Source organism: Hevea brasiliensis, chromosome 9, assembly GCF_030052815.1.
Source record: "Hevea brasiliensis isolate MT/VB/25A 57/8 chromosome 9, ASM3005281v1, whole genome shotgun sequence".
In the NCBI taxonomy this organism is placed as follows: Eukaryota; Viridiplantae; Streptophyta; class Magnoliopsida; order Malpighiales; family Euphorbiaceae; genus Hevea; species Hevea brasiliensis.
In genome coordinates, this window is record NC_079501.1 from 89,152,131 (window position 1) to 89,224,219 (window position 72,089).

A 72,089-nucleotide genomic window follows, 5' to 3' on the forward strand; every position below is an offset into this window, starting at 1 on the left:
ATTAATGGATACTTTATTAGTCATCTAGAGAAATCTAAATGGTATAGATTTTATATTCCAAACCATAGTTCGAGAAATGTAGAAACTGATAATGCTAGATTCTTTGAAGAGTGATGAAGTTAGTGGGAGTATTGAGAGACAAGATGTGGATATACAGGAAATTAAAGTTGATTTTCCTGTGTCTACTATTGTTTCTATATCCACCCCTACTCCACTTGTTATTCTAGCAGTTGTTGAATGTTCTAACAATGCTATATGTCGACACCATATTTTGGCCGATCCCCAAAATTAATAAAACTTTGGAACTGACCTCAGTACTAAGTCCCCTTTTGACAGCTAATCACGTTTCTGATCTCTCTTTGATAGACAGTCACATTTCCGATCTCTCCTCACAGAGAATTAAATCAATGCTAGGTCCTCACATCAGTCAGAGCCTTACCAGTCTATTAAATCGCTCACCGATCTCTTTGACCCGTTGTAGTATAAACAAAGTGAACTAGATCTTTTATTACCAGTTTTATTGCCGATCTCCCTTTCAAAAGTTTAAGAGTTAAGGTTCTGGTCCGGTTTAATGAGGATTTCGATCTTAAGTGTTCAAATTAAATTTCCAATTTTAATCAAGTCCCGTTCAGCATTTCTTCCCTACCGATCTCATACTCTTTGTGTTTTCCGATCTCTCACATTTAGGTTAATAATCATCTTCAGTTATTTCAACATACTCAGACAATCAAGTGTTTAATAATTTAGAAATTTTCCGATCATAACCATTCATCAAACAAAAAGGGCATTCCACTTCATTTCATTTCAAAAATTTGTACAAAGTCATTCGGCTGGGGGATCACCCCCAGCCTGATCTACATTTTGCTCATTTTCTCTCTCACCCTTGGCCTCCTCTTCGCTTTCCTCCTCGCCTTCAGGAGCCAGGTCGGCCATCCAAGAGAAGTCCTCTTCCGGGTAACGCTTCTGGAGTTCGGCCAAGAGGTCCTTGTGAGCATTCACATAGGCACCAGCTACCCCCGTCACCATTTCCTCGTCTTTCGCCTTAAGCTCCTCGATAAGTTGGGCGACCTGAGAAGCTTCGTTGGCCCGGAGCGCCTCGACTTCCCTGAGAGCCCGATCCCTTTCAGCCAGAACATGATTCTGTTCGGCCACTCTGTCTTCATAGAACTTCGCCCGCCCCTCAACTTGAGATATGTAATCCTGAGTGGATGCGAGTTGGGATCGGAGGGAAGCCATTTCCTGATTCTTCTTCTCGATCTCCTTGCCCAGGCGATGAGCCTTTTCCCGAACTATGGTTTGGTTCACCAGGCACTCCACATTCAGGCTCATGGCGCGAGTCAAGATATCGTCAAGGCTGTCCGGGGATAGCCTTTCCCGATCCTCCCGAAGGCAGATGGAAGACCCCAACACTTTGGCAAAACCGGGGTTCTCCCGAATAGTCCGGTTATTCTTCAGGGACTCCATCAATGTTTGAGCGCCACGAGAGGAGGATCTCACAGAAGGTTGAGAAGGACCCCTTTCTGTGCTTGGAGCAACTGGAGGGGGTGGAGTCGGCTCTTCTTGTTGAGGAGGAGATCGGACAGCTTCAGTGATCGGTGGCCCCGAAGGTCGGGACGGGCCTCCTTGCGTCTCCCCTGGTTCATGGCCAGGAGTTCGAGGCATCTCCGAACGCTTCATCTCCTTTACTTTCCGGGAGATCTCTCTTTCCTTCTTCCGCTTCCTAGAACCCTCATCACCCGCCATACCTGCACAAAGGAGAGGTCAGTGAGATCGCTAAGGTCCTGAGATCTGAGATTTAGAAAATACCAAAAGGTCGAGAGCGGAAGTTCGCGATCTTGGCCGATGAGCATTGTAGGGTCCAATGGTGCGGCCATCGCTGCGTCTAAACAGGAATACTTTTGAGTGGCAGCCTGACTTTTCAGATCCATCACTATTAAGCTTTCTTCCTGGATTAGGTTAACGTGCTTTGGAAGCAAGGGCCCCTGGTGCCACCAGCTACGAGGGAAGTCCTCAAAGCAGGTCGGATTTTTGCTCCTCAGAATGAAGAAGCGGTTCTTCCAATTTTTAAGGGAGGAGGGCAGATCGGTGAAGAGCCCGCAATGAGGCTTCGCCTGAAAGAACCAGTGATCATCGTTCTTTCGGCGAGTTAGCCTGTGCAGTTCAGCGAACACTTTAGCCGTAGGTCTGATTCCCTTAGATCGGCATAGACCTCGGAAAGCTACTAAGATCCGCCACGAGTTAGGGTGAATTTGAGCAATGCATACCCGGTGAAGTTTTAGGACCTCCTTGAAGAAGTCGTCCAGAGGGAACCGAAGACCGGCCTTTAACTGTTCCTCGTATACCATAACCAGGTCATTTTCTTCAAAGAAGTGATCGGCTCGGTGATCGCCATGGCACCGGATAAGTCATACGAATCAGGGCAAATATTATACTCCTAGCTAAACGATTGTAGATCGGACTCTTGTAAGATCGATGGCAGCTCGTCCATAGGGAGATTCTCCCTCCCTGAAGAAGGTACGTGCCTTGATGGTCCGACCCGCCCCCGAGCTGGAACAGAGGCCCTAGGAGGTTCTATTTGCGCGCTTGGCCCGACCACTTCTTCTTTGTCAGACGACCACGAGAACTGAATGGAGGGAGGACTCGCCGCTCTTTGACCTTCGGCACCGCTCATTTTCAAAAGAAATAAAGAACTTAAACTAAAAAAGAAGATCAAAGCCCTTACCGGAGTCTGATCGGCGTCGGAAGAACTTGAGAAAACGAGAGAACTTCGAAGTTGTGAGCAGGGGACTGAAAATGGAATGAGAGAACAACTGGCTAACCCCCCACCCCTATTTATACTAGTCCGAGCATTTAATGCTCACGAGGCTCTAGGCAACGCATCGATTGGTGGGACTCGCCAACTGTTCTGACACTTCTCTCAAATATTCAAACATTCCAAAGAGATCGGTTAAATGGAGATCGGCATAATAAGTTGAATATCTTGAATGAAGGATTAGTTAAGAGTTGTTTTGTTAGGAATCAGTTCGGACAAATATATCAGAGATCGAAAAATAATCAATAATTGGAGAAACAAGATTTTTATTTCTAAAAGATCGGATTACATCATTTGGGCGATCTCTAGGGATCGGATTACAATAAAGGTCTAACTACATCATTTGGGCGATCCCTAGAGATCTGATTACATTGAAGGATTACATCATTTGGGCGATCTCTAGAGACCGGCGGGACATCCTATCTAAAGAGTCCCAGGTTTATAACTGATCCCAAGGGTGTCGCCGATCGGAGCTTAATCCGCTGTCGGAACACCCAATGTGGGAGGAAACCGCTGTCGGAACACTCAATGTGGAGAGAAGCTGAATGAACTTGAGGAAGCAACCGCCAAGGGTCAGCGGAGCATCAGACAAGGTTATGCGATCACCGGGGTCGTAAATCTTCAGTCGAGGAATAAGGAAGCCCATCGGAGAAGGATCAAAAACCACAATCATGGCCGGAACGACCGCCGGAGCAGCTAGAACTGGAAAAGAAAGAAGGAAGAGAGAAAAATCAGATGAAGGAAATGTCTCCGTCATCAGGGGTATATATAGGGGGAAAACGGGCATTTATTATCGAAATGAAACGGCAACGCCTCGGGAATCGAGGGGAAATTAATGCTTTGACCAGACCGGACCAGAGAAAGGGAGAGATCGGAATAATAGATCGGAAGACGGGAGATTAGCATGAGAGATTGGAATAGGAGCGTGTCAAGAAGAGGGATCGGAAGACAAAAGGAATAAGACAAATCCCAAATAACCGTCGTCAGAATCAGAGCCGAGGTAGTTAAAGCGTTGCAGGCGAGATCTCCACCGCACGCCTAAGAATCGCCCGCAATGCTGACAGGTGCCAGGGTATGTCATGACAGTCCTGTACATCCCAATCCCCACCATTGATCTCACTTGTAAGGACAAATCCGGAACCCTTGGATCAAGAGAGAAGACGACAATACCAGCGTCTTTCGCTCTTAGCCCTCAGATCGTTCCGGACGAGAAGATTTGAGACCGTCAGATTGAAAGAAGAAAAGGACAAAAATTTTGAAGAGTGATCTCAACCATTCATTTTGATTCTCTTTAATTCCTGAACATCCGATCATGTCCTTCGAAATCCAGACCCTTCATCTCCCTCAAAATAAATCCTGACCCTTCATGGGGAGCACCCGATTCCTATAAATACCTGCATGAAAAACTGTTCAGGGGACGGGCAAAAAAAAGAGAGGTAGTTATTATAGCGGAAGAACTCTGAAACTTGATTCAGTTTGTTACTCTGCTAATTTGAAGTTTTGATTAGAAAGACTTTTGAAACTAGTTTTCTGAAGTGTTTTCTTGAAAAAAGGATTCTGAATACTGGAACTCTACATTTTCAGTTTGTTCATTATCCGATCACACTCTCACTCTCAGCCTTTTATCATATCTGTCTTTATTCCCATTATCCAAGCTCAACTTCATTTCACTCGGTTTTTATCTTAATCTTACTGCATTTTAGCTAAGCACCCTTCAGTTCACAAAGAACATCAGCCCTCAAGCTAATCAGTCTGCTGTCTTATTACTATTTGTCACCCCGTAGTTATTTCAATAGATTTGGCTCCTTACAGGTAAGAGCTCATACTGTTGTTTTATTAACTGTTTACATTTACTTTTCGCATTTTCTTTGTTCTTCTTACGTATGTAATTTTCTCTAAGTCTATTTTGTGCAAAAGAACCCCAAAGAATATTATTCTCTCAAGTTGTCTCTTTAGTGATCAGTCCATCATTTTATTAATCTTCGTCATTTCTGAAAGCAAGTTTTCTATTTCCTAGTAGCATGTAAGTGGTTGGGTAAAATATAGATAACTGCAACTTACGGGTCTCTTTTAAGAGAGAGAGCCTGAATAACACGTCAGGAAAATAGCCACAATATTGGGCTGACGTAAACGGCAATTCGGCAAGATGCCATAAAGTGGAATAAAACCAAAGTAAACAAAACAGAATAGATCGGACATTAATAGGTACTGGTAAAGTGACCTTAGGGGAAGTCAGCAAAATTCAGTCCAGCTTCTCTTATTTAGTCACAAAATATCAATTAGTTAAAAGAAGCCTTATCCCCGGCACTTTAGAACGCCAGAATCCTTAGCTTTAGGGCCTTACGACATGTAGCTGCAATTAAAATTCGGGAAATCGGAAAGATCCCATTCAGGTTCCTGTTAATTTAATAGAGATCGGAAGAGAGTTCTTATCCGGTCTCAAATCCAAATTTTAATAAATATTTAATAGAGATCGGAAGAGAGTCCTTATCCGGTCTCAACTCAAAATTTTAATAAGCATTAAATAGAGATCGGAGGAGATTTCTTATCCGGTCTCAACTCAAAATTTTAATAAATATTAAATAGAGATCGGAGGAGATTTCTTATTCGGTCTCAACTCAAAATTTTAATAAATATTAAATAGAGATCGGAGGAGAGTTCTTATCCGGTCTCATTTCAAAATCTTAATAAACATTAAATAGAAATTGGAGGAAAATTCTTATCCGATCCCTGAGCTAAAATTTTAATGAATACTTAAAAGAGATCGGAGGAGAGTTCTTATCCGATCCTCAATCCTAAATTTTAAATACCCCAAAAGAGACCGGAGGAGGATTCTTATCTGATCTCCTCTCAAAATTTAAGAGAGATCGGAGGAGAGTTCTTATCCGATTCTCACACCTAATTTTAACCTACAACCAAAATGATATGCGACGTCAATTCACTAAGGTTGTCTCATTTACTTATGTATCTGGGTGATCCAAATTTAGTGAAAAATCAAATGCTCCTTTAGTCAAAAGGATCAACATGTCCATTCAAGCCCTCCTAACTAATGCAAAATTAAATCTACTTACCCTTATTAAGGGACGAGGTGGGGTGCCTAACACCTTCCCCACCCGTTTACGGACCCCGAACCTAGAATCTCTGTCTTGAAGTGGTTTCGTTTCAATTTATTTTCACAAATGGTTCTCTTTAGTTACCCTCAAAACTAAGGTGGCGACTCCTCACTCTTTCCCACTTCGGTGAGTGATCGTCCAGGCGACCGCAAAATCCCTTGCGACACTATACAACATGATGATGAAACACACCCTTATGAAACTAACCCATGAAGAACTTACGAAGGTGAACCACAAAAAAAAAATGCCATTAAGAAGATCTCAAAGAGAAAATAGATAGGCAATTGTTGATGATTATGTGGTTTACTTGAAAGAGTTAGATTTTGATATAAAGAATCAATAAATATTTAGTTTCATTTTCATAAGCCACAGGAAAATACTGAGTCTGATAAGTGGTTAAATGCCATGAAAGATGAGTTAAAATCTATGGAACAAAATAAAGTATAGGATCTCATCGAATTACCTAAAAATTCATTTAATGTAACTCGATATTAATTGATATTTACTTTAATTAAAACAAATCTTAATTCTAATTATATAAAGATACTTTATAGATATCTTGGATATATATATATATATATATATATAAGCTGATACTCCCTCTACTCATAAGGTCACACACATTCTCTTTCATAAAGTCGGGGATACTAGGGTCATATCAAAAAATATATATATATATATATATATATATATATATATATATATATAAGCTGATACTCCCTCTACTCATAAGGTCACACACATTCTCTTTCATAAAGTCGGGGATACTAGGGTCATATCAAAAAACTCTTCCATCACTAAAGTTTTGTGTGTAAATCAAGAAGGGTCAAGAGGGATAAATTAGTTTATTGAATAAAATATCTCTCAGTTATTATCATTGCTCAATTAAACTTCACATTAGGTACGCTTCTAGATCTATGAAAATTTATTTATTCAATATCTATTATTAGAGTGATAGTTGAATCTTATATTTATTATTCACATTATATTTATGATTATTATGATCTATAAAGAATTATTTTATAGTTCCTATCTAGTCTCACTCCAATCTCATTTTCAATTCATGTGTAGATCATAAAAATGAATTTAATAAGTGTCTATGTACAGCATAGCCTACTCAATGGAGTATAAAGTTTTCTCCTTTCTTTTCATCTTGCTTGCTCCTGCTCTCTTTTTTCATATCCTCATAATAAATCTCACTGAGGATATAATTTTTTTTTTTTTTTGCTTTATTCTTTTTGCTAATTTTATTTAGTTTTATTTTAATAATATTAATGTATACCACTACAAGTACAACAATGATTTTTACCAATGAATTTTAAATAAAAAATAATGTTTAAATTACCAACGGATTTAAAATTCATGAGTAATTTAGCAATGGATTATAAAATTCATTAGTTAATTATCAAAACGGTTGATAATTTGTGAGATTAAAAAAATGGATGTTGAAATTACCAATGAATTTGAAAGTCATTGGTAAATTTGAGAGGTAAAATCCCGTCTTTCTTTTTTAAAAGCCTCTTTTTTTTTAATTATTAACAAATTTCAAATCTATTATTAAACTCATGTGTATATATCTACAAATATCACCTTTTCTTTATTCATTTCATTCATTCAATTTTTTTTTCTCTACTATTTCAATTTTTATTCTTTTTTCTCACATTTCTTTATTTTTTTATCTGATTTTCTTTTGTTTTCTCTTATCATTTTTTTCTATTTTTTCTCATTTTCTTCTCTCTTCTCTCTTCATTTTCTTCTCTTTTCTCTCATTTTCTTCATTTTTTTTCTTCTCTATTTTTATTTTTACTATATATTTTGCATTTTTATTAATATAATTCATTTCATTTCCTCATTTTTTTTTCTTTATCAAATACCACTTTTTCTTCCCATTATAATGTATTTATAATAAGTATTAGTCATAAAATGAAAACATATTTATAATAAAAAAATAATTAAAAAAAATTAATCTACAAATAATATTAAAGTTTATTAGTTTTATTAAAAATAATTTTTCTTTTTTTTTATCAACGGACTGTAATATTTATTTATTATTTATTATTTTTCTCTCCATTTATCCACAGATTTCAAAATTTATTGGTAATACCAATGGAAAGGTTCAAATTATTAATGTACGGAGATAGAAGCAGGAAATTAGCTTAATTGATCCATAGAACAATGCATAAACAAAGCTATATATCCATTTGTTAGGATTATTCATTTCACATGGAACATTAATCTCATGTACAGGAAGGACATGAATATAACAATTACTAAAGAACTAAGGACTTTAATATTAATTACGTACCCTAGCTAGTTACTTCACATTGAAGCCCTAATACATCAACTTAGCACTTGAATCTAAAGACACATAGCCACAGATACTTTTTAAAAGTTTTTCGATTTTTACATCTAACTACACCAACCATTAATTATTTTTCTTGAGTCATACATGCGTGAGCTATTGGTTGAAGACAATTAAGCAAAGAAAGGAAGTTAGTTTTCAACTTTACAGCTTCACCAAATGGAGTCCAAATTAAATGGTTGCTCCTGCTGTACTGGTTGCTGCACTGTTTCTAAAACCTTGGAAGAAGAAGAAGAACCCTGGAAATTTGAACATAAATCAGTTCCAAACTGAGGAGTACTCACTTGCGTGAGAAATGAGTGATGATCACTACTACATGCAGCAGCAGAAGCTTCTCTTTGTTGATAGCTCCTCATCTGTAATGCCTTGAGAAGCAAGGAATTCATCGAAAGATTCGAACTTAGCAAGCTTGAAGGCCATGAGAGTGAGGATTGTTCTCTTGTTGCAGCCCAATTATGAATGTTCATGCTCATATTTACATTGGTTTCGTTGTTGTAACTACTTTGTGTTGGGATATTGTTGAACCCATTTGATGAATTCACAATGTTGTTTAGGTTTGGTAACTCAATATCTCCAAACTCATTGACTATAGAGTTTGTATCACATGGAGACCCTAGAGACTGTTGAGAGGATGCTGTTTGCTGTGGTTTTTTAGCTGCTGCTGAGCTCTTTTGGAATACCCTACAAACTACCCATTCCTCCTGCAAGAATTTCAAATCCAAGAGAAATTAGAGAAAATAGAGACAATGTATAAGGATTGAAAATGCTCAAGAGCTTGTCTGGTATAAATAAATTCTATAAAATTTTATAAAATTTATTTCTAACTCCACTTAAATCTTATAACAATTTATAGAATTTGCAAGTGATTTATATTTAAGATCATAAGTTATGTATCAAGAAAGGAGCCACACTTTGTCTTATATTAAAATATTTATTTTCTATTAATAAATAGGATTGCCAAGATTGTCAGCCTTAAGCGTTTTCAAGAAAACATTCAATCTAAAAGTTTAATCTTATATATAAGGATTCCAATAATAGTTATATATATATATATATATATATATATATATATATAACAATATTAAATATAAAAATTAATTTACAATTAAAGATTCATTTAAAATCAACCTTGGCTTATTTAGAATATTTCATGAGAAAAATCATAAAAAGAAAAAACTTTGACACAATAATAAATTCAAATGTTTTTTATTTTAAGTTTTGAAGTATTCAAGTGAATTCTTAAATGATTTCTTTTAAAATAAATAATTTATAAGAAAATATTTTAATTGAATTTTTATATAATAATTTTTATTTCTTTTAAAATAAATTTTTTAAAGTACAAAAAAAATTGAATTCCGTAATTTTAAATATGAAAATTGATCGAAAAGCAATTATTTGAATTGAATTTAATCAGAGAATAAGATTCTTTTACAAATGGGATGAAATTTGAAATATACCTTAGTGGGCTTGCAAGGATGTTTGCTTTCAAGTCTGTATTCATGCACAACCCAATTACTTTTCTCACCCCTTGGAGCTCTACCCTTGTAGAAGACTAGGGTTTTTTTCATACCCACCAGTTCTGCACCACGAAATATTTCCTTATCCTTCCCTGTGGTTTTCCAATACCCTGCCTCAGTAGCTCGATTTGTTCGAAGTCCTGTTGGGTATTTTCTATCTCTCAAGCTGAAAAAATACCATTCTTTCTCCCCCATGGAAGCCTTGCCTGAGCCAAATTTTATTTTTCTCACCAGTTTTATATATTTTCTATTCTTTTATCGTAAAATCATTAACAATAACAATCTTTGTACTCTAAAAGTCTTGGCATGCAACTAAATGATGTCATTAGAAATATATAATTTTTTATTATTCTATTTTATGAATTTTCAGAGCTAATTTTAGACGACTGCAACACTTCCTAATATTGGTGTCACAAAAAGTGAAGTAGAGGTGCATTTTAGACGAAGGAGGGGAACTTAATTCGAAACTTTTCTTTTATGTTTCATGTAGCTAATTAACTTAGACAGCACTTGGATTAAGAAATGAAACTTAACTTTACCTAAGTAATGAGTTTTAGTTCAATAGTACTGGAATCGTCTTTAATATTATGAAGTTTTGAGTTCGAGACTCTGTCAAAATCAAATAAAACGTAGAAACTTAAAATTTATAGTTAAAAGAAAATTAAGCTTATTTGTTTGAAAATTCTTTTGGTCTTATGTGATGAAAATCTTTTTCTTATTTTCTCAATTGTGTACAAAAACATTGGGTTAGAAAACAACGTATAGTGACATTAGCAGCAAAAACATAGACTATATTGAACTCCAAAGGAAATTTATCCAAGTGATAAATGTTGGTATTAATATAATTCCAACGAGCCAAAGAGACTCCAGCCATTGAGCGAGTAACCCAATAGTCAAGTGCCAAGAGATACGAGATTCAAATTCTGATACCTGAGGCTTTTATGTCGCAAATTAAAAGAAAGGAAAGCAATTAACTCAACCTTTCAACATGAACATGCGAAGAAATCACTCAACTTAAAAAGCTGTTAAGAAACTACTCAACTTAAAAATTTAATATTGTATGTAAAGACTCCAAGAATATATAGTTTTATATCTCTAATACACTCTAACACACAAGGGCTATCATGATTCGAATTCTGAATTATTTAGTTTATGAGACTGTGATATCCTGTCCAAAACCCACTCTATCTAAAAGATCAAGCTTGTAGACGAAGGTTTTAAAAATAGTTTTATATCTCTAACAAAACCTGCAAAGGCTGAGAATTTAACTAGCTATATAAACAGAAAGCATTCAAACTCCACACACACATGCAAAATAATAAAGCAGAAAAATGGAGAAGAAGAAGAAAGAGGTCTATACCTGGGAGATCCCAAGGTTCACATTTATTGAGATCAACATCTACAATAGCTTTAGACGTGAAACTAACATCAGAAACCTTTCGTGTTAGATAAAAAGTAATGAGCTCTGCATCTGTGGGATGGAATCTGAACCCTGGAGGAAGATTTTCCTCCATATTTTGTTCCCTCAAGATTCAAGAACTGATCAATGGTGGGCTGCAGTTAAGTGATATAATGTATAGTTATTGAAAGCAATTAAGCCCTAATGGCATCAGCAAGAAAGCATTATATTAAGGTTCTACGTCCTCCCCATAAATCACCCTTCAAGAAGAAGCAGCCATGGCTAGCTAACTAGTCCCTTTCTTTTATCTTGATAATTGCAGCTAACACTTTGACAAAGATGGTTCATGGACTTTTAATTTTACAATTAAAAAAACCGTCACTATATGCATAAATCACCCATTGACTATGAGGGCCAGAAGAAGAAATATGCTATAAAATATTAAAATAGGCATTAATTTATTAAAGAGACCAATTAATTTGATGATGAATGAATGGAAAAGTTTCCTGCACGAGGGTTGAGTCTTGTTTACACCTCAAATATACATTTTCTTCTATGATCCTGCCCAACCACCTTCACCCATTTCTACCCACCAAACACTAGTCCAATCACCACCTTCACTATTCTCAGTTACCGATATCTTTTTGACACTTGTTTGCTCCTTACATCATCTCTATTTCTCTCTCATTTAATATGTCCACATCACTGTATATTGGACTTTTTTTTTTCCACTAAATCATTATATGTGTACAAGTTTAATATTGATCACAATGATTGATAATATTTAATAAACATTTAAACATGTTCAGTGCCACATCCAATATGAAAAATATGAAAATTGATATATATAGCTTCGACTATAATTCAAACATGATATCTTATCGTTTTGAAGAAAACTTCAATATCCTCATTGATATATATATATATATAATGATGTAAAGTCAATTAAAATTTTTTTTTCTTATTTATAAAATCTACAAAATTAATTGAGATTGTGTATAATTTAAACCATAAAAAATTAAAATAAATGAAAAGAACAACTATGTAATTAATACAAGATAAAAATTAATAAAAAAAGTTATATTAGTATAATAATATTAATAGATTATATTAAATTACAATTTATTGATAACAAATTTAAATAAATTAATAATTTTTAATTATTTTCATTTATGAATAAAAAATTATTCTTAAAAAATAAAAAAAAATAGAAGGAAAACCAAATTAAGTGGAGTTGTTGGGACTTGGGGACCATCTATATATTTTTTGAATACATATTCTTTCAAAGCACAAAAACAAAGATTTTAATGTAAAATATTGAGCCGTTTCTTTTAATCTAGCATTCTCAAACTTAAAATAGATAAAAGATTAAAGTAAATTTGATGAGAATCAAGCTACATCCACAACAAAGGATTTCATCCAAGGTCCAATTACTAGGGCTAGAGCTAAATCACTTCAGAATTTAATTTGTGAAATCATAAGGAGCAAGGATTATAAGCTGGAATGGCATGAAGAAAAATGTAAAGGATTAAATTTGGTGAAAATTATGCTTAGAAGTGACCAGGTGTCATATGGAGCATTAGATTACATGGAATAACCTGTGGACATGCATGCACCAGATCCAACCCATGTACATGTATCTGCTGGCACCTTTTTCAAGGAATATTCCATCTGTTATAACCACTTCTCTTTTGGACTTAAATGCCCTTATTTGTCTTGCATTAAATTTACTTTTTGTAAGTTTTTAGTCTTTTGATAGATTAATTTTTGTTTGGACTTAAAGCTCCTACAATTTGTTACAAAAGTAGGGATATTTTTGCCTTTAGCTTTGAAGCCAAGAGGCTATAAATACAAGTGTAATGAGAGAGTAGAGCACACACTTGAATATTAATGAGAGATTGTTTCTGCTCCTCTAGTGAGTAAATTGGCTGTTGCCTTTGTTCTTGTGAAGCTCATTAACTTGCTGAGATTCTATCTTGCAAGGTTTAATGTGCATAATATTCTTGGTTTATTCATTCTCCATATGAATTAGGTCAAGAATCCCATTTACGATATTTTCTTTGAATTACACAACAATCGATTGTCTTTGGTTCAAAGATTCAAATTCATACATCTTGATTTGGTGCTTTCCATATTGTTCATTTAATTCTTGAATGTGGGTTTTCAAGTTACCAATTACTTGAAGGTTCACATCGCTTTGGTATCGAGCAAAGGGCGTCCAAACAAGGTAGATTCTCTATTTGCTTTTATTCTTTGTGTTTCTTACCTTCTTCATATTTCTTTGTTTGGCTCTTGGGGTTTAGTTGGACTGTTTGTTTAAAAATTTGTTTTGTTGGGTTTGTCTTAGGGTTTTGGGTTAATCAAGCTGAAGCGATTATTCTAGCCATCCATTTTGCTTCCTTCATTTTGATATTAAGCATGAGAGATTATCTGGTTCAATGAGTTTGACTTACCAATTTGGCCTGCTGTACGACATTATTTGGGTGTATTTAAGACGTTGGGTGTAAATTTTGGGGTTGTTTGATATCGTTTACTGCTTGAACCAATATTTTGTGGCACAGATCAAATTATGTTCACATAGCAAATAAAACAATAAATTACTGAAAATTTACAATGTGTTTATACCCCATATCAATAGATCCAATATTAAATTTAAGATTAAAATTCATCCGTTTGTGTGGGGAACCAAAATTTTCAGAGAATCGATCAAAATAAGTTCACATAGCAAATATACCAGAAATTTCTGAAAATTTACCAAGTGTTTATACCCCATATCAGTAGTTCCCAAATTAAATTTCAGCTTAAAATTCATCCGTTTGTGTGGGAAACCAAAATTTTGCGTGAACACGATCAAATTAAGTTCACATAGCAAATCAAACTGAAATTCCTGAAAATTTACAGGCCATTTTTGCCACATTTGAGCTATTCTCAAATTAAATTTGAGCTCAAAATTTAATCGTTTGTGTGGGGAACCAAAATTTTATGCGAACACGATTATATTTGATTTACATAGTAAGTCTGTCAAGAAAAGCGTGAAATTCTTGAAGCAATTGGTCCGGCTTGGGTGGCATATGCCTACTCAATTTCAGATCAAAAAACACACAGTTGCTTGGTGATCCTAAATTTATGAAATTCTTGGTGTATAGTGTGAAGCTGGTAATTGTGATAAGTTGGTGGCAAACTTGGATATTTAAGCTTAATATCTCTACTTTAGGTTGTCTCTTTTCCATCTTACTACTCTTTTATTTTGGTGTCTTCTTTCTTGATTCCTATTGCATTACATTTCCATACTTGAGCTATATTTTCTTGACTTCTTGAATCACATTATTGTTTTCTTGATTACTCGTTTTGATCCGTCACGTTCAAGAATTTTATTGTGTGTTAAATTTTTGTGGGTACAGTCTTGGTTTGAGTTACTTGAGTTTGATAAGAACTTGTGGACATAGCCAAGAGAGGTAAAAGGCACAGAGTGGTGAGTTCATAAGAGGAAAAAGCCTTGTTGAGTTAAACACGAGTAGAGTGTCCTCTGTTGAGTGTAAACACGTAAGGGAGTGAGTGAGGTGTTTTCTTTACACTAACCATTTTCTTGCAGTGCGAAAACATGTCTAGAAGGGGTGATGGTAGTGAGGGCAAGGTGAAAATCCATTCTACATGCAGTGTCAGGACAACAATTTGAAAGAATGAATGTTGTGTGCAATGAAATCATAGATAGGTTGGAAAGATTGGAGCAAAGAGATAGGCAAAATGAGAGAAGGCCAAATAGGAGGGATCTTGTACCTCCAGTAGTTGAATCTGATGAAGTTGAGGTTGATAACTATGATTTTGAGGTTGAAAGACCTAGGAGGGGTAGATATGAGAGAAGAGTGAAGATAGGAGGAATGGCGATAGGAGGATAATAAGAGACTAAATAGAGAGGAATATGGTAGATGACAATAACAAAAGTATTAAAATAAGCATCCCTACTTTCCAAGGGAAAAATGATCCTGATGTGTATCTTGAATGGGAAAGGAAGGTAGAAGTGTGTTTGATTGTCATCACTATTCAGAGGAAAAGAAAGTAAAGTTAGCAGAGAGAATTTCTCGATTATGCTTTGGTATGGTGGGATCAAGTGTTGATTAGTAGAAGGAGAAATTATGAGCAATCAATTGCAACCTGGGTGAGATGAAAACTATAATGAGGAAGAGATTTGTTCCTAGTCATTACTATAGAGAGCTACATCAGAGGTTACAAAAATTGACTCAAGGTTCTAAAAGTGTTGAAGATTATCATAAAGAAATGGAAATTGCTATGATTAGAGCAAATGTAGAGGAGGATAGAGAAGCCACCATGGCTAGATTCTTGAATGGGCTAAACAAGGAGATTGCTCATATTGTTGAGTTACATCACTATGTTGAGTTGGAGGATATGGTCCACATGGCTATGAAGGTAGAAAGGCAACTTAAAAGCAAGTCAAAATTTGGAGGAAATGCAGATACTTCTTCATCTTGGAAGTCTAACTGGAAGAAGGAGGATAGGGAAAAGGCTTTTAGCAACTATAAGAAAAATGAGGATAAGGATAAGGAAAAGAAGGCGGAGAAGAAATTTGTAGAAAGTAAAGGAAAGGAGGTTGCAACTACTACCCGAAATAGAGACGTGAAGTGTTTTAGGTGTTTGGGCAGTGGACACATAGCTTCTCAATGCCCTAACAAGAGAGTCATGGTCATGAGAGAAAATGGTGAGATAAGAACTGAGGAGGAAATTGTGAGTGATTCCACATCTTCAGGGAGGAGGATGCAGAGGTAGAATATCTTTGTTGAAGGAAGTGCTCTAGTGATTATGAGAGCATTAAATACTCAAGTAAAGGAGGATGTTGGTGATGAATTGCAAAGAGAAACAATTTTTCATACAAGGTGTCTTATCCAAGACAAAGCTTGTAGTGTCATCATTGATGGGGGAAGTTGTGCCAATGTTGCTAGTACTATTTTGGTGCAGAGATTAAGGTTGAGGACTTCGAAACACCTAGACCCTATAAATTGCAGTGGTTGAATGAATGTGGTGAGGTGAAAGTAACAAACGAGTCTTGATTTCCTTTGCAATAGGAAAGTATCAAGATGAGGTTATGTGTGACGTGGTTCCAATGCAAGTGGCCATTTTTTACTTGTCCTAAGATGGCAATTTGATAGAAATGTGATCCACTATGGTTATTAAAATTGGTATTCTTTTGAAATGAATGGAAGGAAAATCTTTTTGGCTCATATGACACCAATACAGATTTATGAAGACCAAACAAGGCTTAAGCAAGCAATGGGTGAGGAAAAATCAAGAGTGGCGAAAGAGAGCAGAGAAGAAAAGAAGGAGTGAAAAGAAATTGAGTGAAAATGTTGTGAGTGAGCAAGACAAGGGTGGTTGTGAGGAAAGAAAAGAGAGTAAAGAAAACATTCCAAGAGTGCTTGAAAAGGTGAATCTTCAGCGCAAAAGGAGAGTATGCGGAAAGAGGAGAGAAAATTAAGCTTGTATGCTAAAGAAAGAGATGTGAGGAATGCCATGTTTGCCAACAAGCAAATGTTATTAATTGTGTTTAAGGACTCTTGTTTATCCACATCGACCTTGACCCCAATTTGCCTAGTGTTGTTGTCTCCCTTTGCAGAATATGAGGATGTACTACGAGGAGATGCCACTGGACTACCACCTATTCGAGGGATTGAGCACCAGTTGATTTTGTACTGGAGCGATTATTCCCAACCGTCCACCTATAGAAGTAACCACTCAAGAAACCAAAGAATTACAAAGGCAAGTTGAGGAATTGCTAGCTAAGGGATATGTGAGAGAAAGTATGAGCCCTTGTGTTGTACCGTCCTTTTGGTACCAAGAAAGATGGCACATGGCGCATGTGTGTGGATTGTAGGGCGGCCAACAAAATCATCAGAAAGTATCGCCATCCTATATCTAGATTGGATGATATGTTGGATGAACTTTGTGGTGCTTGTGTTTTTACCAAAATTGACTTGAAAAGCGGATATCATCAAATTCGCATGAAAGTAGGTGATGAATGGAAGATCGCATTTAAAACAAAACATGGACTATATGAGTGGTTAGTGATGCCTTTTGGGCTAACTAATGCTCCTAGCACTTTTATGAGATTGATGAATCATGTGTTGCGTGCTTTTATTGGAAAATTTGTTGTTGTTTATTTTGATGATATATTGGTTTACTGATGAGGCATGAATGAACATATGCCTCATTTCAGTGCTGTATTCGCTGTGTTAAGAAAGGAAAAATTAGATGCTAACTTGAAGTCATGTTCATTTTGCATGGAAAAGGGTGTCTTTTTAGGATTGGTAATTAGTGCTAACGGTGTTGAAGTTGATGATGAAAAAATTAGAGCTATTAGAGACTGGCCCATTCCAAAGATCGCATCCAAGTACGTAGTTTTCATGGACTAGCTAGTTTCTATAGAAGATTTATTAAGAATTTGGTACCATTGCAGTACCATTGAATGATCTTGTCAAAAGAATGTTAATTTTGTTTGGGAACAGAAACAAGATGATGCTTTTCACAAAATTAAAGAGATGTTATGTTCCGCTCTGTGTTGGCTTTACTGATTTTTCTAAAACTTTTGAGATTGAGTGTGACACATCGGGAATAGGTATTGGAGCCGTTTTAATGCAGGAAAAGAGACCAATAGCATACTTTAGTGAGAAGCTTAATGGAGCGACTTTAAACTATTCTACATATGACAAGGAGTTGTATGCATTGGTACGTGCCTTGGAAACATGGCAACATTACCTTTGGCCAAAGCAATTTGTCATCCACACGGATCATGAGTCATTGAAGCATATCAAGGGGCAAAATAAGTTGAGTAGGCGTCATGCAAAATGGGTTGAGTTCCTTGAGACCTTCCCATATGTGATTCAATACAAACATGGGAAAGAAAATGTGGTCGGTGATGCCTTATCTCGAAGGTATAACCTTCTTGCCCTTCTTGATGCAAAGTTATTAGGATTCGAATATGTGAAAGAATTATATCTGTGAAGATGATGACTTTGCTAGAGTGTATGCAGACTTGTGAAAAGAATGCTTTTGAGAAGTTTTATAGGCATGATGGATATTTGTTTAGAGAAAATAGATTGTGTGTGCCTAAGAGTGCCATGCGTGAATTACTTGTGAATGAGTCTCATCTTTGGTGGATTAATGGGTCATTTTGGTGTTGCCAAAACTTTAGATGTATTGAAGGAACATTTTCTTGGCCGAATATGAAAAGAGATGTTGAAAGAGTATGTGCTAGGTGCATTGTGTGTGCTAAGGCTAAATCTAGAGTTTTGCCACAAGGTTTGTATACACCTTTGCCTACCCCTAGTGATCCTTGGGTTCATTTGTCTATGGATTTTGTGTTGGGATTACCTAGGTCTAAACAAGGCCATGATTCAATTTTTGTTGTTGTTGTGAGTTTTCAAAAATGGCACATTTTATTCCATGCCATAAAACTGATGATGCTACAAATGTTGCAAATTTATTTTTTAGAGATATTGTTAGGTTGCATGGCATACCTAAGAGTTTAGTTAGTGATAGGGATGTTAAATTCCTTAGTCACTTTTGGAAGGTTTTGTGGGGAAAATTGGGCACCAAGTTGTTATTTTCCACCACTTGTCACCCACAAACCGATGGTCAAACTGAAGTAGTAAATAGGACACTAACTACTCTTTTGCGTCTTTGTGGTTAAGCAAAATTTGAAGTCATGGGAAGATTGCATTCCACTTGTTGAATTTGCATACAATAGAAATGTGCATTCTTCTACTAGCTATTCTCCATTTGAAATTGTGTATGGTTTCAATCCTTCAACTCCTTTGGATCTTTTACCTTTGCCTGTGAGCAGGCTTGCTAGTTTAGATGGAAAAAGAAAAGCGAGAATTGGTGAAGAAAATCCATGAACAAGCCAAGCTTCAAATTGAAAAGAACAATGAAAAATATGCTAGTCAAGCCAACAAAGGAAGGAAGAAAGTCACATTTCAACCGGAGATTGGGTATGGGTTCACTTGCGCAAAGAAAGGTTTCCCTCTCGAAGGAAATCAAAATTACAATCAAGATGTGATGGACCTTTCCAAGTCTTGACCAAAATTAATGATAACGCTTACAAAATAAACACCGCCGGTGAGTATAATGTCGGTGCCACCTTTAATGTTGCTGATTTATCTCCTTGTGTTGATGCGAGGAGCAGTTCGAGGGCGAATCCTTTTTGAGCGGAGGAATGATGAGAATCAAGCTACATCCACAACAAAGGATTTCATCCAAGGTCCAATTACTAGGGCTAGAGCTAAATCACTTGAATTTAATTTGTGAAATCATAAGGAGCAAGGATTATAAGTGGAATGGCATGAAGAAAAATGTAAAGGATTAAATTTGGTGAAAATTATACTTAGAAGTGACCAGTGTCATATGGAGCATTAGATTACATGGAATAACTGTGGACATGCATGCACCGATCCAACCCATGTACATGTATCTGCTGGCACCTTTTTCAAGGAATATTCCATCTGTTATAACCACTTCTCTTTTGGACTTAAATGCCCTTATTTGCTGCTGCATTAAATTTACTTTTTGTAAGGAGTTTTTAGTCTTTTGATAGATTAATTTTTGTTTGGACTTAAAGCTCCCTACAGCTGTTACAAAAGTAGGGATATTTTTGTTTTTAGCTTTGAAGCCAAGAGGCTATAAATACAAGTGTAATGAGAGAGTGGAGCATACACTTGAATATTAATGAGAGATTGTTTCTGCTCCTCTAGTGAGTAAATTGGCTGTTGCCTTTGTTCTTGTGAAGCTCATTAACTTGCTGAGATTCTATCTTGCAAGGTTTAATGTGCATAATATTCTTGGTTTATTCATTCTCCATATGAATTAGGTCAAGAATCCCATTTCTGATATTTTCTTTGAATTACACAACAATCTGATTGTGCTGGTTCAAAGATTCAAATTCATACATCTTGATTTGGTACTTTCCATATTGTTCATTTAATTCTTGAATGTGGGTTTTCAAGTTACCAATTACTTGAAGGTTCACATCAAAATTTTAAATCCCAGATTAAATGATGACCACTATCTGCTATAATTATTTGCATGTATTTATCAATATTGAGCGAACTCCTATATATTATTAGTCTCAAATATATATATATATATATATATATATGATTGGATGAATTTTTCTTATTTAAATCCAGTCTATCGTAAACCCAAAATATAAAATATATTATGAAATTTACCTGTTAAATACATAGGTCTTATCTATTTATGTTTGGGTAATAATAAACTAGATTTAGGTAAGAATTTTTCTTAATAGGATAATCCAATTATTATATTGTGATGTATTATACAATTAATAATCTTAATTAGATCAATCAATAATAGAAATGTCTTACTTCCCTATTAAGTGGTAATTATATTTAAATGTTTTAATTTTAAATTATTTATCTCAATTTTTAATATTAGGAGAACTGTAGTAGCAGAATATAGATTTTAGAGTGATAAATTGTTATTTGGGTTCATTTTATTATCCACAACAAAATATATTGATTATAAACTTCCATTTTAAGTTTTTTTATTAACAAAATTTAAAATTTTCTAAATTAATTTTAAGATTTGGGTATAATACTCACAATTTTAAAAGTTGAGATATGTTATCCAAAATTAAAACCAGAGGTGGAGCCAGTAATTTGAGTCAATGAGGTCAATAAAATTTTATTTTGCTTAATTTAAAAAAAATATATTGTATATAATAATAAACTGTCTATTGAGAAAAAGATATAATAATGTATATAAATATATAACAATGACTGAATAGAAAAAATAATTTTATAAAATATAAATTCTCACTATAATTTTAAATTTACAATTGCTTTTCATGAGTTTTCATTTTTTGAAAGCATTATTTGATTACTTTATTATTAATACTATTAAAAATATTTTTTAATATATTACAATTAAATAATTATGCAACTCGATTATTTAACTGAGTCTTCATAATTTTCATTGCAGGAAATACTCTTTAATACCTGTAATTGCAAAAGATAATATCAACACTAATTTCACTCCCTAACAAACTAATCAATACACTAGATTTTTAATATATTACATGTCAATTACTAAAACAATAAGTAGAATAATTATTATTCTAAATGTTAATTATTATTATTATATAACAAGCACAATAATTGTCAAAAGGATAAGTGAATTTATTAATTATAACAATAATTTTAACACTTGCAATTGGGATAAATTTAAAGGGTTGTCCTTGTACTTTAGGAGTTGTAATAGAATCACCCCTAAACTTAAAAATATAACGTAAAACCCATTAAATTTTGAAATTTTATATAGTAAAATCCTTTTTATTCTCAATAGCTGGTTTATACAATCCAGAATAACAATGACGTGAATAATTCTCTCTCCTATATGTGATAGTAACAAAATTAATTATGATTTTTTTCACAAATTAACCATAAAATAATCTCAACTATATGAGATAATAAAGCACTAGATATAAAACAACTTATTAGAGGGACTCTGCCTTCAAAAACTAACAATAATCATTCACTTTATCGTTATTTTAGATTGTCCATATTAACATTTTATTTATTAGGAATCAAAAGAATTTCACTGCATAAAATTTTAAAATTCAATGAGTTTTATATTATATTTTTAATATTAAGGACGACTCTGTTATAACCCCTAAAGTTCAAGGAGGGCTATTGAAATTTATCCTTTGCAATTGTAACGGTAATATCAATGCTAATTTTACTAGCTAATTTTTGTATATTACATGTCAATTATTAAAATGGTAAATAAAATAATTATTAATCTAAATGCTAATTATTATTATTATATAATACGTATTATAATTGTCAAAATAATAAGTGAATTCATTAAATATAATAATATTTTAATGGAAAAAAATTATTCTATTTTTATTTTTAAATTGAGTGGGTCAGTTGACTCACTCTTCATAAGCTTATAAATCCACTTGATTAAAATATTTGGATATAATTGTCAATTAATAAAAAAAAATTGACATTTTTTATCCAATAATATGCCACTTAACTAATAATTATATATGTAGATGGTACAATTGAAATAATATATGCAAAAGTTTTGAATATATTAAACCATGTAATTAGTACTAATATGAAATTTTATATACCTTTTGTGAGAATGGTATAGATAGGTCACTAGTCCAATTTTATTGGAGCATAAAAATTAATAAAATTAATAAATTATTTAGAAAAATGATATTTCAAGATCTTTCAAGGTAGTTAAGCTGAAACAACACTAGCCAGCAGTATTGAGCTTGTGATATTGTCTAAAAATCATTGTCTCTCTAAAATTTTTCTTTTACTGTATCGGACAATGTAATATATTTTCCTTGCTACACATGACATATAACACCACTAGGGGAGGGGAGTTTTCGGTTTAAACTGAAAAATCAAACCGAACAGATTCAATTCGGTTTTATCAGTTCGATTTTAAAATCAATCGGTTCGGTTCGGTTTATAATTTTGATAATTTCAATTATCGGTTCGGTTCGGTTATTTTCATAAATAAAAAATCGAACCGAACCGAAATTATTAATATATATAGGAAATCAAAGAAAATCAAATCAAATCGAATCGAATCGAACCAAACCAAAATCAAAGAAAACCGAACCGAACCTTAAGATTTTTGAGTTTTGATTTCTAATTTTTTTTTTGTTTTTATGTTTTATTATTTAGATTTAATGTTAAAAATATAAAATTTTATAAATTTCGGTTTGATCAGTTTAAAACCGAACTGAACTGATATTTATCGATTCAATTCGATTTGATTTTCTCTTATTAATCGATTTGATTCGATTTTTAAAATTTTTTATTTTCGATTTTTGGTTTTATCGGTTCAGTTCAGTTTGAAACCGAACCGACCATTTGCACACCCCTAAACACCACCTAGTGTAGAATCTGGAGAAAATTTGTCTCTCAAATTTCTTCAAACTTTCACCAGTTTAAGCTTTTAAATTACACCAAAATCATATCCACTTAATTCTTATTTTTAAATAACATTAAAACTTAACAAAAACATAAAAATTTTAAAAAGCAAATATAAAATATTACAATTAAAAAATTAACTAAAATCAAAGACTAAAATGCTATAAAATATTAAAATTAAAGGGTAAAATGAATGCACAATAATCGTAAAATGTCTATATAAAATATGTCTATCAAAATGACACTCCAAAATCTTTCAAGGGTGCTCCTATTGTATTGTTCTTTTTTTTTTAATATATGTAGATAAAGATTACTAGGAGTGGTTAAAATGGTCACCAACCCTCAAGACCGTACCTTTAATTTCTATCCTAACTAGAACTTCCATGTATGTTTCTTGCATTGGAGCTTCTAGAATCTCATCCGTATGTAATTCCTACACAAGTCCTCTCCCTCTCTGTTATAAATATACTAAAATATATTAATTCTTACATTCTAACTTGCAAATTTTAAGTTTAAATTGAATAATTTATTAATATAATTTTTATTATTTTTTAATTAAAAAGTAGTTTAAATTCTTAATTAGTGTTTTTTTTAGATAAATGTAAAGATTCGAGTTTAAATTCCATTCTCAACCCAAAAGTTTTGAAAATTAAATTTTTTCTATAGCATGTGTTTTTTCAATATATATATATATATATATATATATATATATATATACATTGTTTGCCCCTCCCCTAAAATTTAAAAAATAAAATTTTTATCTATAAATTTTATCGTATTTCAAAAAAAATATGCCTTTCCAATATTTTTGTCTTTCTATAAATTTTATTCATAGTTTTATATTATTTAATTTTATTTTCTTAATTTTTTATATTTTTATTTTAATCCCTATAGTTTTAACAAAATGTTTTAATATTTACTTTTAGTTCCCCGATGGTGAATTTCTAGTTCTACCCTTGACTCTCAATATTTTTGAAGTGGAGGAAAATCAACTAAACCATCCTTATTAATTGACGTTTTAGCACTCCTTTACATTATATATATATATATTTTTATAATTAATTTCAACAATGACTCAAATTTGAAATTTTATAATATTAGAGATAACTTTAATATCATTAAATTAATGCTTATTGTGCTCCTTTGTCTTATATTAATAATGGATTTTGCATTAAAATACATATAAATGTGTTTCTCCATAAATTTAATTTTATTTAATTTATACGTGTTAAAAATACATATAGTCTTTTATCCCGTGTTAACTGAATTGTGAATATGTCAGGATGATCAATAATTACATCATTGTGCAAAATCCGATGTCGTCACTAAGAATGATAGAAAGAAACATTAATTAATTATTTAGATTCATTTCACGATAATTTAAGATATAAAATATATAATGAAACTTATTTATTAAATATATAAATATTTTATATTTATATTTTGAGTTCAAAATCAATAAAATTTAGATAAAAATCTTTCAATATATATACGCACATAGCAATTTTGCCCTTCTAGCTAATTAATAAATTATTTCTTAAATAATTGGCCCGAATTTATTTATATGCTAAAAATAGATTTAATATATGGAGTATAAAAATTAATCCATTATATATATATATATATATATATATATATATATATATATATATATATATATATATTAATACTTTTAAAAGGGCAACTTAAAAATTATCTTCATGACTTAGGGAAAAAAAAGTTAGAAAGAGTTGAATGATGTGAAAGAAGGTAAATGATAAAAAAAAATAAAATTTAATTATGAAATTTGAGAATAAAATGAGTAATTAATTTTGTGTTTATATTTTAGTTTTTTCATTTTTTTAGTTTTATCCTCTGATTTCTTAAAAAAAAAAAATTATTATAGTTTTATGTATTTCTTTTAAGTAGACAAATCTATTTTATAAAATTAATTTTTTTCACTCTTAATTTTTGTTGTAAATATAATAACACATAAAAAAAAAATTAATAATTTGTATCATAATTTTAAAGTTTTTATTAATTTTAATGATCAAGTAACTTGTTATAATTATGATTGATCTTTGAAATTATTAAAAACCATATTATTAAAATCATGTTATTGTGATTGTTATATATGAACTTTTCTCAAATTTTACTTTTATTGTAATATTTATAAGTTATCTTTTTAGTTAGATTTTCCCTTATTATGCTAACAAGAAATACTAATTATAATTTCAATTTTAGAGTACAGAAAAAACTAATTTTTAGTTTGATAGTCAAACAATTTCTCAAATATATTGTTGTCTTACGTCTTTGATTTAACTAGTTAACACTTTGACATAAGACATTGTTGTGTTATCATTTATGATATATTAAAAAGTAAAGCTAAATAAATTTTATCTATAAAATTATGTTAAACATGAATTATATAGAATTTAATTGAATTTCATATTTTGACATTAATTTTAATTATAGTAACACATTAAAGGAAATCAAATATAATTTCTTATTAAACGACATTAGGGAAAATATTCATTTTAATTTTAATTCTGAAATTTAAATGGAGCAAGCTTTTATACAATATTTAAAAAAAAGAAAAAGAAAGTTTGCCCTTTAATCTCAAATTTTGACTTCCCAACTAGTTAATGCACAATTGTTTTTTTCAAAAAAAATATTGACATATATATAAGGACTAGAAATTTTCCATATATATTCAATTGAAATGAAAAATATACTCATTATTATTATTATTATTATTATTATTATTATTATTATTATTATTATTATTATTATTATTATTATTATTATTATTATTATTATTATTATTATTATTATTATTATTATTTCTCTTTAATTTAACTATAAATATGATCTGAAACAGTACAAAATCAATATATATATATATATATATATTTCATATTGAACCATAGTTAGTGCTTTCTATTTTTTTTTTCAGTATGATATCTTAATAAAGTATGATATTTTCTTTTTAAAAAAAATTTATAATTTTATTATTAAATTTTAACTTCTTTAAAATATAATAATATTGCCTTTAAAAAATATAATAACATTAGAAATCTATTGAAATTAACATTTTAATAATTACAAAAATAATTTAAAATGAATAAAAAAACTAATTAGTAGATAAAACAAAAATATATAGACATCTAAATAATGTAATTTTTAAAATAGAAAGATCAAATAGTTAATTTTATTAAAATAAAAAAAATAAATAATAATTTTTCCAATACGTAAATGCACTTGTGTTTTTATCTAATCTTAAGGAGTTTTTTGTAAATTACTCAAAATATTTTTTAATTCTTTTTGAGAGAAAAATAAAATTATGAGGGAGAAATCATTGTTTTCATTGTTATTCTCTCAATTTTAATGAAAACCAAAGTGAGGTTTTAATAGATAATTTCCTTATATTTTTTTTTATAAGCAACTTGAAATTGAAATAAAAGTAAGAACATGAAAACCTGGCTTTCCTTATCATTTCTTCTCTCATATTAAACTTTCAAACAAGGGACAGCACTTATGACATCATCGTTTTCTATCACTCTCTATCCCTCCATTTGAATGGAGTGCGAGTGAATTGTAATATTATTGAGTATTCACCACAAAACATTTTTTAAAAATCCTATTAGAAATTTTGCATAAAAGGAAATTCTATATATATTAAAGTTGATTTGTTTTACGGAAAATAACTTATGTGTGAAAAATATTTTTTTATGAAAAATATTTTTTATAGAAATATTTTTCATGAAAATATTTTTCATTATTTGGTTGCATTGTTAAACTAGTGATATGTGATTATATCATACATGTATAAGTTGTCAAATTCAGGAAAGTGACTTCCTCTTTTGACAAACAAGCAATTCTTTAAAAAATATTTAGCTTTTCCTTTGACTAGATAAATATTTTTAATTAACTCATTTTTCTTAGTGTTCTAAATATTAGAAAATGAAAAAAAAAATTTCCACAGAACAGAGCCTTAATTAAGATTGCTTGTGACTAAAATAAGTAATCCTAAACCAGAGTAAGACAGCACCATCTGCCGAAAAACTTAGTAGCCAAGTTAGGGACAAGAAGCAAAAATAAAGAAATTTAATTTGTTTGATTAGAGAGAGAGAGAGAGAGAGAGAGAGGGAGAGCGCCCCCACCTTCCTTTCCTTTTAGAAAGGCTCTTTATCTCACAAGAGGCAAAGAATACACTCCATCTACACAGCAGTCAAGCTTGGGCACTAAGCTGATCACCCTGCTTCTCATCAACCATTTCTTAATAATTAATTAATTATTTCATAAATATATATATTATATTATTTCATGATCTCCTTTTTATAAAGTTTTTATTTATTTAGTTTATTATTAATTCTTTTGGAAAGCAGCAGCCATGCATATGCGTGTTGCAAGGTTTTGGTTTCTTTTTTTTTTTTTTTTTTTTTTTTGTTTGGGTTTGTATACCATTTTCAGATGGGATAGGGTTCTTTTTTTTCTTGCAGAATAGGATTTTCAGCTTTAATCGTTCACTATCATACAAGGTTTATGTACTCTTTTATGCAAAGTGCATTCCTAACGATTCGTATATGGTTTGTTCTTCGATCTAATGCAGCATATGCTAATGATCAAATTCCATCTGCCGATTGGGTTTGCGTAAATTTTAAAATTATTAATTCGTTATAGCAGCCGCACAAATTTAAAGTACACATATTTGCAATCATATAATATAGGAAAAGAGAAGAATACAATTACTCAAAATTTTCAAACTCTAACTCTAGTGTATTTTCGAATATTTTACAAATCTAATATAAAGGCAAAAAAATACAATATTTATACTAGTCTATATTGTCTTATGCTCTCCATTACCATTACAGAACTCACTTTTATTCCGATCAGGTCGCAGCAGCACGAAAGTTTTCGAATCGGGTTAAAATTTGAATCTATAAAGATATATTTAAAATTTAAGTCACATAAAATAATATTAATTATTATGCAAAATAAAAAATATTTATTCTTATATTAACATTTTAAATAAAAGATACATATATTAATGATTTTGTTATAGCAGGCACGCAAATTTCAGGCATATATACAATTACAATTACACAATATAGAAAAAATAAGAAGAATAATGTAGAATTTACGTGGTTCGATCATAAGGTCTACATCCACGAGTAAAACAAGATAAAAAAGTTTCACTATAATTAAAAAAAATAAGATACAATCACTCAGAGCTCTTAAACCTTTCCGAATATTTCATAAATCTATTATAAATGGCAGAATATTACAATATTTATACTACTCTATCGGTCTGTGCCCTCCATTATTACCATGAACCTCACTTTTTATTCTAATCAAGTCGTAGCATGAAAATTTTTTAATCAGATCAAAATTCGAATCCATAAAAATATATTCAAAATTCAAATTACATAAAATAACATTAATTTTTATGCAAAATAAAAAAAGAATATTTGTTTGTATATAAAAATTTTCAATAAAAGATACATGCATTAATACAAAAAAAAAATCGAGAGGTTACAACTTTAAAATAATAGTCAATCACCAAGTTATTATTAGTTTAGTAGAGTTATTTATTTAGTTTGAAATAATATTTAGTATTAGTCTGAGAGGGTATATCTTTTTTATTTTAATCTATAATTATTCAGAAAATAAATTTGATATAATCATAAAAAATATCGGAAATATTTAAAGAGAATGACAATAATCAGAATTTGAATTTTTAACCTCCTATAAATTTAGCATTCATCCACCTTTTAAATAATATTCAAATCACCCGGTTATTAATTTAATATTGTTATTTATATTTTTTAAATAATATTTATTGTCAGTCTTCATATAATCTCTTATAATTATAGATCACTTTATATTTTAAAATAATAGTTTATTTATTTATATACTAATATATTCTTATTTAATATTGATACTAACCGTTCAAAATCAAGTTAAACAGTCAGCGCTTAGATGAAAAATTCAACGTGACAATCAAAGTATCATCGCTCGATCAAACAGTCAGATTGAGCAGAAGACTACTTGGACAACCCACACCAAGCAGAAGGGTGTTTGATATAGCAAAACTCGAACCAAGCAAAAAAAAGAGCTAAGAAAGTTGATCAGGTGAAGACTTTCGCTCAGTAAGCCGAGCATCAATTTTGCTAGGTATCAGTGATGCCAATCAATGTTAAGGTTGGATTTGGAGGAGAGAATCTCGATATATCAACCCAATATCTAAGATCATTACATATAGTTACAGCGGCTACTTAGTTTATGATCTATAAATATGAGAAACAATCATCAATTAGGTATGCTTACTCTGTCGAAATTACTATAAAACTATTCTTTATTTTACTTTCTCTACTCTCAATTAGCATTTCTAACTTGAGCGTCAGAGTGACTGGTCTGGAGGCCACTGACCTCACCACTCTCTTATTTTACAGGCTTACATCAAATACGAATTAAAAAAAATAAAATTCATTTATTTAAAAATAATTTAATAACATAAATTATTTAATTTTCAATAAAATAATATAAATAAAAAATATATTAAAAAGTATAAAATAAAATTTATTGCTTTACCTATATCAATTATATTTTTCTTGCACTATACAAATATAGAAGACTGTTCTATTTTCATAATCCCAAATCATGATTAGACTATTATTAAGGCAATTAAGCAAAGTTGATTAATGCCATAGGAGGACATACTGGACATATTGAAGCAAAGGAATGTACAAATTTTGAACAAGAAGGAAAGAGGACCCATAAATGAAAGCTATGTAGAAAGCACTCAGGCACCACTTTTAATTTTGTAGGAGTTTGCTTTGCTCTTTTTCTCTGCCAAACTAGTTAATTAGGAGACTCATTGTGGAGCAATAATTACAAGAAAATGCCATGCTCTGAAGAAACTCTCTTCTGGTTGTTCTACAATGTCTCAAGCTCTTCCCTTCTCCTCCTCCTCTTCGTCTACTTCTCCTCCACTTTGCTGCTCAAGCTCCTCAACTTCATTGGTAGCTACCCAATAATCCTAAGGTCTGGTGCTAACTTCTAATTAACTTTCGCTGATCCCTTCGATTTATTTCTCTTCTTGGAGTTTGCTAATCATTTATTCTTTTTCTTTTTCTTGGTAGCAGAAATCAAAATGGGTATGAGTATAATTTCTCTGACGAGGAGGAAGAAGTAGATACTGAAACGTACTACTACACCGATCCTAGGGAAAAGGATCACCTTGTGGCTGATATAGTTCTTGGTGGTGAATCGCTTGTGTTTTTGTCTAACACGAGCATTACTCAAAGAACCCAAAATCATGTTCAAGAATTTGTAAACCAACGACAGTCCCTAAAAGGCGAAGATAATGATGATGAAACTTCTGCTAGTGATGATGAAAAGTTTTCTGTTCTTGCCTCAGCAGGTTCAGAATCCAAATATGATGATGCTGATCCTGTGGTTAAAGAAGAAGAAGAAGAAGACATGACAACGAGAGATGCTGATTCAGTTTTTGATTCTGCTCCGGATCATGGCGGCCCCACCACACCGATCACCACATACCGACAGAAAAATGGTTTGATGGACAGTGACAAAAACTATGGTGGTATTTGCATCATAATATGCTTCCCTCTAATTGAATTTGTTACGATCTACTCACGTGTTGTACTTCTAGTACTTGTGTTGTTATTATTCGTTCCTGATATTGCTTATGCTATAACTTGCAGAAGATTACATTAATCAAGGAATAGAAAATAAGAAGATGGATACGAATTTCCATGGGGATGAGAAGTTTTTTGTTTTTGCTCCAACCCAGTTCGAGACCAAGAAACTTCAAGTTCAAGAAAAGGATGATGAGGAGATATTTGGTGACTCATGCACTGTGGGTTCTACATCTAAGAGCTCCTCTGAATGGAGAAGCTCAATTAAGGATTCAGGGACTGAAGATCCATTTTCTTCTTCTTCAAGAAGAAGTTGCCCCAAGTGGGAATCCTACACAGTGTTCCAAAAATATGATGAAGAGATGACGTTCCTAGATAGAGTTAGTGCTCAAAAGCTTCATGAAACAGGTTATTATATTTACTTTACAAGATCTTTTTTTTATTTTTATTTTTTTTTTTTTTTTGGAGATTATTTAGTTGATTTCAAATCTTCTATGTTACCTATTTGCAGAGTCACTTAAGTCAATTCAAGTGAACCCAAGATCAATTTCAGATAGGATTGTTCATAAGATTGCAACTATGAACAAGAAGAAGCCTTCAGATATCCGCCATAACCCGTATCATGAACTGGAAGCTGCATATGTTGCTCAGATTTGCTTGACATGGGAAGCTCTCAATTGGAACTACAAGAACTTCAATTCTAAGAGAGCGTCGCAGCGAGATTTTGATCGTGGTTGTCCAGGGCATATCGCACAGCAGTTTCAGCAATTCCAAGTTCTTTTACAGCGTTATGTAGAAAATGAGCCTTATGAGCAAGGCAGGAGACCTGAGGTGTATGCCAGGGTGAGACTTTTGGCTCCAAAGTTACTTCTAGTTCCAGAATACCGAGGTACGCAAATTATATACTAGGTTAATCCTATTTTCAGATCTTGAAAACTAGGTTATTAATTTCTTAATCCTTCATTTGGATCCTCTACAGAATGTTGGTGTACAAATTATATATTAAATTAATCCTATTTTCAGATCTTGAAAGCTGGGTTATTAATTTCTTAATCCTTCATTTGGATCCTCTGCAGAATGATGTAGAAATTAATTTGGATCCATCTGTCATACTTTTAAGATTGTGAAGAGAGAGCACTAGTATTATTCTACCATTTTCATTAGCTTTTCTTGATTCTTTCCAAGCTCTAAGTGGAGGGCCCTTATTTCTTTATTGGCTTCTTTTCCAAGGAAGGGGAAGGGAAGGCAGGTCTCTCTACATACATTACAAAGCAAACACTCAATTACTGTACTTTTGACACCTTTCAAACTCCTGGGGAATTGCATCCTTGTCCTTCCTTTGTGTTTCTTGAATTATTAATTGCTTGTCATTTATTTTTATTTGAATTCCTGCTTTTCATTCTTTTATTATTTGCTTACTTATAAACATGACTAAAGATTCAGAAGATGATACAAATGAGGAAGGTTTTGGCTCTAGAATTTCATCAGCTGCATTTCTCATGATAATGGAAGATGGAATCAAAACGTTCATGGATTTTCTCAAGCTTGATAAGCAGAAACCGTGCCAGATTCTATCATCTTTCTTAAGACGAAACCGAAGAGGATCAGTCGATCCCGCTCTTCTCCAACTAATGAAGAAGGTAAACAAAAAGGTAAGCTATATTTTCTTTTCTTTATTAATTAGGTGAGATTCATGTGAAATTAGTTAATACATGCATTATCAGATTTACATCATGCGTCTATATATATAATTCTGAATTTTTTTTCTCCACATACTGTGATGAGCAGAAGAAAATGAAGCTTAAAGATCTTCGCCGGGCTCGAAAATGCATAAGGAAAAGAAAATTGAAGGTAGAGGAAGAGATGGAAATATTGATGGGATTAATAGACTTGAAAGTGGTTTCAAGGGTATTGAGAATGAATGACCTAAGTGAAGAACAATTGCATTGGTGTGAAGAGAAGATGAGCAAAGTGAGAGTTTTGGATGGGAAACTTCAAAGAGATTCCTTACCACTTTTCTTCCCAGCACATTGACCCAAAGACCCGCCAACATCATGTTGCTTGATGACTAGATTATGGATGTGCATCCTGCACAAAATTGCATATCCTATAGCCTAGGTAACCCCCTTTTGTAAATTCTGTAAAAAGAAAATAAAATTATTTAAATATGGAGGGTAGGGGACCTACAAATCAAAGCGAGTACATGTGGGTGACATGGATCTTGGAGGTTTGGGAATCCATGGAAGAAGAGTAAAGAAAGAGATGCAGTTGTGATGAACAGTGAAAGTGAAAGAGCAGAGACAAAGCAAAGAACATGCATGTAGAATTGGAGATAGAGACAAGGGTGGCTTTAATTCTCTTTAATTAGCTTTTAAGTTAGGGTTTATCTATAAGGGATATTTTAGCTGAGTCAAAAGAAGAGAAGGGATGTAAAGCTGTTACGCATATGCAGTTGAATTGAAAAGATCAGTAGCACATGACACACACAAAGAGGATTGTAAGGTTTATTGTGGGGTTAGAATAAGAAAAACATATGAATAAATCAACATTGAATTGATAATACATGTTAATATATTTTGTGAAGAGAAATTCTTGTGGTTGAGCTATTTGTCATTAATTATTGTATCTTTGTATGGATGACTTTTAGAAAAGCATTGACTAATAAAAAGACTACCATAATTATGTTTAGCTTGGGAAATGTTATATCAATGATTCTTTTTATATTTGATAGATACTTTGTATATCATGCTACAATTTATTATCTCTTTCATCAATATCTTAATGGATGGATTTAGGATTATTCAAAGTTTTTTAATATTTTGAAATATTTTTAATAAAGTTAAATTTCAATTTATGAAAATAGATATTTGTTCTCATTAATTGAATTAAACATATTTAAACATGCTATTATATTAGAAGCATCTCAAATTTACTGTATAATTATTTGCTATGATGTGCATCTTGGGGTTAATTTGAACTTCCCTGCTCAATTTTGTGCTTAAATTTTTAGCTCATGTCCAAATAAACACATTTTTATCATGTTTTTGTACTAATTACTGCACAACTTTTTGTTTAAGTTCAAATAGACTCACTTTTTATAAAAATTAAAAAAAAAATATATATATATATATATATATATATAATTTTTTATAAGTAAAATATCAATTTTATATTTTAAATATTTAAAATTATTTATTATATTTAATAAAAATTAAAAATGAAAACCCAACACGAGGATTGTAGAAGACTGAAAGGGAGAGGGAAAATTATTATTTTAATTTTTGACTAAAATCGGGTCTTTTAAATTTAAACAAAAAGTTGTGAGTTAATTAGAACAAAAATTTTAAAATAGATTTATTTGAACATAGGTAAATGTTCAATGCCAAGTTTGAGCTCTCTTTCATTTATATATGTTATAACAAGCACGCAAATCTAAGGTACACACACAAATCACATAATTATATAGTATTGAAAAGAGAAGAAGAATAACACAATATTTAACGTGGTTCAACCGTAAAGTCTACGTCCACGGGTAAGACAAGAGAAAAAGTTCCACTATAATGAAAAGAGCAAGATACAATCAATCAGAACTCTCAAACCTTAATCCCAGTATATTTTTCGAATATCTCACAACTCTACCGTAAAGAGTAGAATATTACAATATTTATACTGGTCCATACCGCGGGAGCGTTGCCCTCCGCTACCACCACAGATCTCACTTTTTATGTCAATCAGGTAGCAGCGCGAAACTTTCGGGTCGGGTCACAATTTGGGTCCATGAAAAACATATTCAAATTTCTTGCCACAAAAATAACAATTCTTCCCATTGACTTGAATTTCCTCTATCATCAATAAAATAACCACAACACACTCTGTCTTTCCATATGCCCTCGCAAGGGCATTACTGAGCACTACAAACACCAACCAAGTCTAGGCAATGCCTAAACTTACTAACTGGGACTCCCTTAGTCATCATATCTGCTGGATTATCATGTGTAGAGACTTTCTGTACAACTACAGTCCCCTGAGATACAATATCCTGAATGAAGTGATATCTGGCATTAATATGCTTAGTTCGCTCATAGTACATCTGATTCTTTATGAGATGTATTACACTCTAGCTATCACAAAACACTATTACCTTGTTCTATATCAACCCAAGATCATCCACAAAACCTTGTAACCATAAAACTTTCTTTACTGCCTCTGCTAAGGCTATATATTCAGTTTTTGTGGTAGACAAAGCAACTGTAGCTTGCAATGTTGCCTTCCAACTGATAGCACTTCCAGAAAGAGTAAACAAATAACCTGTCAAAGATCTCCTCTTGTCTAAGTCCCCTGCAAAATCTGAATCCACATAGTCAACAACTGAATCACTCATCTTGGCCCTGTCAAATGTTAGACCAACATCCGTAGTTCCCTTTAAATACCTCAAAATCCATTTCACTGCTTGCCAATGCTCTTTTTCGGGACACACCATGTATCTACTTATAACACTAACTACATGTGAAATGTCAGGTCAGGTGCATACCATAGCATACATGATGCTACCAACAGTACTCGAATAGGAAACACTGGACATGTGCTCCATCTCCTCATCTATTTTTGGTGACATGTCTACAGATAACTTGAAATGGGCAACAAACGGAAAGTCACAGGCTTAGCATTATTCATGTTGAAACGCTTAAGCACTTCCTCAACATAGGCATGTTCAGATAAGAAAAACTTTCAACACTTCTATCCCTGGTAACTTCTATTCCCAATATCTTCTTTGCAGAGCCCAAATCCTTCATCTCAAACTCATCACTCAACTGCTTTTTCAAAATGTTAATTTGTGACATGCTTTTAGCGGAAATAAGCATGTCATCCACATACAATAGCAAATAAACAAAGGAATCATCTGAAAGCTTCTTATAATACACACAACTGTCATATGAACTACGATTAAAGTCATTACGAGCCATGAATGTATCAAATCTTTTATACCATTGCCTAGGAGACTGTTTCAGACCATATAAAGATTTTTTAAGCAAGCAAACACGATTTTCTATACCTAGAATGACAAATCCCTCAAGCTGACTCATATAAATTTGCTCCTCAAACTCACCATGCAAAAATGTTGTCTTCACATCTTATTGCTCAAGCTCTAAATCATGAAGAGCAACCATAGCAAGTAAGACTCTAATAGAACTGTGCTTCACAACTAGGGAAAATACTTCATTAAAGTCAATCCCCTCCCTCTAAGTAAAGCCTTTTGCTACTAACCGTGCCTTATATCAAGGTGCTTCAACCCCTAGAGTGTCTTCCTTTTTCTTGAACACCCATTTGCAATCTACCACTTTTTGTCCTTTAGGCAATGTTACAAGCTCCGAAGTCTGATTCTTGTGAAGAGATTCAATTTCTTCACTCATAGCTCTGACCCATTGATCTGCATCTGAACAAGAAATAGCTTCTCTACAATTGCTGAGTTCATGCACATCAACTGTTTCAGCAACTAACAAGGCAAATACAACTAGATCTATATATGCATATCTCTGCGGTGGTCTAATCTGTCTTCTCTCTCTACCAGTTGCAATGCTATATGGTTCCTATTGCAATGCTATATGGTTCCTGTTGCTGTTGCTCAGGTGCATCCTCTTGTTGACTAGGATCTTGCACCTCATCCTCTAAATCACTGGACTGAACTGCTGAAGTATCAATATTAAGCTCCACCTGTTCTCTGACACCGTGATTTGATTCTGCTATTGACTTCTCCCTCTTACTATCTAATGAAGTAGACTCATTAAATGTCACATCCCTGCTAATAATTAATCCTGGAGACTTTGGATCATTGCACCACAACCTATAGCCTTTCACTCCAGATGCATACCCTAAAAATATGCATTTTCTTGCCCTCGGCTCTAGCTTACCATCTCTCACATGAGCATAAGTAGGGCAACCAAATACTCTAAGCTGAGAGTAATCAATAGGTGAACCGGACAAGATCTCAAAGGGAGTTTTGCACTCAATAGCTGTAGATGGAGATCTATTAACCAAGAAATAGGCTGTATTAATTTCTTTAGCCCAAAAATCCTTTTCCAATTCTGAATGTGAGAGCATGCTTCATGCTTTGTCACAAAGTGTTCTGTTCATGCGTTTTGCAATACTATTCTGTTGTGGTGTCCTTGTATAAGTGCAATGTCTCACTATACCTTCATTGATGTAGAATGCATCAAACTCACAATTGCAAAATTCCAACCCGTTATCAGTTCTAAGACGCTTGACCTTCTTTTCTGTCTGCTTCTCAATCATCGTCTTCCACTTTACAAAGGTTGAAAATGCCTCATTTTTTATTTTTAAAAAATACACCCACACCATTCGAGAGTAATCATCAATCAAAGTCATGAAGTACCTGGCATCGCTCTTGGAAGTGATTCTGTTAGGACCCCATAGATCTGAGGGGATATAATCCACCGTTCCTCTGGTCTTGCACACTACCTTTTTATCGAACTTCACTCTAGTCTGTTTGCCAAACACATAGTGTTCACAAAAGTCTATAGATTCTATTTTCTGCCCGTCCAACAAATCCATCTTGCTTAACACAGATAATCCTCTTTTACTCATATAACCAAGACGCATATGTCACAATTGAGTCTGATTCTGATTATTGCTTCCAGATGCTATTGCAACTTCCCCTGAAACTGTACTGCCTTAAAGAAAATACAATCCTGAAACTAAACTGCTCTTCATGAGTACTATAGAGCCCTTGCACACTTTGAAAACTCCATTCTTTGCATGGTATCTGAATCCATGAGAGTCAAGTGTCCTAAGGGAAATCAGGTTCCTCTTTAGTCCTAGAACATGCCAACACTCTATAGTTCTAACAACGACATTAAACATCCTCAATCTGATGTTACCGATTCTTTCAACAGATAATGCGCAATCATTGCCCGAAAACACCTTGCCACTCATCTATTTGTAAGTGAAAAATCAGTTTCTGTGTGGACACATGTTATAAGTAGCACCAGTATCAAGAATCCAAGAATTTTGTCTATGATCTAAACTCACAGATAAAATTTCTCCAGCACTGTCATCACCATCAGAATCAATAAAACTATCAACCACATTCGCAGAATTTTCTGGTTGCTTTCCCTTTTTATTTTTCAAATTGGGATAGTCTCTCCTACAGTGACCTTGCTCCACGCACTTAAAATAGTTTGCCTTTTTCATTCTTGACTTAGATCTGGCCTTAGATTTCTTCTTGCTAGAAGAACCCTCCCTTGAATGTGTTCTTCCCCTGCTCACCAAACCTTTCCCCTCAAATCTTTCTCTATTATCTAGAAATTTCTTTTTCAACTCTTTCAATTTTAGAGAATTACTAACATCATCTAGTGAAACACTGTCTTTTCCATACAACAGAGTATCAATAAAAGTTTCATAGGAGGGTGGCAAAGAACATAATACAATAAGCGCCTGATCCTCACTATCAATCTCAATATCAATATTCTTCAAGTCCATAATGATTGAATTGAATTCATCAAGATGTTTTTTAATGGTCGTACCTTCGCTTATTCTCATATTGTAAAGCCTTTTCTTCAGATACAGGCGGTTGGTCAGCGATTTGGCAGAGTATAACTCCTCTAATTTCTTCCATGCCGCAGATGCTGAGCTTTCACCAGTAATCTTGTGTAGGACATTATCAGTTACGCTAATGAAAATTGCACTCAAAGCTCTCTCCTTTATATCAGCCTTCTCTGCCTCTTTCATACCTTCTAGAAAGTTATCCTCGATTATCTTCCATAGACCTTGTAGGATCAAGGAAGATTTAATTTTAATCTTCCACAGATTGAAACTTGATCCACCATCAAACTTCTTTATCTCATACTTCGTTGAAGACGATGCCATCTGTAAACCCTAGGCTTTGCGTACAAAGCTCTGATACCAGTTTATTATAACAAGCACGCAAATTTAAGACACACACACAAATCACATAATTACACAGTATTGAATAGAGAAAAAGAATAACACAGAATTTAACGTAGTTCAACCATACGGTCTACGTCCATGGGCAAGACAAGAGAAAAGCTTCACTATGATGAAAAGAGCAAAATACAATCAATCAGAACTTTCAAACCCTAACCCCAGTGTGTTTTCCAAATATCTCACAACTCTACAATAAAGGGTAGAATATTATAATATTTATACTGGTCTATACCGCGGGGGCATTGCCCTCCGCTACCACCACAGATTTCACTTTTTATCTCAATCGGGTCGCAACGCGAAATATTTTAGTCATATCACAATTTGGGTCCATGAAAAACATATCCAAATTTCAAACCACAAAAATAACAATATATTTGTGTGGTGTGCTTTAACTCCAAATTATCTTCTTATATGCTGTGTTCATCGGTGTTGAATTTTATTCAAGGATTATATTAGATTTAAATAGTTATAAAAATTATAATTATATTTAATATTTATACTCACTGAGTTGAGTGCTAATTTCTATTTAAATACTTTTCACCAGATGAAAGGTGAATTATTTTTAAAAGTTATATTAATATATATTTAAATAGTTATTCACTAGAAAATTATTTATGAAATTAAAACATTTATTTTTAAAAACATTTCTTACATTTAAAATTTAAGAATTTTAATAATAATAATTTAAAAGGTGTCACATAATATATATTTTTTCCTACTTTATTTATCCTTTTATTGACATATGAAATAAAATAAATTAATTCAAAAAATAATAGAATATAATTTATTGATCAACTTATTTCAAAACTTAAAATTAAATGATATATTATCAAATATTAAATTATATCTATTACTAATAAAATATTTATATATTAACACTTGTAAAAATAATATTAATATTAATATACATACATACATACATACATACATATATATATATATATATATATATATATATATATATATATATATATATATATATATAATTATTAACTAAAAAATTATTTATGAAATTTAAACATTTATTCTTAAAAACATTATTTATATTTAAAATTTAAAATTTTAATAATGATAATTTAAAAATTGCTATATATATACATATATATATATATACACACACACACATTATTTGTCCTTTTATTAGTATACGATGACTAACTTAAGAACTAATAGAAAATAATCTATTAATCAACTTATTTTAAAATTTAAAATTAAATGACATATTATCAAATACAAGAATTATATTAATACTATTAAAAAATTTATATATTAACTCTTGAAATAAATTTAATTTTTTATCTAAATATTTTTGAATTTCAACTACTAAAATCTTATCTTATACTAAAAAAAATAATTATCACAAAATTAATATTTTCAATTAAATTTTTAGTTAAATTAGCAAAGGGTGAGTTATTTTTTAAAAATTTTATTAATATATATTTAAATAGTTATTCACTAGAAAATTATTTATGAAATTAAAGCATTTATTTTTAAAAACATTTCTTACATTTAAAATTTAATAATTTTAATAATGATAATTTAATAATCACCACATAATATATGTTTTTTCCTACTTTATTTATGCTTTTGTTGGCATATGAAATAAAATAAACTAATTCAAAAAATAATACAATATAATTTATTAATGAACTTATTTCAAGACTTAAAATTAAATAATATATTATCAAATATTAAATTATATCAATTATTAGTAAAATATTTATATATTAACGCTTATAATAAAATTCCAATTAATTAAAAATTTTATCATTCATAAAATTTTGTAATGCGAATATGAAAATATAAAATTTAAGGAAATATATATTAAATTATATTATTAAAATAAAATAATAAAAAATTCACGCAATACATAAATAGAATGACTAGTGGTTATGAGTTTTGAAAATAGTAAAGGTTATGGATTTCGAAGGCCTTATACCGAACTAAACGTCAGTGTCTGCCCAACCTACCATTTCAAGTGATGACAAATAGATCCTCATAAGGGAGAAAATAACAAATTCTCATGAGGAAACAATACATCCTCAAAAAGAAAAGAGCAAATAAAAACTTAAGATCTTCAACAATAATAGATTTGAGTACAAATACAAATTTGTTTAAAAGGATATAGATATAAACATTATTGGGAAAAAAAAAACACAATATAAAAAATGAAAAAATAAGAAAAAAAAATGCAACAAAGAAAAGAAAGGGTAACTTTCGGTAAAAATACCTACTTTGGCTACTTTAATAAGAAAAAGATTAATAAAAGGATAAATTACTATTTAGTCTCTATATTTTAATGACACTCATTATTTGGTCTCTATATTTTAAAAAATACACTATTTAGTTCATGTATTTTGCTTCTATTAAATTGTTTAGTCTCTGCATCAATTGTTTCGTTAGTCAATATTAGTCAAACCACTATTTAGTCACTCTATTTTAATGAAACTAATTAGCTAGTTACTATATTTTAGAAAAAAAAAATACATTAGTTAGTCCTTATAATTTGACTCTGTTAACTATTTAGTCCCATAATTATTTGTTAGACCGAAACAACCCTAATTCTCCCCTCCTTATTTCTCTCTTATCTTCTCTTATCTCTCTCTCTCTCTCTCTCTCCATGTTTCTTCTCCTCTACACCCATACCCTTTTTTTTTCCTCATTCTCTCTTTATTTTATCTGTTGATAAAAATGGTAGCTGTCTTCACAAAAAAGTTAACTAATTTTCTTAAATTTCAAAATAATCAAGGAAAATCATTTCTTAGTATAGAAAACATAAAATTTATGTTAAAGGAATTGGAAATTACAAAAAAAAAAAAGAAGTAAATTCAGATTTAGTCTCCACATAGCAAAATTTATATTTTTATCCAATAATATATTTTTTAAAATATATAAACTAACTAATTACTTTCACTAAAATAGAGTGACTAAATAGTAGCAATTTTAAAAATACAGGGATCAACTAATAAGTTTCCTTAAAATAGAGGGACTAAATAGTAGTTTGAATACATTAATAACGAAAAATTTAATGGAGAGACTAAATAGTTTAACGGAAGTAAAATATAAGAATTAAATAGTATATTTTTTAAAATACAAGAATCAAGTAATTAGTTTTATTAAAATACAAAAACTAAATAATAATTTTTCCTTAATAAAAAAAGAGCAGAGAATAATAATAATAATAATAATAATAATAATAATAATAATAATAATAATAATAATAATAATAATAATAATAATAATAATAATAATAATAATGTAACACCCCAAGATTTTAAATTTTATTATTTTATGAGCATTTTTGGTATTTTAATTTTATTTAAATTTTAGGAATTTTTTTGAGATTTTTCGGATTTTAAAAATCGGGTTCGATTTTTCGAAAAAATAAAATTTGATGATTTTTAAAAATTAATTTAAAGACCACTTGGCAAAATTAAAAATATATTTGGAATCTACGAATTTTTCTGAGTTTTTTGAAATTTTTTCGGAATTTTTGGACCTCGTTTCCGGTCCCGAGGCAGAGTAAAAATTTAAAATTTTGTATCCTGAATCGAGCCGGCCGAATCGAACCGGACCGGATCGGACCGATCGAATCGGACCGGCCTTTTCTTTTTCTTCCTTCCCTTCCCCGCACGCGTCCGACCTTCTCCCCTTCTCTCTCTCTTTTCTCTCTCCTCCCTCCTCCCCTTGCCGCGCCCCCACCTCCCCTGCCTCCCCACCTTGCCGACGCCGCCTCTCGGCCCTCCCCACGGTAGCGCGCTGGAATCTTGGAAAACGGCTCCAGAAGCGACGGGTAGTGCGCGCACGACTCCTCGACTTCCCCTCCGAAATCCGGCCGATCTGGCCACCAATTGGACCGGGTCTTGTGTCTAAAATCATCTACTCGTCGAGAGCTTTCCATAGACACCAAGAACACCAAAATCCATTGAGCAGTTTGTCCAATTTTTGCCCGGGAAGTTTTAGCCCATTTTGACTTTCGGGCTAGATTTCTCACAAACCGTAAACCCCACGAGAAAACCAAGAGTACCAGAGCGCTCCACTCGTCGAGAGCTTCGCGGGGATATAAATTTCAAAATTTTTCGACACTGTTTTTCGATGGGTCCCACGGAACTTCGCAGTGTCTTTCCAAGCATTAAATGAGCTTAGAAAATTTCGTAAAAATTTTATACTAACCCCCGTGTTGTGGGCTTCGTGTAGGTATCCTCAATTTGCCGAAATTCGACAGTTGACCAGGTCTGCAAATTTCGGGCCAGACAGACCCGTTACCGGAAAAGTCTCCGAATTGGACCGAGGTTTTGGCTACCCCCCCTATTGTCAGACGTCCCGAGCGCGTTCCTGAGGTCAGAATCGGCAAAGGTAAACCCAAACCTTGCTTTTTTGTAATTTTCTAGTGCTTAAATAGGATTAAAAATCCATAAAATATTCGTGGTAGCTCAGAAAATTACGATTCTTTTTGCAATAGCCTAGTAATATTGCTAAGGACCGCGGGGCAAAGTTTTAGAATTTTTAGAGCTTATTTGGGCAGTTTTTGCAAAAATGATCAATTATAAGGACTAAATTGAAATTTTACATATTGTGATGGATGACTGATTTGATGGGCCCAGGAGGGGCTGTGTGATATGATTGAATTGTGGATGTATGAGTTGCGAATATAGAAGTGTGTTTTGAGCCATTTTGCAGGTTGGGTAGGTCCTAGGTATAGGGGAGACTCTACCGGATTTTCGGCACGACTTAGGACGTATTTGGTCTTTTTATGATTTGTATTGAGTCAATTGTGTTAAATAATTGTAATGTAATTATCAGGTGAGCGATGCCTTCTTCCTCCGCCTCCGCCACGGACGTTGTCAAATCTGTGAGTAAAATATTAATTTTAATTGTAATTTCGATATTATTATATGTTCAAGCATGCCCATGCATCACTTATATGCATATATTTATGTAGTTAAACTCTAGGCACGATTTATGTTGCATTCATAAGTGTTAACGTGCCATGGATGTTGTTGTGGTAATTTGGAGCAGTGTGCGTGCGTTGGCGTGCGTGTGATGTGGTGTGGACTATGGATAGGACGGGTAGTCACGGCTTGAGTTCTTCGCTGGAACCCGATCCTTCGGGGGGTAGTCACGGCTTGAGTTCTTCGCTGGGACCCTCGATTTGGTTTATTAAGCGAAAGTCCGGCTTGAGTTCTTCGCTGGCACCAGGTTGGATTTAAGAGAGCTGTAAAGGGAATCAGCTCCCATATATTATGATTGATATTACAGGGTGTGTGAGTGCTCCAAATTACCTTTTTGATGTTATGATGTGAAATTATTGCTGGTGTTGCATTTCACTCTGCAGGGTGCATTAGTTTTAGATAGTTATAGAGATTATGGTTAAAATTGATATTTTACTCTCTAAGTCGAACGCTCACTCCTGTTCAATATTTTTTCAGGCCACAGGAGGATATTTTTGAGATTAACCTGCTTTCTTCCTCGCAGGTCGATTATTAACGTTTGTATAAACTTGTTAAATCTTAGAATTTTCGCATGTGTTAAAAATGTTTATTTGATATGGGTCTGTAAACTAAATTATTATTTTGGACCTGTAAACTTAATATTCTGTGCATATTTGATGGATTGGATGAGGGAGCTGAGCTCCCATTTATTTTTATGCTGATGAGTATGTGGAGGGTGAGCTGAGCTCCCCAATTGAGTATTTATTGTGTTTACAGGTCGGGTGAGTCAAAAACTCCCCGTTGAAAGGTCCATTTTATGGCCGGACTCTGTCCGGTTGATTTCTTGAAATTGGGCCCAAATGGGCCTTAGAGTTGAGTTAAGTGAATAGTTAGGCTTACTACGGGCCTCGGGGGCTTTAGGCTGGCCCAGGTCCTAGTGCCGGTCCGGCCCATAGGTTGGGTCGTGACAAATGATAATAATAATAATAATAATAATAATAATAATAATAATAATAATAATAATAATAATAATAATATTATTATTATTATTATTATTATTATTATTATTATTATTATTATTATTATTATTATTATTATTATTATTATTTGATTCTGATGGGTTGATCAAATCAAATATAATTTTACATTAATTATTCAACAAATTAAATGCTTAGTTATATACATGATGATGACTATTAAAGTTGAATTAATATTTGACTTGATTGGTACATGGGTAGGGTATTTACAAAAATCACTCTGCCCACTATAAGATATTGTCAAAATAGTAATAGAAATTAAAAATGGATTGTGTGTTTCTAATTTGCAACGGTCTTGTAATGGAACAGAAACTAAATTTATTTATTAGGTGTCATAATGAATTAAAAATGGACTAATGACAGAAATTTGAAACAGAAAAGAATCCATCGCTATTTTTATCACAAAAAGGTGATGTGATGTTTAGAACCGTATTTATCGAAAAAAGGTAATGTAATATTTAGAAACGTATTAGAAACGGAATAGAAATGGAAAATTTCCATTTCTAATTTCAATGCCAAAAAATTTACCTCCAAATTTAGAATCAAATTAAAAATGGAATAAAAACGAAATAGAAATGGACTAATTCTATTTATAATTTAGAAACGAATTCAATTACTTTTCTAATCTGTTTCTAAATTTAGAAAGAAATTTTAAAATCTGTTTCTAAATCGTAGAGAATGAAAATAAAGGTTAAAAATTTAGAAACAAATTCCATATTTCGTTTCTAAATTAGAAAGAGATTTTTAATTCTATTTCTAACTTGAAGAAATTGAAAATTATGGAGGGAAATAAACCTTATTTAAAAAAAAAAAAAGAAATACAAATGGACTCCCTAATCTGTTTTCAAAATTAGGAACAGATTTTAGAATCTATTTCTAAATTATGGATCTTAAGATTAAAGGCGGTAATTATCACGCCTTTTTTTAAAATTTAGAAAAGGACATGAAAATCCATTTCTTTTCCGCTTCAAATTTTAAAACGGATTTAAAAATCTGTTTCTAATTTTTTAAGGGAAAAATTTCACCCTTTTTTCAATTAGAAATGGATTGCACAATCTGTATCTAAACGGCCTATAAAAAACTTTTCCTTCCTCATTTCACTCATTCTTTCATTTTCTTTTTCTCTCATCTCACTCTTTCTTTCATTTCCTTTCATTTCTTTCTCATTCTCTTCATTTATCTCATTTGTAAGATTTTGTCCAATAATTAATATTACATATGGGTCAAAATCAATTCCTTTAATGTAGCCCAATATTAATTGATATTTATTTTAATTAATACAAATTCTAATTGTACAAGGATTACTTTAATTAAAGTAAATCATAATTCTAATTTTATAAGGATACTTGATGGACGTATCAGATTAAGTCTTGGATATATATATATATATATATATATATATATATATATATATATATATATATATATATATATATAAGCTGGTCCTCTCTCTACCCATAAGGTCACGCACATTCTCTTTCATAAAGTCAAAGATAATAGGGTCATCTCAAGAAAGTCTTCCATCGCTAAATTCTTGTGTGTGAATAAAGAAGGGTCAAGAGGGAGAAATCAGTTAATTAAATCAAAGGGTCTCTCTCAATTATTAGCATGGCTAAATTAAACTCCGCATCAGGTGCACTTTCTAGACCTGTGAGAATTTATTTGTTCAAGATTCATTATTAGGGTGATGGTTGAATCTTATGTTTATGATTCACATTATATTTATGATTATTATGATCTATTCAGATTTATTTTACATGTGGTATCAGAGCCCTAGGTTTTGAACAATTAAATTTCTCTATTAAATTTATGGTGATGAACATAATATTAAAGATCTTACTTGTTATTAGATATGGGTAGGATTAAAGTGTAGATCGTGAAAGTTTTATGATTAATGTTAAAAATTAAAATAATATTATTAAAATTTGACCCAATTAAATTTTGGGCATGAAGATTATTAACACAACGAAAAATCGTGTTATAAAATGATTTAAGTTTAAGATTATATTTTCGCAAAAGAAGAAATAAATTAAAAGAAATAAAAAAAATATTTTCTACCCAATCTAATTAAGATTTATAATTAAACCTAATGAATGAATAAATATTAGGTTTATTAAGATACATAATTTATATGCATGTCTTATGATATTTGTTTTAATTTTTAATCACCAAAGTGGCCAAATTAAAATAAAATAAAAATAATAGTTTGTTAGTCACCAAAGTGGCCAAACTATGAATGATGTTTATATGCATATAAAAATTATCAATTATCCATATTAATAGATAGATATGATGAAAAATGGATTAATTGATACTCATTAGTCATCAGAACTTAAAGATTTTACTCAAAAGTAAATTAATTATTCTATGATAGTGAGAATTATAAGGACAATAATATTTTATCAAATATATATTGGATGTCCAAAGACAACATGTATATTTGATGCAAGTTAATTATTGTCCAATCAAGTTTAAAGGCATTTAATTTAGGATAGTATATTATAGTATCTACCCAAAGGAGAACTATAATATACTCTAATTATTAAAGTTATCTGAATCTATTTTGAGCATATAAATATAATATTGCAGCTTTTCTCTTCATTCACAAGCTTAATATGTTATTGTTTTAATGGGTTGAACTTCTTTGAATAGTGTGAGCAAGTCAAGTTCCATTTAGGTGTCTTGGACCTTGACTTCTCATTATTGGAAAGTTAACTCGCTACTATTATGGATACAAGTAGTGAGGAAGAGAAGTTATACCATAAGCAATAGGAATTGGTAAACAAATTGAGCCTTATGTTTTTGCGAATGACTATTGCCAATGACATTAAGACTATTATTCTGAAGCTAAGTCACTCACTAGTACTCTAATGGCATAACTTATGACCATAAAGTATGATGGATCAAAGAGTATGCAAGAGCACATTATTGAAATGAGTGATATTGCAGCAAGGCTAAAGACTTTAAGGATGACGGTTAATGATTCCCTCTTGGTGTAGTTCATTATGAATTCATTACCTCTTGAATATGGGCTATTTCAAATTAACTATAACACTATTGAGGATAAGTAGAATGGTAATGAATTGGCCAATAAGCTAGTTTAGGAGGAAATAAGGTTGAAAAATCAAGGGACTCATTTTGTCAATATTTTAGGTCAAAAAGCTAATAAGGGACTTAAGTTAAAGCTTACAAGTTTAAAAAGAAAAAGAAATGATCTTCAAATGTTACTTAAGCTAAGGAAAGGAATAAATGGTAGTATGACACTATCAAAAAGATTGCCTGAAAAATAAAGCTTGATTTGAAAAGAAAGGTAATCTTTATGCTTATGTATATTTCCAATTAAACTTATTTGAAGTTCCTAATAATACTTGATGGCTTGATTTTGATACTACTATTTATGTCTCCAATGTGATGAAAAAATTTCTTATGGTCTAAACAGAAAACCCAACTAAGACTTCCTATTTATGGGGAACCATATGAAGGCTCTTATTGAAAGCATAGAGACTTACCGTTTGGTCTAACCTAATGGCTATCAACTAGACCTATTAAAAACCTTCTATGTGCTTTCAATTTCTAGAAATGATGAATTTACGTTCAATGTTAAGTTTGGGCATGGATGTTTCAGTTTATTTAATAATAATGATAATTCCATTATTATTTTTGGAATTCTTACTGATGATCTATAAATACTGAAACAATGATGATAATTTTGTTGAATCCTTGCTTATCACTTATAGCAATATTAAAATTAAATATAGTAAGCTGAATTAGAATTTTGTTTTCTTGTGGCATAAGCGTTTAGGTCACATATCCGAAGAAAGATTAGAAAGGTCAATAAAGAATGAGATTCTATCGAGTTTAGATATTATTGATCTTGATATGTGCGGATTGCATTAAGAGAAAGCAGACCAAACACAATAAGAAAGAAGCCACAAGAAGTAGTAAACTTTTTAAAATTATACACACTGATATAGGTAGGCCTTTTAATACTCCATCTTTTGGTGGACGAAAATACTTTATTACCTTTATTGATGATTTTTCATGTTGTGAACATATTTATTTGCTCAATAAAAAATCTCAATCAATAAATGCACTTGAAGTGTACAAAAATGAGGTTGAGAGGTAATTAGACAGAAAAGTGAAAATAGTAAGGTCAGATAGAGGTAGTGAATACTATGGGAAACACACTGAAATGGGACAATGTCATGGTCCATTTGTAAAGTTCTTAGAAAGTTATAACATATGTGCACAATATACTATGCCAAGTACTCCTTAATAAAATGAGGTGGCGAAAAGGCAAAATCGGACTTTAATGAATATGGTTAGGAGTTTGATGAGTAACTCTTTTTTACCTATATCTTTGTGGATATATACACTTAAAACCGCTATATACTTGTTAAATAGGATTTCTAGTAAGGCAGTCTCAAAAATACCTTATGAATTATGGATTGGAAGGAAACCTAGTTTAAGGCACCATCATGTTTGGGGTTGTTGAGCGAAAGCAAGAATTTATAATCCACATAAAAAGAAATTAGATTCTCGAATGATAAGTGGACACTTTATTGGTTATCCAAAGAAATCTAAAGGATATACGTTTTATGTTCCAAACCATAGTCCAAAAATTATGGAAACTTGTAATGCATGATTCCTTGAAAATGGTGAAGTTAGTGGGAGTGTTGAGAGACAGGATGTGGATATACAAGAAAATGAAATTGATTTTCATGTGCCTATTAAAGTTCCAATATCCACTCCAACTCTACATGTTGTTCCAGCAGTTGTTAAAGGACCTAACAATGCTACATAACAAAATGATGAAGCACATTCTGAAGAAGCTAACCCATAAAGAGCCAATTAAGGTGAACCGCAAGAAATGCCATTAAGAAGATCTCAAAGAGAAAGGAGATCGACAATTGCTGATGATTACGTGGTTTACTTGCAAGAGTCAGATTTTGATATAGGAATTGATAAAGATCTAGTTTCCTTTTCACAAGCTATAGAAAGTAATGGGTCTGATAAGTGGTTAGATGCCATAAAAGATGAGTTAAAATCTATGGAACAAAACAAAGTGTGGGATCTCGTCGAATTGCCTAAAGGATCTAAACGAGTTGGGTGTAAATGGGTCTTTAAGACCAAGTGTGACTCGAATGGCAAAATTGAACGATATAAAGCAAGACTTGTTGCCAAGGGTTATACTTAGAAGGATGGCATTGACTATAAAGAAACATTTTCACCAGTCTCAAAGAAAGACTCATTAAGAATTATCATGGCATTAGTGGCTCATTATGACTTAGAGTTACACCAAATAGATGTGAAAATTGCACCAAATAGATGTGAAAATAGCCTTTCTAAATGAAGAACTTGAAGAGGAAGTTTATATGGACCAACCTAAAGGTTTCTCAGTTGAAGGAAAAGGTCATATGGTGTGTAAACTTAAGAAATCAATACACATACTTAAGTAAGCTTCCCACTAGTGGTATATTAAGTTTAATAATACCATAAAGTCTTTTGATTTAAAGAAAAAGTCATTAATTGATGTATATATATCTTAAGATCAGTGGAAGTATGTTTATTTTCTTAATTCTGTATATTTTCTTAATTCTGTATATTTTCTTAATTCTGTATGTTGATGATATCTTATTTGCTGCAAATGATTTGGGCATATTACGTGAGACTAAATATTTTCTATCAATGAATTTTGAAATGAAAGATATAGGAAAGGCATCCTTTGTGATTAGAATAGAAATATTCCACAATAGATCACAAGTACTATTGGGATTATCTCAGAAAGCCTATATTGATAGAATTCTAGAGAGATTTAATATGCATAAATGTTCAGTAGGAATTGTTGCCATACAAAAGAGAATAAATTCAGTCTCAATCAATGTCCAAAGAATGATGTGGAACGTAAAGAAATGGAATCAATTCCTTATGCTTCAATTGTGGAAAATTTGATGTATGCTTAAACCTGTATAATTCTTTATACTGGAATTGATAACTAGAAAGCTGCAAAGAAAGTTTTATGGTATCTGTAATGAACTAAAGATTTCATACTCACTTACAGGATATCTAATCATTTAGAAGTGATTGGATATTCAGATTCAGATTTAGCTGGATGTGTTGACAATAAAAGTTTATTTCGGCTACTTGTTCTTATTAGTTGAAGGAATAGTATTATAAAAAAAAATACCGAAAAATAGTCTGTCATTATTTCATCCATTATGAAAATAAAATTTATGACATGTTTTTAAGTTATAATTCATGCATTATGGATGCAGAACTTTATCTCAAGACTTGGGATAGTCGACACCATTAGCAAGCCGCTGATAATTTATTATGATAATTTCGCAGCAGTATTTTCTTCAAGAACGACAAATATTCGAAGGGTGCCAAACATATGGAATTAAAGTATTTTGCCGTTAAGGAAGAAGTTCAGAAACGAAGAGTATCTATTGAGCACATTAATATTGATCTCATGATTGCACATCCATTGACTAAAGGCTTACAACCTAAGACATTTAAAGAACATGTGCTTAGAATGGGTCTTGGTTTTATTAATTAATGATGTGTTAGCTTTGACACTCTGAGCTCATTGATATGTTTCTGATATATATTAAAGTATTTCCTATTTCTCATGATTGTGTACACATAATATTTTGAGTGAATGATAACAGGAAAAGTCTTTTCAAGACATTATTGTGGACCGTGATGTGATATATATATATATATATATATATATATATATATATATATATATATATATATATATATATATATATCCATTATGTACCTACTATGGTAAGTTGCTAGTGTTGTGGTATATGGAAGGGAGTATGTGATTAAACAATGTACAACCGCCATAACCCACACTTAGTAATTTATTATAGGAAGGTAATTATGAAGTACATTATGGAAAGGATTTGTTTATTTTATGCGCGCCTAATGTTTATGTTATTAAAGTTTATATCACTTAATTATTGTGCCAAGTGGGAGAATGTAAGATTTTGTCCAGTAATTAATATTACATATGGGCCAAAATCAATTCCTTTAATGTGGCCCAATATTAATTGATATTTATTTTAATTAATACAAATCCTAATTGTACAAGGATTACTCTAATTAAAGTAAATCATAATTCTAATTATATAAGGATACTTGATGGACATATTAGATTAAGTCTTGGATATATATATATATATGTATATATATAAGCTGGTCCTGTCTCTACCTATAAGATTACGCATATTCTCTTTCACAAATTCAGAGATAATAGGGTTATCTCAAGAAAGTTTTCCTTCACTAAATTCTTGTGTGTGAATAAAGAAGGGTTAAGAGGGAGAAATCAGTTTATTAAATCAAAGGGTCTCTCTCAATTATTAGCATGGCTAAATTAAACTCCTCATCAGGTATACTTTCTAGATCTGTGAGAATTTATTTGTTCAAAATCCATTATTAGGGTGATGGTTGAATCTGATGTTTATGATTCACATTATGTTTATGATTATTATGATCTATTTAGATTTATTTTACATCATTCTCTTCATTTATCTTTAATATCAATTTTCTTCTTTTTTTTTTCCTTTTCATTTATACCTTTTTTTTTATTTCATTTTCCCTCATTTCATTCTTTCTTCAATTTTATTTCATTGTTTTCTCATTTTCTTCCTTTTATCTTTCACTTTATTTTTCTCTTATGTTTTTTATTTCATTTTTCTCTTTTTTTTATTTTCTTTCATTTTCTTTTATTTCATTTTGCTCTTATCTTTTTTTTTTGTTCATAAATCTTTCTTCATTTTAATTTTTAGTATTAATTTAATTTTTAGTAATTTTTATTATAATATAGTTATGGGAATTTCTGTTTAATTTATTTTTATTGCTAAGTTTTTGATAATATTTTTATATTGTTTTGAGTATTAATGTATTTTTTTAGTAATATATTAATAAATTTTTTAGAAATTTATTTTTTAATATTTTTATTATAATATAATGATAAATTTCCACTTGTATTTTTTATTAGCAATTTTGTTTTTAATATTTTTATATTTATTTTATAATGTTAGTAATAGTATTTATATTATATTTTTTTAGTGATATAGCTCTTCAAAATATATATAATTAATTCAGTAAGATAGGTTTTTGGATAGTCCATGAGGCTAATCAAATTTAATGGTTCGGCAATAAAATTTATTTAATCGGTTCAACTACTGTCAGATCCACTCAATAAAAGGAAAGAATTTTGATTAAAAATAAGCAATCTTGGTTGGATTGTCAAATATAACAATACCTATAATTATGCACTATAAATAGAAATATAATCATATAATTATGCTAACTAATAATATCCATATAATTACATAGTTGACTTATCATAACCAATCATTGTCTATGTCTTATGTAAAGATATTAGATTATCTATGAAAGTAAGTTCCTTTCTCCCTAATCAATCTTATTCACCATTCTTTCATATCAGCTCTAATTTAAGTGTTGAAGGGTCCTTATAGGATAAACCTAATGCTTGGACCTCTGACCAATTTGTTATCTGTTTTGTAGGTCCATACCCACAATGGATTTTTATGGATCGCATCAGTGGCACCGTCTATGAGAAATGATACAAAAAAATTGTGTCTCACCCTCTCTATATCTATTAGAAAAACCAGATCCGACCACCTTTCTACTTGTTATTTGGACTCAAAATGGGAGATGGGATCAAATTCAAGTGGATGGCTTATGATTTATTACAACCTAGTCAAGAAATTCTGTCATGGATGCTCAAGAATTCTTTGAAAATAACTTAAGGTTAGTCAGTTTATTTTTCTTCTGCCTTATTTTGTCCAAACAAGGCTTGAATAAAATGTTTTGGCTTAATGCCTTTTGTGTTATTTTATTTGAGTTCCAAACCCATATAACATGTTGATTTTAAATATCGAAACATGAATAGATCAAGAAATTAATTTCTTTTACACTCATTTAGAATTGGACTGTTTGAACCCAATATAGAGGGCCTTGGTTTTGCCCTGCATTAGTTGCTGGGGAATGAACTAGAACGACGTGTCATGGCTGCATCTTTGGCCAACTTGAGGAAGAAAAAGCTCGTGAATAGAGAGCGTTGTTTTTGGCTTAATTCTATTTTTTTTTTTTCAAAGAATAGAGTGTCCTTAGTTTTGCTTTATTATTTCAACATTGCCACCATTGATTTGCTAGTTATATCTTATTTTTGTTAAATATTTCAAAGTTGCCACCACCTGGTTAGATGTGATCTTGCGTGAATTTACGTAAACTGCATGAACTAAATGAAATCATAAATGGCAGTCTTGGAAACTTGTGATAATTGCAAACTTACCACAGTAATAATGAGATTTGGATTTTGTTGTAAGTATGCCACCCTTTATTTGTTATAAGGGAGCTATTGATTTTATTTAAAATTACAAAAAGACCATCGATATGTTATATTGATTTTGTTTAAATTCACCACCGTTTCTTGACATGTGAGATGCCTTAGTTGTAAGTCATATTTACAAAGTTGCCATTATTCTTTGCTATAAAGAAAAATCTTGACTTGTACACATAGTTACATGGATAGCCACTGGCCATTGAATGCTCAAGTTGGTTAAATTTGCAACTATGCTATTGAATATTTGCTGAATTAAATTCTCATCAAGTTGCCATTGGTATTATTGCCTATGATTTTATTGGAGAACCACAGTGAGGCGTGGAGATAGGGATTAAAATAATTAATGATTTTTGATAAATATATTTAAATAGAAGAGGTTTCAGATTTTAAAATGTGACTTATATTGGGCTCTTTTGAAGATTAGAATGAAAATTATTTAAATATAAAATTGAGGCCAATTATATAAATTTAATTAGATTAAATTATTTAGTCTAATATTACTTTATTCTATTAAAAATTGTTTTGCAGATTACATCTTCAATATTGATTTTGGTTCTCCATTAGCTCTTAGTGTTGTAGGCTTTAGCCTTTAATTGAATTTATAAATGCCAATGCATACATAAAATGTATGTATGTACATACACAAAACATTACTTCCAAGTCTTCTTTAAAATTGAAGACCTTTATCATAGTCAAAATCAAATTCTAGACTTTCATTGAAATGTGCAATACATGTTTGATAAATTACATATTGAGAAATCTTGGATAAATTTACAATATGTATTATATGGATTATCTTCATAAATATGTTTATGCAAGAATAATTTTGTAGGTAAGAAAAGGCTAATAACTTCAAAACAAAGGTCAACGGCTTCCAGTCAAAGGTCCAAAACCTCCAAGCAAAGGTTCTTAAGAACTAAGGACAGACTGGAGCCCCAGCTCCCGCCTCCATCACAGGCTTGGATACCTAGGTCTTGCCTCTATTATAAGCTCAAAAGAGACTCACTCTAGCGATCTTCGCTCATAAGACTTGAAAAGACACTCAAATACCTAAATAAGGCAATAAGACCTGAAAAAGGCAGTGAAACCTTAATGAGACACTAAAGACCTGAATAAGATAATAAGACCTAAAAAGGCAGTGAGACCTGATTAAGGCACCAAACACTTCAATGATGTACTAAAGACCTTAATAATACTGAAAGACCAGAGAAAGACAATTAGACCTGAATAAGACACCAAAGACCTGCAAAGACACTCTAAGACCTGCAAAAGCACTCTAAGACCTAAAAAGACATTTTAAGACCTGCAAAGGTACTCTAAAACGTGCAAAGGCATAAGACTTAAAAAAGGAATCTAAGACCTGAAAAATACACGTAAGGCTTGAAAAAGGCACCTAAGACGATCATTACCCACCTAAGACCCGAAAAGACACGTAGGCGAATTAAAAAGCCCCGAAGAGGCTAAGAAAGCGATAGTTCACCAAGATGACAGGCTTCAACGGCCAATCTAAAGACAATAGTCCACCACTTGAAAATTATTAAAGTAATAATTTGTCATTTACAATTTATCAAGACGATAGTCCACACTCAAAAAATTTTAGGGCGATGGCCAGAGTTTCGACATTTAAATGAACATAAAGATTCATACTCGAGAGGAAACTAATGATATATATAGCTCTCCAAAATATATATAATTAATTAAGTAATTTGGATTTTCAGAGAGCCTATGAGGCTAATCATATTTAATGGTTCAGCCATAAAATTCATTTTATCGGTTTAACTACTATAAGACCTACTCAATAAAAGGAAAGAATCTTGATTAAAGATAAGTAATCTTGATGGATTACCAAACATAACAATGCCTATAATTATACAATATAAATAAAAATATAATCATATAATTATGCTAGTTAATAATATTCATATAATTATACAGTTGATTTACCATAATCAATAATTGTTTAAAAGAGATCATATTATTTACAAAGGTAAGTTCCTTTCTCCCTAATCAATCTTATTCACCATTTGCTCGTATCGACTCTAACTTTAGTGTCGGAGAGTCATTACAGGACAAACTCGATGGACTTCTGACCCATTTCTTATATGTTTTGCGGGTCCATTGCTAGTCCATACTCATAATGAATTTTTATGGACTGCATCATTTAGTAGTGATTTATTATTTTTTAAAAATTTACTTTTAAAATGACTTTAAAATAAATAATTTAACAATAAATTACTTTTTCTTTATTTTTGCCTTTATTAATTAGAAACAAAAAAAATCTATTTCTATTTTTTTAAAATAATTTTTTCAAATTAGAAACGGATTAAAAATGGAATTTTGTTTCAAAATAGAAATGAGTTAGAAAAGAATAAGAATCCATTTCTAATTTGAAATGATTTAATCTCATTTTTTGAATCTAATCTGTTGTTAACGAGAAAATGGATTAGAAATAGAAAAAAGTAGAAACGGATTAGAAACAGAATTATTTCCATTTTTAATTTATTTAGAAACAAAATACCATTTATTTCTAATTTAGAAACGGATAGAAATTTTCGTTTTTATTGTTATTAGCAAGGACCTAATTAGAAACACATTTTTTTTTTTCTGTTTCTAAACTAAATTAGAAATGAAAATTTCAATTCAGAAACGAAAAATTCCTTTTCTAAATTGATTTTTTTCTTGTAGTGGCCCAAACTTGAACTTTATCAATATTTTTAATACATGTGCTCATCTTACACCTAGTTAAAATTTTTTCTAAGCTATCCAATGTCACGACCGAACCTATGGATCGGACTGACACTAGGACCTGGGCCAGCTTAAAGCCCCCGAGGCCTGTAGTAAGCCTAACTATTTCTCAACCCATGACTAGGCCCACAATTTAGGCCCAATATGCATATAAAATAATTTAAATTAAACTGTTAAAATTTTCTTTTGGGCCAACTTGGCCCAATAATTATCAGAAACTAAAAATAGGGGAGCCCAGCTCAACCCTATTACATCATTTACAAACTATTCAAGACTCATGAAATTTTTTTTTTCATTTATTAATACAAAAACTTAAATTCATGCAATCCCTAATAGAATTAATGCTACTACTAGTACATGTGGAGTCCTAAATTACAAATTTAGAGAATAATAATACAATTAAGTAATCTTTTCATAACCTGCGAGGAAAGAGACAGGTTATTCTGAAAAATGTCTCCTCCTGTAGCCTGGAAAAATATGGTGAACAGGAGTGAGTGTTCGACTCAGAGAGTAAAATATCAATTTTAACTATAATCTCTATAACTATCTAAAGTTAATGCACCCTGTAGAGTGAAATGCAACATCGGCAATATTTTCACATCATAATAGCAAAAAGGTAATTTAGAGCACTCACACACCCGATAATGTCAAACAATACATATATGGGAGCTGATCCCCTATACAGCCCTCTTAATCCAAACTGTGCCAGCGAAGAACTCAAGCTCGGACTTCCACTTAATAAACCAAATCGAGGTCCCAGTGAAGAACTCAAGCCGTGTCTACCCTGAAGGATCGGGTCTCAGTAAAGATCTCAAGGCGTGTCTACCCCGAAGGACCGGGTCCCAGAGAAGATCTCAAGCCGTGTCTACCCGTCCTGTCCATAGCCAACACTATAACACACGCACGCCAACGCACGCACACTGCTCCAAATTATCACAATAAAATCCATGACACTTTAACAATTATGAATGCAACATAAAACATGCATAGTATTTAACTACATAAATACATATTTATAAGTGATGCATGGGCATGCTTAAACATATAATAATATCAAAATTACAATTAAAATTAATATTTTACTCACAGTACACCGATGACTATTGTGGCTGCTGGATGCAGAAAAATAGCTGATCTCGATCACCTAATAATTAAATTATAAATTTATTAGTACTAAGTTAAGATAAAACTCTAAAGAGACAACAGACAGCCTAATTCATGCCGAAAATTTGACAGAGTTTTTCCTATACCTGGGATCTACCCAACCTGCAAAAAGGCTCAAATAACACTTATAAATTCAACTCATATCTCATCATCATTATATGGCCCCTCATGGGCCCTCCAAACCAAGCAATACTCAAAACCTTAAAAATTACGTTTTAGTCCCTATAATTGACATTTTGTAAAAATCCACTCAAACAAGCTCTAAAAATTCTAAAATTCTGCTCCGCGGTCCTTAATAATATTATAAGGCTATTGCAAAATGAATTGTAATTTTCTAATCACCCATGAATATTTTATTCAAGAATATTACTCAATTTCATAAATTTTCAACAGCTAACATATTCTTAATTCAACCCAATTCAATATTCACATATTTAAACCTCCATCCTTAAGCTTCAACCAATTATGTAAAATTTAAATATCTTAATTTCAAATAATCTTATATGCCCATATGCTAAAAAGCTAACTTAAATCTATCTATATTTTTCAAAAATATTCTACAATCACTCAAAAATTCAACAAACACCATAGAATATCTCCAAATAATTTTACTTTCATCATATATTTTTCTTAGAATTTTTCTTCAATTTTTTCTATTTAAGAAACACTGTATTTATGCTCCACAGACAGAGAAATAATGAAAATAGTCTTACTCAAAATTTATCTGTGTCTCAAAAATTTAAAAAATTTATGAGGAAGCCTCTGGAAGTTGAATCATTTCCAAAGTCCACCGGAGCCACCACTCGCCGGTCATCGGCTATATTTTCCGGATTTGATCATACCATCATGTTCCTCTTCTCTCCCTTAGTCTATAGGTGGTCTCGGATCGTCAATCCAACGGTCAGATCGTCGGAAATCTCGTTGGAAAGTCAAAGAAAAGCTTATTTTCTCTCTCCTCACTGGCGCCGGAAATGGCCACCAAATCCGGCGAGGCTGGTCTCATCTGAAAGGGCTCACTCTTAGGAGTCCATAGCCGTTGGAATCACTCCAATCGGACGTTGGGATCGCCGGATACGAGCATTTAAAGTTTGAGACCCTTTCTCTCTCTCTCTCTCTCTCTCTCTCTCTCTCTCCACTGTTGGCCGGATTCCCAGCTGCTACCGTCGCTTGGGAGGTCGCCGGCCGGTCACCGGAGAAGGAAAGAAGAAGAAGAGAGGGGAGGAGAGAAGAGGAGAGGAGAGAAATTGAGGGGGGGGGGGGGGGGGGTTCTCTCCTCCCTATTTTGTTTTTGAATTTTTTTTTTTTTACCAGCAATGACAATGAAAATCCACTATCACACGCCAAGTCCCATCCCCCTTTCCCCTTTTTTTTGTTTTTTTTTTGTTGTTATATCAAAACTCATTTCAAACCCAATTAATATTATTTAAATAATACCGAACTCATGATTAATAATTTATATAAGCATACTTTTTACTAATAATTTAAATTTAAAAAATTGAATAATTTTAAAAATTTTAATTCTAGTTATTTAAAATATAATATATAAAAATTTATAAATATTATTATAAATATATATTTATATTTAATTATTTATTTATATAAATAAAATTGAGTAACATATAAAATTTAAACTCGATATGTATATTATTTTTTTAAATTCAAACATATTTTAAACTCGATTATTTAATACTTAAATTAATTTTTTAATAAAATTCTATTAAATTGAATTTAAAAATATCTGGCCTATTGCCGTCCTCCATTAATCTAAGTGCCAATTGCTAATCTGTCGATGCAACTTATGAAATTTATTTATAGGCTTATGGGCCGATGATTTAAAAAAATAAATAAAAAAAAAAGAAGGCCGAATATTCCTAACTAAATGAGGCCTTAGTTTGGAATATTCAGCCTTAGTTTGATTCAAAATTGAATTTAAAATTTTAAAATTATTTAATTTGTATATATTTATTTGTTTCATGAAAAATATTTTTTAAATTTTTTAGTATTTAAGATACTTAGAAAATTAGTCAATGAAAAATATTTTCCTAATCAAAGGCAAAAGTTAAGTTATTTTTGAAGAAAATAATTTCTTTTTTTAAAAGAAAAAATTATTTTTCACATTCTAGACTTAATCTTATGAAAATGAGAAAATACTTTATATATATATATAATTTAATATTACAATCAAATAACAGAAAATATTTTTATAAAAAATATTTTTCATATATAAATTATTTTATGTAAAACAAATAGAGCCTTTAAAAAATAAAACTTTTTAGAAAATACTGAAATTGATCTTATTTAATTTGCATAATCAAACTAACCTCTTGAGAAGAAACTATTCTACTTTCCTTATGCAAAAAAAGTAACTTAAGTAAGTAGATCTTGGTAAATTAGAACTTGGTAAGTTATACTTCCTATTTAAGTATAATATAGTTTATTAATTTATCATTTAATTTGTTATTCTTTTTATTATTTTATAAACATTATTATATTTTGTAATTTAAAAAAAATTACACTTTAAGAATTTAATTTATGTATAAAAACATGTATATTATTGTACTTCCTGAAAAATATTTTCTAGGCAGCAGAGTGTTTTTATCAAATAAGGCCTAACTTTAAAAAGAAAAGAAAAAAAGATTCTACGTTATTTAGCTGTGAGCATTATTCGATTCAAACTAAATAAACCGAATCAAATCATCTTAATTCAGTAATTCAATTCAATTTTTAAGATAATTTGATTCGATTTTATATTATAAAAATTTCGATTATTTCGGTTCAGTTTAGTTTTGAAGAGAAAAAAATTAATTAAACCGAACTGAACCAAGTAGTTTTATTGATTTTTGAATTGATTTATTTTTATGGGAAATTTATGAATTATATGTAATTATATATATATAAATTGTTTAATTTATTGATTAATGGTTATTAGGTTAAAACCAAGTTCAAAATCAGATCAAATAATTTAAAAATCAAGTCTAAATTAAAAAATAATAAAAAATTAAAATCGATTGAATCGAATCGAATCGAAATAGAGCGATTCAGTTCGATTTGATTTTTCATCCATTTCAATTTAATTCAATTTTTAAGATATGTAATTTAATTTTTTTGATTTAATTTGATTCGATTTAATTCGATTCAATTTGAACCGAACGCTCACACATTGCCCATTCATTTTCACTTTTCACCATTCTCTTTCTTTTAATATATATATATATATATATATATATTAATTTTGATCAATGACAAAATTTAGAGCAATTAATGCAAGCCTAGCCAGTCAGGTTTAAAATTAAAATTAAAATTAAGACTTTATTTATTTTATAAAAAATATTTGTTTAAAAATTTTTTTTATTTTAGTGTTTAAGTATCAATAAAGGTGCCAATAAAAAATATTTTTTCAATTAAATAAAAAATTAAATTATTTTTTAAGAAAAATAACTTATTTTATCCAAGATAAGAATTATTTTTATTTTTTAAATTTTAATAATTTTATTAAAATATAAAAACACACACATATATATATATATATATATATATATATATATATATATATATGATAACATATACCATTTACTTAACAATACAATCAAACGATAGAAGATATTTTTCATAAAAAAATTTTATATATAAATTATTTTTTACAAAATAAATGAATTTAATTTTATTTGATTAAAATTAATTTTAATTTAAATAAAAAAATTAATTATTTTGATTTGATTTAATTTAAAAATAAAGTTAATTTTTTAAGCTAAAAGCTTTCAATTATTAAATGTCATTAAAATTAAATTAAATTAAATCATTTTGCATAAAAATCGACTCCAACAAAGGCGGCCAAAGCTAAATAAAAGCCTGAAAAAGTAAATAACAAACTAAAAGTAAAAGAAGGCGACATGATTCGTCAACCAAAAAAAAAAAAAGAAGGCGACATGCTTGTGTCACGTGGATCGGATATCCTTTTTTATTTTACGCCACCATCCACTAAAAAAATGAAAATTATAATTTATTCCCTAAATTTTACTATTAATAATAATGTAATTCTTATATTTTAAAAATTATACTATTTCATCCTATAATTTAATCCTAAGAATTTAAATTCTAAAATTCTAATACCTTAAACCCTATAAATTTAAATTTATTTTAAAAATTTAAACCCTAAATCTTAATATTCTAAACCTAAACATTCTAAATTTAAAAATTTTAAATTGTAAATCTTAAAATTCTAAACTCAAAATACATATAACGAAGTCATTTTGCATTTTCTAAAATCATGAAATTATAAATTTTTTTTTATAAAGTTTATTTAAAAAATATTTCAAAAGTTAAAATATAAAAAAAATATAAAAAGCAAAAGGCAAAGTGCTTCCCAGAATCTCTCGCCGGGATTTTGTCTCGATGCCTAAAAAAATATTATAAAAAATGATAAAGATCAACGGTCAAACATGCGCAATCTCACAAAAGCATAACCAGACTCGACCACACCTGAACCTGACCGACTCATGCTCATCTTCTTCTCATGTGGATTGTGGCCTTTCCATGAATGATCAAATCCATCGCCATATCTTTTCTCTCTCTGACTCTCTCTCTGGGTATCTAATCTCTTGATTTCTCCTCCCTGGGCCTCCCCATTCTTCCTCCTTAATTCTCTCCTCTCCTCCTCGTGGAGGAGCCTTTCTGGCTGCTCAGGTCTCCTCTATTTCTTTCTATACAGATCTATCGTGTAATTTTTGCAGTTTTCTGGTTGGTTGCCAGGAAATATTTTTTCTCTTGGAAAAAGACAATCTTTGAAATTTCTAACGACTTTATTTTCTTTTTTATTCATTTTATTTTTTTTTTTTGGGTTATTGGGGAATTTCCCAGATCTTATTTATTTTGATATGTGTTTGGTCGGTACAGGCGTTCGTGGTGTGAACAATAATCGAAAATGAACTCTTGTGGGTACCTGCGAAAAAGCGCCATGGGAGGCTGCGAGGAGAGGAGGATGATGGTGGTAGACTCTATGGTTTGCCCCAAGCCTCGCCGTTTGGGTCTTTCAAATCCTTCCCTTCACGATCAATTCAGACCCTTAAGATTGCCCATCAAGTATAATTTATATATATGTATATCTTTATTTGTTAGATTTTCTGTCTTCTAATCTAAACTATATAAATTTATTGTTTTTATTTTGGTTTATTCTTCTTGTAAATGGCAGTCACCAGACTGACATGGGAGAATCAATAGCTGGGGCTGAGCTTCTTGACATGATCCTTACTAAGGTTCATCTCTGTTTCTCTCTATGCAATTTTACACATTATTTTTATTATTATTATACTTTGTTGTAAGAAGAAGCACACTGTAGTACATAGTTTATCCTTCCAATGATTTAAAACAGAACAACTCTAGTAGAGTCCTAGGTAAGAAGTAAGAACCTTCTTCAATTTTTTTTTTTCTACTGCAAAGTAAAAATTTTTTACCCATCTTGTATAAATTTCTTCCATGCTTGAGATTTCTTGATTTTTCATATCATTTGAGCCTCTTCTTTTGTTCTTATTATATTGTTTTTATTAAAAGGCTCTTTCATTTTTGTAGTTGCAATTGTTTAATGCTTCCTCTAATATAATGAAGATTATATAGTTCTTGTTACTCATCAACTAGTTTATTGAATTCAATTTGGTGGGATCTCTTGGTTAAATGAAAAGAAAATAAAAGAAACTATGTACTGAATTTATATTACAAGTGACACAGGAAACTGAGTTGGTTCTTGATTCTTTCAGGGAGGATGTGGTGGGGAAAGATCAGGTTACCAGGTAGCATCTTCGCCGCCGTTTTACTGTGGATCACCCCCAAGTAGAGCATCAAACCCTGTAGTCCAAGATGCCCAATTTGGCAGTGAAATGATAACTCCCCTATCTCCTGCTCCGCTATCACCGTCCTCATCATCAGCACGCAAGGGAGGCGGGTGTGTTCGAATGAAATTTGGGCACAAGCCTGCTGTAAGGATTGAAGGGTTTGATTGTCTTAGCAAAGATAGGCGAAATTGCAGCATCTCTGCAGTAGCTTAAGCATTGAACTCTCCATTGAAAAAACCTAGAAAATAGCAAATTTTGATCATCAGAGGAGGAGAACAAAAATTGTGGGATGGCTAATAGTAATGATCAACTACTGTGTTTTTGTTTGATGTATATAGAGGTTTAATGGTGTTTCCTGGCGAGTTTTTCACTCTCAAAATATGTACATGTAATGAAGGTTGTTGAAAGGTGTTTAATTTTGAAGTAATAAGGAGGAGAGAGAGAGGTAAGTGTTTCTGTTTGTAGGTTCATTGTTCTTGTTTATAGAAAGGGAGAGTGAGAGAGAATGAGAAAGAGACAGGTTCAGAGGTTGTAATATTTCTGGGAGGGTTGCTATTCCATTGTAATATTTCAATGTTTGTCACTTTTTCTAATCCTTGATTGTAACTGTAATTTGAATGAAATAAGGATTAGCCATTTGGAAATCTGTTCTGTTCTGTTCAACTCTTACCCTTCATGTTGTTTTTTTTTTTTTTTCTGTACATGAGAGATGGAGAGTAAGGCTGAAAGAGTTTCAAATCCTGACCTTTTCAAGTACCAACAGTCAAATGACTAATCTGTTGTTAATCTATTGGCATTGGAGAACAACTAATTACTCTAATGGTGCCGTTAAGTGAAACTTTCTGTTGATCCCAATTTAACAAAATCTTGAAAATGGATTCTTGTTTCAATAGAAATTAAGTTTAAGCTGATTGCAATATGAATGGTTGCCGGACATAATAAAAAAAAAAAAAGGTAAAAGAAGAATAAAATATTATTAATATTAATTGATAATAGAAATGGGGTCTACCTAGGCTGAGTGTTGAATGTTTCGGTGTGTTTGGTTTGGTTAAGTGCAAACGTAAAGATGGGTCCTAAAGGAGAAGTTGCAATAGTGACAAGGCCGGCATCAATCTCCAAGCAAATGGCTTTTTGTTGTTGAAAGGTCTTATCATTGCCAGTGCTGACTAGGTGTTTATGAGGCCATCATCTATCCTTTTTGTTTCGTTTTTTTTTTTTTTTTTTTTAATTTCTTTTGGATAAATTTACCATTTAATCATTAAATTTAGCATTATTAACACTTTGACTCTTTAAATTTTAAAAATTGAACTATTTCATCCCTAATTTTGTTTATGTTAAAATTGTAGTCTCCCCATCTATTTTGCCATTAATATTAAAGTAAAAAAAATAAAAAAAAAAAACTCTAATAACTTTGGTTTTTTTTTTTTTTCCTCATTTTCTCACTAAATTTCCGCTTCTTCAAACATCACATTTCAAAGAACTTCTTCACCTTCACTTTCCTCCACTTGAACCATCATCAATCCACCATACTTAACTTGTTTTCAACCTTCATAGCCTTGCCTTGACCCACAAAATACAGAAACTCAATCGCATCTCATACCTCTCACCCTTATCTCTCAAATAGAACCATATTGTCGCCATATCCCTCACCTTCGACTAGCTTCACACCAGACCACCACTATAAACTTAATCCATCAGACTACTCCTTCACACCCACTAAATCTAACCTCAACACATACAACTGCTCCTTTGAATTGATGTTATGACCCAACCTATGGGTCGAATCAACACTAAGATTTGGGTCAGCCTAAAGCCCCCGAGACCTGTAGTAAGTCTAACTATTCCTCAACCCAACTCTAAGGCCCATTTGGGCCCAATTTCAAGAATTCAACCGAACAGAGTCCGACCATAAAATGGATCATTCAACGGGGAGTTTTTGATTTCCTTGACCTATAAACACAATATATAATAAATTGGGGAGTTCAGCTCACCCTCCACATAATCAAAATGTCATAACTCAAATAGGAGCTCAGCTCCCTCATCCAATCCCATCATGCATATAGTTAATAATTTTATAGGTCCAACATAACTTTTATAATACAGGCCCAAAATAAAAATAAGTGCTTCTAACACATGCGGAGTCTAAAATTTAACTCAATTGTATAAAATACATTAAATACTATTAATGGACCTGCGAAGAAGAATAGCAGGTTAGCCATAATAAATAATTCTCCTGTAGCCTGGAAAAATAGATGAACAGGAGTAAGCGTTGCAACTCAGAGAGTAAAATACTAATTTTAATCATAATCTCTATAACTATCTAAAGCTAATATACCCTGTGGAGTGAAATGCAACATCGTCATAATTTTCATATCATAACAGCAAAAAGGCAATTTGGAGTACTCACACACCCAACACTGTCAAGCAATACATATATGAGAGCTGATCCCCTATACAGCCCTCTTAATCCAACCTCTGCCAGTGAGTGTCTCTCAAGCCAGACTTTCGCTTAATAAACCAAATGCGGAGTCCTAGCGAGTGTCTCTTAAGTCGTGTCTACCCCGAAGGACTGGGTCCTAGCGAGTGTCTATCAAGCCGTATCTACCCGTCCTGTCCATATCTAATACCATACCACACGCATGCCACACACACACACTGCTCCAAATTACTACAAACAACATTTATGGCACTTCAACAATTATGAATGCAATATAAAACGTGCCTAGTGTTTAACTACATAGATACATATTTATAAGTGATGCATGGGCATGCTTGAATATATAATAATATTGAAATTACAATTAAAATTAATATTTTACTCACAAACTTGAACCGAGGTCACTGCAGCGGCTGGGCGAAGAAGGAAGGCTGTCCTGGCTCACCTGACAATTTCATTGCTATTATTTAATATATTTGACTCAATACAAGTTTAGAAAAGACCAAAAACACCCTAAGTTGTGCTGAAAATCCGACAGAGTCTCCCCTATACCTATGACCTACCCAACCTGCAAAATGGTTCAAATAACACTTCTAAACTCAACCCCTCCTGGGCCCTCCAAACCAAGCAATAATCACAACATCAAACAACTCAATTATACGACTTCAAAACTAATATTTTTCAAAAACTATCCAAACTAACTTTAAAAATTCTATAAACCTGCCCCGCGGTCCTTAATAATACTATAAGGCTATTGCAATAGAAATCGTTATTTTTTTTATCATCCACGACTATTTTATAAATTTTATTCTAATCCAGTACAAAGCAAAAATTGAGTAATATAGAGTTCGAGTTTACCTATGCCAAATCTGATAACTGGAACACGTCCAGAATGTCTGAAAACGGTGGGATAGCCTATAATCTTGACCCGGTTCTGAAATAGTTCTAACAGCTTATCTGCTCGGCCCGAAATTATAAATTCGGGCGACGATCGAATTTTCACGAAATGAAAGTACATACGAGAAGTCCACAATACCAGAGAATATATATATATATATATATATATATATATATATATATATATATATATATATAGTAATTATTTGAAAATTAGGGATGTTACATTCTTCCCCCCCTTATAGAAAATTTATCCTCGAATTTTACACAAGGCAGAACAATGACACATAGTTGCATATCAAACTTATGAGTACTTGCTGCACATATCCCGCTCTAACTTCCAAGTGCATTCCTCCATAGATTAACTCCTCCACAAGTTTAACCATAGGGATTTGCCTTGACCAAAATTGTCTCATCTGATAGTCTATTATGGCTACTAGTTGCTCCTCAAATATCAAATTCTCATTTAACTCCACTGTGTTTGGTCGCAGCATATGAGAAGGATCGGGAACATACTTTCTAAGCATGAAAATGTAGAATACTGGGTAGACATAAGAAAGGTTTAGTGGCAACTCTAACTGATAAACAATTGCTCCCACTCTGTCCATGATCTTAAAAGGTCCTATATAACGGAGTGCCAATTTGCCTTTTCTTTTCAAATCTCATAATCCTTTTCATAGGAGAAACCTTCAAGAACACGGTTACCCATTATAAATTTTACATCTTTCTGCCTTGGATCTGCATGGATGGTTAAAAATTTTTATGTCTATCTGCCCCTGTCGTAGTATGCCAGCTACCATCCTCCTTCTGAATCTAAACCATCACATCTGACTACTCGTTTACCCCTCTTTTTTTTTTTTTTTGTCATCTCTAGTACTCATTATAACTCTACTACTCTCGACTTGATATCTGATAACTTTAATAAACTTTGGCGCTTACCTCACTTTTATTATGCCCTATTGTGTCTCTTGGTGACTTCAGTCCTCATTCCTTTGTTTCAATAATCTCTGTTTCCCAAAAACATGACTTATGTTCCTTACCCTATAGTATCATATGAAATACTTTCCTGTAGCACCTATCATATATATCTCGTTCGAAACCTTTTCTTGTCCTATGACCTCAATGGTCAATACCTATAAATCTTCTCAGTCCCATGATACTTCAAATTTTCAATCTCTTTTGTGTCATTACTAAGGTCCTTAGACCAGCTCTTGTCCATCTTATGTAACTAGTTATGTAGAGCTCCATCTAAGTGTCAAGCATACCCTACACCACTTATCAATATTGGAAAGTGAACTGAGTCTCTTCTCTTATAGGACAAATGTATTTGTATTCCCTGACAACCCAGTTAATGCAACTTTATCATTTCCGACTCCTTCTCTGGAATGGAAATATCTAGACTTCTTCCTAAAGCTTCCTAGTATGTGGTCTACTTCTGACACATTGGCACTCAGATCGAGGCTCTACTACTCCTTTAATCTATTATCTCATAATAACTTGTTTCAAACATCTCTTAGTGTGTTCCTAGCATACCTATTCCTTCTTATCCTCATCATTATAACTAGCTCTACCGAGCTTTCTTCCGGTCCTTTGGATCTTATCCACTTTCTTTTCCTATTTATGCTATCGTCGATATCTTTTCAACATATTGTACTTATTCCTTAATCTTAGTCCTATCTCACCCTTACACCTTTTTCTTCAAGGATGTCCATCCCATCATCAACTTTAACTTTCTTTTTTTTTTTTTTTAATTTCTTAGTCTTATCTTAATTACTAGTTCCATTACTTCAAGAATTCTAACTTTACGATTGACTCCTACCAGCACATTCTTCACATTACGTAACACTTGTAATTAACCATAGAAAATTCTTTTTGTATCCCCTTTCCCAACTTACTTATCAGAACATTATCATTCCCTACTAGCCTTAGTAGGAAATTGCTCATCCTGGATGGATAGGTGTAACACCCCTGTTTGCATAGCCTGGTATATTTCACTGTTCCGGTGACCGGTGTCGGTCCGGACAATTAAGGGGATTAGAATCACACCTAAGACAACTAGATAAGCCATAAACACAAATATTTAGTAATTGCCAATTAGTTAAGTATAAATAAGAAAAACATAATATAAGAAGTTAAACGAGCTGAGAGTCACAGCGATGGGTGACCTTCTCGGGAATGACTACGAAGTCGATTTAAACTCAAATTTCGAACCGTAAAATGTGACGCTACGGTCCTCAGGACCCTTATGAACATAGTGGAAAAGAGAAAATTACGAAAAAGAACTGTTAAGCCAGTCAAATAATTAGGTCAGAGAGCCGGAAGAAATATTGAATTATTTGCAAATCGGGATGAACCGGCGAGGGGCAATTTGGTCAATTGACCCCGAGAGCTGACTCCAGACCTAACTGTCAAATCAAATCGGAGAAAAGAAAATTTCGGAGTCGGGAATTAAATTAAAGAACTAATAGAAAAAAAAAAGGAAAAGAAAAGAAAAAGCTAATTACATCACTTTATGACATCAAAATGATGTTAAAATTAATTATTAAAATTCCCATAATTTTTGACCCATTCAAATACATAAAGCAAGACTTAAAATACATAAAAACAAAAAAAAATATAACCTTTCTCCTACCTCAAAGAAATCGGCAGCCATGGCTCTCCAAACTCCACTATTGACTCCTCCATGAAAGCTTGAATATAAGTTTTTAAACACCCATTTGACCCTACCTTACCCCAAATTCTCCCATAAAAACTTGTTTTAGTCACTTGAGAAGAAGCTTGACCACCAAAGAAAGAAGAAAAGAGGAAGGAAATTAGAGAATTCAAATCCAAGTGGAGGTAAGCACCCTAAGTTAAAAATTTGAGAATTTTTAGTTATGTTTGTAGCTTAAAATAACTTAGAAGTTAAAGAAATGAAATGATATAAATTGTGGAGGACCAAACTGAAATTTCAGCCAGCATGATGGGGAGGGTGATTTGCATGGTTTGATTTATTTGAATGGGTATATGAACCTTAATTAGTTGAATGACTATGGTTAAAGGCATGAAATTGGTTAAATGCAAGAATTGGTGAATTAGGGTTTGGACACTTAGGGTTTAGAGACCAAAAATGTGAAAAATTAGTAAATGATATCTTGGACCTAGTTTGAAGGGAGAAATGGTCAATTGTGACCAAATAGAATGTGTTAGAAGTGTTTGAACCCAAACCAAATTCGGGTTGACTGTGGTCATGCTGCTGGCAGCATGACTAAGGTCTCTTTAAGGGACCAAAAATTAAAATTTATAAGTCCAATTGGTATGAGACCAATTGGGAATGAAAATAGATACTAAATGACACAATTTTCATTTAGGAAGCATGCCCAAAAAGTGACCAAAACCTAGTGAACAAATTGACCAAACTTGGAAAATCACAGTCTGCCTTGTACAAAATGACCAAATGAACAGTGTGGCCATAACTTGAGCTAGGCAGGTCTAAATGACCTGAAATTTTACCAGTGGATAGTTGAGGTATATACCTAAAACTTTCATGAAGAATACAAACCCAAATTATGCCATTAACCAAGTCATTTGGCCACCCAAAGTTGGTGACCTAAAACTGCCAGAACCAAAATTTGCCCAGAAAATCTGGGTTAAGTCCAATCCGGCAGCCATGGTTCAAATAGCTATAACTTGAGCTAAAAAACTCCAATTGGAGTGATTCAAAGAGGATAATAAACTTAAGACAATAGAGAACATTTTCTATGAAGGAAGTTTTGCCAAATTCTAACTGTAAAATGACCAATTGAACAGTACAACTTAAGATACCAAAATTGAAAATTTGCAAATTTGCCTAAAAGATTTAGAATTTGAGTAAACAACCAAAACCAATAAATTTAGTGACCAAAATATGGTATGTGGGTGAAGTTGGAATTCCCATACCTATTAAGCTTTAGACAGTCAATAATTTGACTTGAATAGTGTAGTGAATAGTAACCCCGAAACACAAAATTTACAGAACGTCGAGTTTAGCACATTAGAGCTAGGTAAAAGTGAAGTTAAATTTATTTTTGGATTTATGTTAAGTTATGGTACTGAAACACTGTAAAATTATATGTTTCAGTTGAAAAGAACACTGGGAAAGAACCCGAGGAATCGAGTCATGGCCAAGAGGCGACTCGCTTGAGGTTTGTGCACAACATCACTATGCTTTAAAATTCATTGATAAAGTGAATGAAATATGTATTTTACTTTTGCTTTGAATTGTTGAAAGTTTATTTGTGACATTATTTATGATGTTTTGATTTAAATTGTGAAAGTTATTGCTTATATTTGAAATAGCAATGTTTAGCAAATTGTTAAGATAAGTTTTGAAACCACACTGTCATGACCATATATTTGAACACCTCATTAGCATGACTAGTGGGGGTAATCAGTTTCGAATTTTGATTCCTTCTCTGGATGAAGTGTTGAGGTGTGCCAGTAGAAGAGGAATTTGAATGGATATCCATATATTTGAGCAAGCTAGCCTTATGATGTGATTTCTCCTTAGCCTCTGGCTATTGAGATTATATTTGTTTCGAATGGCATGATCTAACTGTGGATTTTATGAAATATGTTTGATACTTTGAAATGAAATTATTTGGAATAAAATCTCATAATTCATGTTTTGTGTTTAACTCGCATGCTTAGTTCAATTTTTGAATAAATATGATTTAAATTCTGCATAAAGATTATTTTAGTATGTTGTGCACCACTGAGTCCTAGTACTCAGCGATAGCTATTATTGCTGTCACAGATTTAGAGACTAGAGGAGCAGCAGAGTGAGCTGCTGAGGATTATCGAGCGACTCATCCTGAAGTTATATCGAGTATATTTTATACCCTGATTGTAGAAATTT

General features: G+C 31.7%; 3 protein-coding genes across 5 annotated transcripts; 2 read left to right on the plus strand and 1 right to left on the minus strand.

Annotated features, from left to right (window-relative positions):
• Window positions 1–8,110: 8,110 nt before the first annotated feature.
• On the minus strand, window positions 8,111–11,475 carry LOC110662426 (NAC domain-containing protein 92-like). The gene is made up of 3 exons (XM_021821377.2): window positions 11,165–11,475; window positions 9,745–10,010; window positions 8,111–8,988 (listed from the first exon to the last, which is right to left on the minus strand). The coding sequence occupies exons 1-3, from the start codon at window positions 11,316–11,318 to the stop codon at window positions 8,440–8,442; spliced, it is 969 nt and encodes a 322-aa protein (XP_021677069.2). The 5' UTR covers window positions 11,319–11,475; the 3' UTR covers window positions 8,111–8,439.
• An 18,466-nt stretch (window positions 11,476–29,941) lies between these two features.
• LOC110661453 (uncharacterized) lies at window positions 29,942–33,515 on the plus strand. Of its 3 annotated transcripts, none has more exons than XM_058153915.1 (6): window positions 29,942–30,213; window positions 30,315–30,772; window positions 30,894–31,235; window positions 31,339–31,716; window positions 32,271–32,479; window positions 32,616–33,515. In XM_058153915.1, the coding sequence occupies exons 1-6, from the start codon at window positions 30,071–30,073 to the stop codon at window positions 32,859–32,861; spliced, it is 1,776 nt and encodes a 591-aa protein (XP_058009898.1). In that variant the 5' UTR covers window positions 29,942–30,070; the 3' UTR covers window positions 32,862–33,515. The 3 variants fall into 3 exon arrangements, with proteins under 3 accessions (XP_058009898.1, XP_058009897.1, XP_021675775.1); XM_058153914.1 differs by having other exon boundaries at window positions 29,943–30,213; window positions 30,315–30,769; window positions 32,265–32,479; XM_021820083.2 differs by having other exon boundaries at window positions 29,944–30,213; window positions 32,265–32,479.
• A 28,976-nt stretch (window positions 33,516–62,491) lies between these two features.
• Window positions 62,492–64,523, plus strand: LOC110661452 (uncharacterized). Its single transcript, XM_021820082.2, has 4 exons — window positions 62,492–62,737; window positions 62,948–63,133; window positions 63,243–63,306; window positions 63,805–64,523. The coding sequence occupies exons 2-4, from the start codon at window positions 62,976–62,978 to the stop codon at window positions 64,090–64,092; spliced, it is 510 nt and encodes a 169-aa protein (XP_021675774.2). The 5' UTR covers window positions 62,492–62,737; window positions 62,948–62,975; the 3' UTR covers window positions 64,093–64,523.
• Window positions 64,524–72,089: the final 7,566 nt, after the last annotated feature.

What these genes read in the sequence shown, in the direction of transcription:
- LOC110662426 (XM_021821377.2), bottom strand. Translation starts at nt 11,318, where the DNA reads ATGGAGGAAAATCTTCCTCCAGGGTTCAGATTCCATCCCACAGATGCA. An exon ending in TGAACCTTGGGATCTCCCAG is followed by an intron (nt 10,011 to 11,164) that starts GTATAGACCTCT and finishes AATTTGGCTCAG; the next exon opens with GCAAGGCTTCCATGGGGGAG. An exon ending in ATCCTTGCAAGCCCACTAAG is followed by an intron (nt 8,989 to 9,744) that starts GTATATTTCAAA and finishes AAATTCTTGCAG; the next exon opens with GAGGAATGGGTAGTTTGTAG.
- LOC110661453 (XM_021820083.2), top strand. Translation starts at nt 30,071, where the DNA reads ATGCCATGCTCTGAAGAAACTCTCTTCTGGTTGTTCTACAATGTCTCA. An exon ending in CAGTGACAAAAACTATGGTG is followed by an intron (nt 30,773 to 30,893) that starts GTATTTGCATCA and finishes TATAACTTGCAG; the next exon opens with AAGATTACATTAATCAAGGA. An exon ending in TCAAAAGCTTCATGAAACAG is followed by an intron (nt 31,236 to 31,338) that starts GTTATTATATTT and finishes ACCTATTTGCAG; the next exon opens with AGTCACTTAAGTCAATTCAA.
- LOC110661452 (XM_021820082.2), top strand. Translation starts at nt 62,976, where the DNA reads ATGAACTCTTGTGGGTACCTGCGAAAAAGCGCCATGGGAGGCTGCGAG. An exon ending in CCCTTAAGATTGCCCATCAA is followed by an intron (nt 63,134 to 63,242) that starts GTATAATTTATA and finishes TGTAAATGGCAG; the next exon opens with TCACCAGACTGACATGGGAG. An exon ending in TTGACATGATCCTTACTAAG is followed by an intron (nt 63,307 to 63,804) that starts GTTCATCTCTGT and finishes TGATTCTTTCAG; the next exon opens with GGAGGATGTGGTGGGGAAAG.